The 71316-nt window shown below is 34.2% G+C and overlaps 7 protein-coding genes across 11 annotated transcripts in view; 5 read left to right on the top strand and 2 right to left on the bottom strand.

Moving 5' to 3' along the window:
- The window catches only part of LOC142534135 (binding partner of ACD11 1-like), a 4041-nt gene extending 3639 nt beyond the window's left edge, over positions 1–402 (top strand). For both annotated transcript variants that reach the window (XM_075641052.1, XM_075641053.1), the window contains one exon: positions 1–402. This exon is cut by the window's left edge and continues 31 nt beyond it. In XM_075641052.1, the coding sequence (XP_075497167.1) occupies positions 1–398 (398 nt within the window). In that variant the 3' untranslated portion in view covers positions 399–402.
- A 1117-nt stretch (positions 403–1519) lies between these two features.
- LOC142534133 (sucrose transport protein SUC3-like) lies at positions 1520–7074 on the top strand. Its single transcript, XM_075641048.1, has 14 exons — positions 1520–2050; positions 2718–2783; positions 3055–3153; positions 3246–3310; positions 3396–3480; positions 3575–3608; positions 4147–4246; positions 4434–4509; positions 5031–5387; positions 5518–5661; positions 5753–5986; positions 6139–6202; positions 6283–6326; positions 6499–7074. Exons 1-14 carry the CDS (start codon positions 1772–1774, stop codon positions 6667–6669), a joined length of 1818 nt encoding a protein of 605 aa, XP_075497163.1. The 5' UTR covers positions 1520–1771; the 3' UTR covers positions 6670–7074.
- A 10148-nt stretch (positions 7075–17222) lies between these two features.
- On the top strand, positions 17223–19063 carry LOC142534134 (homeobox-leucine zipper protein ATHB-23-like). Of its 3 annotated transcripts, none has more exons than XM_075641050.1 (4): positions 17223–17326; positions 17450–17613; positions 17834–18228; positions 18351–19063. In XM_075641050.1, exons 2-4 carry the CDS (start codon positions 17490–17492, stop codon positions 18720–18722), a joined length of 891 nt encoding a protein of 296 aa, XP_075497165.1. In that variant the 5' UTR covers positions 17223–17326; positions 17450–17489; the 3' UTR covers positions 18723–19063. The 3 variants fall into 3 exon arrangements, with proteins under 3 accessions (XP_075497165.1, XP_075497166.1, XP_075497164.1); XM_075641051.1 differs by having other exon boundaries at positions 17239–17326; positions 17424–17613; XM_075641049.1 differs by lacking the exon at positions 17223–17326 and having other exon boundaries at positions 17355–17613.
- Positions 19064–34935: 15872 nt separating this feature from the next.
- Positions 34936–38685, top strand: LOC142534127 (putative serine/threonine-protein kinase PBL3). The gene is made up of 6 exons (XM_075641041.1): positions 34936–35311; positions 36258–36595; positions 36686–36821; positions 37448–37584; positions 37689–37812; positions 38196–38685. Exons 1-6 carry the CDS (start codon positions 35254–35256, stop codon positions 38627–38629), a joined length of 1227 nt encoding a protein of 408 aa, XP_075497156.1. The 5' UTR covers positions 34936–35253; the 3' UTR covers positions 38630–38685.
- A 17951-nt stretch (positions 38686–56636) lies between these two features.
- Positions 56637–60736, top strand: LOC142534125 (putative LRR receptor-like serine/threonine-protein kinase At1g14390). Its single transcript, XM_075641038.1, has 6 exons — positions 56637–58033; positions 59269–59401; positions 59496–59739; positions 59820–60004; positions 60138–60181; positions 60395–60736. The coding sequence occupies exons 1-6, from the start codon at positions 56841–56843 to the stop codon at positions 60522–60524; spliced, it is 1929 nt and encodes a 642-aa protein (XP_075497153.1). The 5' UTR covers positions 56637–56840; the 3' UTR covers positions 60525–60736.
- Positions 60737–61040: 304 nt separating this feature from the next.
- Positions 61041–64578, bottom strand: LOC142534126 (single-stranded DNA-binding protein WHY1, chloroplastic-like). Of its 2 annotated transcripts, none has more exons than XM_075641039.1 (7): positions 64126–64578; positions 63150–63250; positions 62953–63045; positions 62299–62393; positions 61927–62000; positions 61738–61826; positions 61041–61438 (listed from the first exon to the last, which is right to left on the bottom strand). In XM_075641039.1, the coding sequence occupies exons 1-7, from the start codon at positions 64394–64396 to the stop codon at positions 61325–61327; spliced, it is 837 nt and encodes a 278-aa protein (XP_075497154.1). In that variant the 5' UTR covers positions 64397–64578; the 3' UTR covers positions 61041–61324. The 2 variants fall into 2 exon arrangements, with proteins under 2 accessions (XP_075497154.1, XP_075497155.1); XM_075641040.1 differs by having other exon boundaries at positions 63150–63247; positions 64126–64576.
- Positions 64579–65414: 836 nt separating this feature from the next.
- On the bottom strand, positions 65415–67332 carry LOC142534124 (pectate lyase-like). The gene is made up of 4 exons (XM_075641036.1): positions 67012–67332; positions 66259–66904; positions 65899–66141; positions 65415–65811 (listed from the first exon to the last, which is right to left on the bottom strand). Exons 1-4 carry the CDS (start codon positions 67215–67217, stop codon positions 65587–65589), a joined length of 1320 nt encoding a protein of 439 aa, XP_075497151.1. The 5' UTR covers positions 67218–67332; the 3' UTR covers positions 65415–65586.
- Positions 67333–71316: the final 3984 nt, after the last annotated feature.

The following is a 71316-nucleotide window of genomic DNA, read 5'->3' as shown; positions in this document are numbered from 1 at the left end:
CCGGTGAAGCTATGACTCTGGCTCAGGATGTAGTCAAAACAATGGCAGCTAGAGGATACGTAGTCGGAAAAGATGCATTAGGCAGAGCGAAAGCGTTCGACGAATCTCACCAAGTATCCGCCACAGCAGTGGCCAAAGTTGCTGAATTAAGTGAAAGAATCGGACTGACAGACAAGTTATTTGCTGGGGTTGAAGCAGCGAGATCGGTGGACCAAAGATACCATGTTTCAGATACTACAAAGACGGCCGTTTCTGCCACTGGAAGAACTGTGGTTTCTGCAGCAACTGCTGTGGTCAATAGTAGTTACTTCGCTAAGGGAGCTCTTTGGGTGTCAGGTGCTCTGAACAGAGCGTCTCAAGCCGCCGCTGATTTAGGTAACCGTGGTGTTAATAAATAAATAATGTTATTCTATGTAGTTTTGTCTTAAAAGTTTATGTTGATTTGATTTTCCGCGTGACATGTGTTTGATTGTTTGTGGCGTAGTTCTTTTTTGCTGGATATGTGCTTGGTTCGGTTTTTGTCGTCCGATCTTTGTGCCCGACAAGTGTGTGGTTTTATAAAATATATATTTTAGAATGTTTGATAAAGTAATCCCTGTCATTAACCTTGAAAATCAAATTCTTCTAAATATAATTGAAATATAAGTAAAATCTTTAAAAATTAATAATTTATTGTTTTTTGAAATGTATACTTTTTCAATATAGCGAATATATATTAATTATATAAAAAAAATGATTGTATGATTATTATAAAGATAATTTTAATATTAAATATGTTATTTATAGATATAATATGTAAATTTTTGAATTTTATATTAGATTATATATATAATTAGGCAAAAATTGATATGATACGGTTTCATGGGTCGTATTTTGTGAGACGGATCTTTTATTTGGGTCATTTATGAAAAAATATTATTTTTTATACTAAGAGTATTATTACTTTTGTGAATATCGGTAATATTGACCCGTCTCACAGATAAAGATTCATGATACCGTCTCACAAGAGACTTATTCATATAATTGGTAGTAAATTATATAAAAATTATTATTCTTCTAAATAAATATGATATTTTTATAAAATTAATCGATATACTTTTGACACACTAAATTGATTTGATTTTTGAAGAGATTATATAATAGAATTTAACATAAAATTCAGAAACTTAAAATTTGATAACCGATTCAAAAGTCAATGAAAGCCTTTACTACGAGGACAGATGTAACGATGACATGAACCGTTTTACCGAATAAATTGTTTATATATATTATTATTACCTCAAAATTTAAGATACAGTTGACTTAAGAAAAATGTAATAATAACAACATTTTATTGTAAAATTTTAATAATAATAATAATAATTACATAAATATCTAAGTAAGATTTGAACTGAACTAATTCATTTTACTCTAATAATCTAAAATTAAATTCGTAAATATTTAATTTTTAATATTTTTAAATCTAAATTCGTGGAATGGGGCTTAAACCTTAATATAAAAATTAAAAAGTATTTGTTCAGGCTTTGGCCTCTCCCGTGTTCATTCGTAGTATTCCATCTTCACCACCTGAAAATTGAAATCAACGATATATATCAAATTCACCATCCCTCCCCGCCCAATTTTTTTCTTCGACAAATTACTCCATCGGATTTCCGAATCCCTAACAACCGATCAAATAACGCCCAATTCCACTCCGTTCATGTAAATTGCCACCAGTTTTTTTTTTTTTTTTGGTTATAGATTAGTTTATTCCCGCCTGATTCCACTTAACATGGACGCGGTGTCGATCCGAGTGCCATACAAGAACCTGAAGCAGGAGGTGGAGCTAGCAGACTTCGACGGTGGGGAGCAACGACGCCGTTCACAGATCCACGCCTCATCCTTGTCGCCTGAGTTGTCTGATGTTGGAGATTCGCAGCCGGATTCTGATCAGCGTCATCACCCGCAGAAGCACTGCAGCTTAATTACGCTGATCCTCAGTTGTACGGTCGCCGCTGGTGTACAATTTGGCTGGGCTCTTCAGCTTTCTCTCCTCACTCCTTACGTTCAGGTACATGCATTCAATCTGAAGTATGTAATGTTGTATTTAGAGAGTCAGTGAGAGTGAAATTGTGCAATTAGACGCGCGCCTATTTATTTGAACATGCCGCTCAATCGCTAAGCATTTGGATCATCGTTGTCATAGAGATGGCGGTGGCTAAGGTTCAGTGGGAATATGATAGGTTGGTTGCAAGCTCGCGGCCGTTCTTAGTTTTCGTGTTACATATTTGAAGAACATTGGAAATACGTTGAAACTTGTATAGATTACAATTAATCCCAACGTACCTATTATTCCAGCTTAAATGGCAGATAGAGTTACAGAATACTAGCACTTGGTTAAAATTAAATTTTCACCACTCTTACATCGAAAGTCTGTGAATTGTAACTATAAAAATAATAATAATGTTATTTTATCGTGATTTACTGCTTAGTAAATAATTATGAGGAAGGAACTGTGAAAAAGAAACATGTGTTCCATTTGAAGGGCAGTGTTACATCAACCCAATTATGATATACATGCTTGCACAAAGATTTCTGTGATGTGTTGGGAAATGCCGTGTTGAAGGAATGTGAAATTAATGCAATCATTTTTTATATGCACACATAAACCTCATTTGATATTAAACTGTTGATTCTTTTTCCTGTTTCTCTAACTTTTGCATTTTCTTTTTGTGCAGACACTTGGTGTAGAACATGCATTTTCTTCATTTATATGGTTATGTGGTCCCATAACAGGCCTTGTGGTATGTGTTAACAAATTTTTGTTTCAAATTTTTGAAGTTCTTGTTTTAGTTCTATATTTTGCAGTTTAAGAAACATAGTTACGAAATTTCGACTCACGAGGGTATCTTTTTCTTTACATTTTGAATTTTGGTTTCATATCTTTGCTCCTGTTTTCTGTTTATGGTACATAATGTTGGAAATGTTTTCTAGCTAGATTTTGAAGATTCTTTGTCATATGCTTGTAAAAGAGGCTGTCAGTTGTTGGGATGATATATTTGTTCTGTTTTTCAGGTACAACCTTGTGTTGGCGTATGGAGCGACAAATGCTCTTCAAAATATGGTAGAAGAAGACCCTTTATTTTTATAGGTGCTCTCATGATCTCAATTGCGGTAAGTTTTATGTAGCAGCTGCTGCTTCCCCTGTTCTCCGTTTGTGTTTGAGATCGATTTGTCATAGCAACTAAGCTACTGTTGTAATATAGGTGATAATAATCGGATTTTCTGCAGACATTGGTTATCTGTTAGGTGATACAAAAGAGCATTGCAGGTTTTTTCAACTTCTTAGTTATTTCCTTTTTCATGTTCCTTCTTGTCTAATGTGAAATGTGCTTAACCAACTCGTGCAAATGCAGCACATTTAAAGGTACTCGTACAAGAGCTGCTGTAGTCTTCGTAATTGGGTTTTGGATGCTGGACCTTGCGAACAACACTGTGCAGGCGAGTTTCTTAAAAATCATTTCATACTACACATGGTGTCAAGAGCTAAAGAATTTGTTAAGAAAAATAAAATTTATTTTTCTAATCATTTCAGGGTCCAGCTCGAGCTCTCTTGGCTGACTTATCAGGTATAATCACCCTGCTTAGGGAATGAAGGTGTTGGTGTTTATCAATTGAGAGCCCTTATAAGTTTAATCTTATACGTTGTGTAACTCAGCTCCTCTTTATGATTAACCTCTAATGCTGCTGCAAATAATGCATTGTGCTATGCATCTTTTTGAATGAAAGTAACCCTTCCCTAGCAAGTCATCTCCTTGCTCCTGTGCACCTGTGCACCTTTTTTTAAACATTTGTTTGAGTTTTAGAACTTCCAAACTCCTAAGAATCACTTCAAAGAGCCATGAAGGAAGACCAGAAATTTGCTTTATTCACTGAAAACTGGGAAATGCACAACTCCTCTCCGACTTTATTCCCCTTTTTTCGCCACCCATTTACCTGGATGGTAAATATAGCAATTGAATTTATTAGCCCTCTTGTTCTTCTTTGTGTTTTCACTTTTTATTGAATTATGATTTACTGCATCTTAATTATTTTGTGCGTAATCATATGGTCCATAGGACAAGCATGTTTATTTCATGGATAAATAAAAATAATCATCTATCCTAGGTCCTGATCAAAGAAATTCAGCCAATGCTGTTTTTTGCTCTTGGATGGCTGTTGGAAACATTCTTGGATTTTCCTCTGGGGCTAGTGGAAGTTGGCACAGGTGATGTGTTAAAAAGTACTTATGTCTCGTATCTTGTTTGTTGATAATTTGATATTGTTTTTTCTCGTGGTACATTGGTTGAGTCTGATTGAAATTGTACAATGATGTAGCATTTCACTTTGACTATTATCTCTTATTTCATGAACTGTATTAACTTATTAATACATTTATAAGTTTTTCTTTGCAGGTGGTTTCCATTTTTGACAAGTAGAGCTTGTTGTGAACCGTGTGCGAATCTCAAAGCAGCTTTTTTAGTTGCAGTGGTGAGTTATTGTATTAGGAGTCTATGCATGGTTGAAACTACTCATAGCAACATATTATTTTCTCGCTGTATATGAAATAGCTTTTTAGTAAAGGTAACTGCATTCAGATTCATCGCCATCTTTAATCACTTGCTCACTTTGTTTCTAAAAGTTACCTGGCAAAATCTGGTTAATTGTCCCTAAAGTTTGCAGGTGAGGTCTTATCACGATTTCTTTATATACTTTTGTTGCCGATGAGAATCGTAGCTGAAGTATGTCACTTTTTTTGATGTTTCACCTAGGCCTGTTTATGAGGAAGCGTGATCAAATTTCGGCAATGAGCAAGATATCTTCTCGTTTATAAGCATGTAATATGATGCACTATGTGGCAGTGTTTTGTTTTTGTTGTACTGAGGCAGACTTTCTGCATGCATTAGTTTTTCATTTTTTAATGAGAAATTACCTTCACAAATTTCATTTTTTTGTTAGAATTTTAATTTCCAGCTTTTAGATTGCATTTCTGAATTCTGAGTCATGCATAGGTCTTCCTTGCGGTTTGTACGCTTGTGACACTCTACTTTGCGAAGGAGGTTCCATTGATGCCAAAACAATCTCTCCGTCTATCAGATTCTGCTCCTCTCTTGGATGATCCTCTGCAAAATGGATCTGACTTTTCAAAGTCAAATATTGATACAGAAATGAAGTATAATGTAGTGGAAATCAAGTCTGAGAGGCAGAACGCAATAATTAATAGCGATGGGATTGAACAAAAAAATCTTGACAATGAAGATGATAATTTCAGCGACAGCCCTGGAGCAGTACTGGTGAATATACTAACCAGTTTACGTCATTTACCTCCTGATATGAATTCGGTGTTGGTAGTTATGGCATTTACCTGGGTAAGTACTTTCGTGTGATTTATTTTCTAGCATTAGTTTCAGCATATTTATCAGAATTATGGTCATGTCTCGTTTTCGTCTTTTAGTGAATGTTTGGCTAAATTTAGTTATTTTTTCCTGTTACAATCAGTTGTCATGGTTTCCCTTTTTTCTCTTTGACACTGATTGGATGGGGAGAGAAGTTTTTCATGGCAACCCAAAAGGAGATGTACCCGAAGTTCAAACATATAATCAAGGTGTCAGAGAAGGTTCATTTGGTCTGCTGTTGAACTCGGTAAGAAATCGAATTTCTCCTGAAAATTTGCTTGTGATTGTGTTACCACATGGATCCCAGTTCTCAATTTCCTTTACTTCTTTTCTTGTAGGTTGTTTTGGGCATTAGCTCCTTCTTCATTGAACCAATGTGCCAGTGGATGGGGGCAAAACTAGTTTGGGCTAGTAGCAATTTTATGGTGTTTCTCTGCATGGCAGGCACTGCAATCATCAGCTTGGTATCTATGAGAGAGAATTCTGGAGGTATCCAACATGTCATTGGGGCGAATGGAGCTTCCAAAATCGCATCTCTAATTGTTTTTGCTCTTCTTGGTCTTCCTCTTGCGGTAAGATTTATTTGCTCTACCGCTTTTCTAGGTTCCTAAAGTGATGTTAAGAATTAATCTGTGCAAGAAAGAATTGCAGTTCCATCGCCAATTTTATGACATTGTAATGAGACTCAAATACTAGTGCTGAAGCCTTTAAATTTGTGTTGTAGATCACTTATAGTGTACCCTTCTCAGTCACGGCTGAATTGACTGCCGATTCAGGAGGTGGCCAAGGTACATACAGATTCTTGTTCTGTTATCAGTTCTCGTCTATTTGAGAAGCTTCTTTGATCGAAGATGTATATTTTTTTCAGGGTTGGCAATTGGAGTTCTGAATCTCGCTATCGTTATACCTCAGGTAGCTACTATTACACTTTTCAATGTTAACCCGTGTTCGATGCCACCCTATTTATAAATGCTGAAAAGAGAATAGGTCGATGATTCTCACGTTTAATGCTTCTGCCAATTCATTACCATATAATTCTCCATGGGTATGCAGGACGACTCATCAAATTGTATGTTTTTATTAGATGATTGTATCCCTTGGTGCCGGTCCGTGGGATGCTTTATTTGGTGGTGGTAACATTCCTGCATTTGTTTTGGCCTCGATAAGTGCTCTAGTAGCTAGTGTTATTGCAGTTCGCAAGCTACCCTCTCTTTCAAGCAGTTCTTATAAATCAACCGGATTCCATTTTGGTTGATCAATTTTCGGAATGCTTCTCCCCTTTTGCAAAAGTTATGTGATTAAATCATGTTACGACTCGACATCCAGGTTTATCTGAGCATTTGGGTATCATTCCTACTTACAGAGATGAGATCAGTAACATTCTTTCGTTATTTCTCTGCGGCAGGGGATTGTACCAAATGCAGTACAGTAATCTCGTGTATACATTACCATACATATTTTTTATACCTCAGATTCGACAGAACATGATACAGAAACAACCCTTAGATCTGATGTAGGTAACCTTCTCTTGTAATTCGAGTAATGTCAATATTTGTTCATTGCAGCCTGTAGGTATGTAATAATGCTAGATTTTTAATAATACATCGGTATCGAGAAAACAGATATCCATTTTACTCAAGATGAAGCCAATAAGATACTTTATTTGCATTATTGACACTGACGTTAATGCACTTTTATTAAGCTGGTATATTGATTTTAAGATGACTGAGTGGAATGTGAAACTCATGAATAATGATTTTTAATGTTAAAAAAAAATGTGGGTGAAAGAGATATGTTGTTATGATAAGTATGTGATAAGTATATGACAGTGGATCCTATAATTTTTGATGAGTTGGTGCGTGTTATAACAACCCACCATTAAGGATGTCTTTAGGTGTGCAAATCGATCTGTTTTGTTTCATTTCTGATATTTTTGTAAATTGAAATTTAATAGAGCTTATTCACAAACTGAACTGAAAACCGTGGTTTTGTTCTTTGTATAAACTGATAAATTTTTCTACATTTCGACAACTTTGCGATATTATTTATTTGTTTTGAATCAAAATCTCAACACCATGAGTCCATGATTTAAATTTAGGAATTTATTTCAATATGGTGATATAAAACATAATGGACACGTGGCAAGGACAATAATCATGCAGAGATTTAATTTTTTACAAAGCCTCATTGCTACTAAATTTAGCAACATGTAACAATAATACAACTATGATACCTATATAAATTTAAGCCCAAATGAAACATGAATTCAATAATCACACTCCAATTAACGATAATCTATATGTAATTTCTTGGCAAAAACTCGTGTGAAACTGTCTCACGGGTCGTATTTTGTGAGACGGATCTCTTATTTAGGTCATCCATGAAAAAATATTACTTTTTATGCTAAGAGTATTATTTTTTTATTGTGAATATCGATAGTGTTGACCCGTCTCATAGATAACGATTCGTGAGACCGCCTCACAAGAGACATAATCTAATTTCTTTCGCTCGTGTTTGAATAAAAGAATCGGTAATTCATCAGTTAAATCTTTGACACCAACATCCCTCCCCTCAACAGTTGGAAGGACATGCTCAATTGGCCCCGACGGTACTTATAATATTGGCAAAAGCACTAGAAAAACAAAAGATTCTCAAAATTAATTGAAATACAAAACTTAACGGTAGCCGATAAAAGCGACTGATCCAAGAAATTTGAGAAGTGGGCACGAGATGACCGAAGACAGGCGAATTCATATACATTTGAGCTGTAAATTTTCAATTTTTTTTAAAAAAATATGCATATAAATCTTAAATTTTATTAAAAATTTCACCCTCGCGTTTCGTACGGGCAGTTGAAAAATCATTTTCACAAGGAAGAAAGGGTAAAGTAAAGCACAAAAGGGCAGTTTATGCGCACATGGGGCATCAGTTTTTCTTGAGCTGAAATGCTCCAGATAAAGCTAGCATGGAGGCATGTGGAGCAGAACATTCAACTCTTTTTATTTCAAATAAACAAAAAATCTAAATAATAATAATAATTAAAAAAAATAGCTCGTGTTTGGTTGTTTTTGGGAACGTAATTAGAATTTTTTTATCTGAGCAAAATTTTATTACAATATAACACATTATTTTAATTTAAAATATGAAAAAAATACTGCAAATATAAAATAAAATATTTAAAAATCTTATTAAAGTTGTAACCTTCGATTTTTCAAAACATTAAACTTGACAATTATGAACTTTATAGTGATGTCAATCTTCCTCCCGATGCTTCGATGCACTCTCACATATTAAGTAGTACATTTTTTTATTTATCACAATAATAGATTAAATTAAAATATAAAGAGTATGTCTCTTGTGACACGATCTTACGAATTTTTATCTGTGAGACGGATTAACCCTACCGATATTCACAATAAAAAGTAATATTCTTAGCATAAAAACTAATATGTTTTCATGGATGACTCAAATAAGATATCTGTCTCACAAAATATGACCTGTGAGACGTCTCACACATTATTTACGCGAAAAACACTTCTTAAATCACGATAGAAATTAAATAACTATCGTTTACGAGTATTGTTTGTAATTATAATTATAGATACTGTATGCTTAAATATATGTGTTTGTATTTTGTATTAATTAAAACTATCAAACATTATAGACAAATATAAAAGAGCATGTATCTTGTGAGATGGTCTCACGAATCTGTATCTGTGAAACGGGTCAATCCTACCGATATTCATAATAAAAAGTAATATTCTTAGTATAAAAAGTAATATTTTTTCATGGATGACCCAAATAAGAGATCAATCTTACAAAATACGACCCGTGAGACCGTCTCACACAAGTTTTTGCGATATAAAAATTCTAGTAAGACTGTTTGATGGGTCAATTTTGTGAGACAGATCTTTTATTTGAATCACTCGTGAAAAGCATTATTTTTTATGCTAAAAATATTATTTTTTTATTGTAAATATACGCATGGTTTACACGTTTCACGATTATAGATCCATGATGAGACACAGTAAAACATAAACAACTTTTTTTTTTTTTTTTGAAATGAACATAAACAACTTTTGTTTAAACGAAAACAACTAATTAAACTCAAACTTACGTATACAAAAAATGTAAAAATTTAATTTCTCAAATTGGTCACTTTTTAAAATTCCTTATTATCTCGTGAATTTTACACAGACTTTCGAATTAACAGGAAAAGAAACATATTTCAAAAGGTGACGTGGCCAGGGGCCGAATCAGTGAACCAAATCCATGAATTTGGATATAAAATGAAGAGAGACAGTCTTACGAATCTTTATATTCTCACGAATTTTTATATGTGGGACGAGCCAATCCTATCGATATTCACAATAAAAAATAATACTTTTTCATTGATGACCCAAATAAGAGATCCGTCTCACAAAATACGACCCGTGAGACAGTCTCACACAAATTTTTTTTTTCTAAAAATGAAATTCTCCAATATTATTTTAAATTAAATATTTATTCGGTCAAAGAAAATAGTCGATATGGCCTAATTGATGCCTGAGGATGTACAATTGGACAAAAATGGAAGGGACAGCCGGGGATGGCCAATGAAAAGATATCGGCTTTTAGTGCCCTTTATTTTATTATTATTTCAAAAAAGAAAGAGTTTTGGTGTGTGTAAAATGCTTAGCTAGCCAAGAGGATAATGGGATGGGAAAGGGGAGTGGGGTTGATGTTGGTGCGTGCATGATGTATGCTGGCTGGCTGGCTGGCTGGCTGGCAAACCCTACCCCCCCTTCTTTGGACCCATCCTTTAAATTCTTGCACACTTTTCAATCTCAATCCATTCGCAACTGACACACACACACACACACACACACACACACACACACACACACACACATATATATATATATATATATATATATATATTCGAGTATTTGGTCTATTTATTCATACATCGGATGCCATATTACTGTAGACTAATCTTCACAAGTTTTCCAACGTCAAAGGTTTAGGGTTTAGTCTTATTTCCACATCTTTATCAAACTTGTGAGTTTTTCTCACAAATTCAAAAATTGTTATCAAAGATTCAATCTTTATCGCATTTATCGGTTGTTTTTTACTCGAGTTGTCAAAGACGGATTCTTTGAAGGTTCGTTTGAATTTCGATTATCTCATATCGTGATTATTTGTTACTAAGTTTTTTCACAGTTTAGAAATGAATATAACAAACCGCTGCTTGTTTCAAAAAATAGATACACACAACGATTATTTATTTCATCGATTCTAAGGCGTGGTTTTTGTTTTAGATCACGTTTGCTTTTATCACATCATTTTTTGTGGCAACAGTTCTATAAATGCCAGCTTTCACAACAGAGTAGTCTAAGGGGTTGGTTTACTTTTAGACATACTTCATTTATTTTTCTATGTTTAATATGACGCTGCATAGAAAAAAAAAAAAAAAAAAAAAAAAAACTCAACCTGTTTTATTAAAGTTAAATTTTGACCAATTAGAATAATAGAAACCAACTTAGAGTACAATTTTCGGAATTTTCGAATATGTTAAAGTTTGTAACTTGTAAATCGGTTAAAAATTTATTTTCATTTTTATTATTATTTTTAAAAAAATAAAAAATAAAACAAGTTTTATCCGCTTCCCCTACTTTTGCATATATTTAGGACAGGACACGTAACCTATTTAGGATTAAGACTAATATATTGCCGTACTAAAATTTGAATTTAATAGTACTACATCACAATTAAAATGTTTTGTAGCTAAAAAAAACGAAATGTCGCAATTTGATTGCTACATTCCACTGATTTGTGAAAGCCATTATTGCCAACGACTACAAAGTTACGAGGACAAAAACTCGTGTGAAAGTTTTACTGGTTGTATTTTGTAAGAAGAATATTTTATTTGGGTCATTTATGAAAAAATACTACTTTTATTCTAAGAGTATTACTTTTTTAGAGTAAGTCTCTTATAAGACGGTCTCGCGAATCTTTGTCTGTGAGACGAGTCAATCCTACTGATATTCATAATAAAAAGTAATACTCTTAGCATAAAAAGTAATACTTTTTCATAAATGACTCAAATAAGAGATCCGTCTCACAAAATACGACCCGTGAGATCGTCTCACACAAATTTTTGCCTATTTTTTATTATGAATATCGGTAGGATTGACCGTCTCACAGATAAAATTCATGATACGGTCTCACAAAAAACCTACTGAGTTATAAGTGAAAAATATTTAAATATATTTACATTTACCCCCCCTTAAATCACTCATTTCTCCTATTAAAGGCATGTTGTATGAACCCATTTCTTCTTATTTAGCCAGGGAATCAGGCTATACAAATTTTTGTCTGCTTGCCCTTTTATTTCAAAATTTTCAATGACAACTGTCCACGTTGAAAAATATAGGCACCCCACTTCATTTACAAGAAAATAAATCAAAATTTCCCCTCCATCATTTTCCATATTCAAAAAACGAACAACTTCTAGCCAAATTTATCCGCAATATGGATCACACAATGATCAAAATGAAATATGTTGTGAAATAGTAAAATTTATGGTAAAAAGTAAAAATTTGAAACTCTCAAAATTTACCAAACTACACACTTTATAATATTTTTCTCTCTACTCAATTGTGATTTTCTTCACAAATGAGAGATCTATTTATAGGAAATCTTTACAAATAATCCAAAAATAAAATACATCATTACCTACATCATCATCACACACTAATTTTCAATATTTACAACTCTTATTTTCAACATTCAAATATTCAACATTCAAATATTCAATACTCACATTTTAAATATATTTTTCAACACTCCCCCTTGTGATGATGATCATAATGATTGTCTTCATTACGTGTTTTTATACTGCCTCGTTAAAAACCTTACTAGGAAAAACCCATTGGGATAAAGACCATAGTAAGGGAAAAAGAGTGCAGTCACATAAACTCCCCCTCATGTTGACACGAACAATTCTTCACAAATTTCGTAGATTGCGCATCCCAATATTATATATGTGCTTTCTGAATATTGACGTAGGAAGTGCCTTTGTGAAGAGATCTGATGAGTTTTCACTTGATTGAATGTGACGAACATCAATACATTTATTCTTCTCTAGCTCCTTAGTGAATGCGAAGAACTTAGGAGGAATATGTTTAGTTCTGTCGCTTTTTATGTATCCCTCTTTCATTTGAGTAACACATGCAGCATTATCTTCATATAGTATCACAGGCTTCTCGTCGAATGATAATCCACATGAGATTTGGATATGTTGGGTCATTAATTTTAACCACACACATTCACGACTTGCTTTATGTAATGCAATAATCTCGGCATGATTTGATGAAGTTGTTACGAGCGTTTGTTTCTGTGAACGCCAAGAAATTGCAGTGCCTCCACGAGTAAATACATATCCAGTTTGGGAACGTGCCTTGTGTGGATCAGATAAGTATCCAGCATCAGCATAATCAATTATACTTGGATTAGTATCTTTTGAATACAAAAGTCCCAAGTCTGTCGTTCTTCGTAGATAACGGAATATATGTTTAATTCCGTTCCAGTGTCTCTTTGTTGGATATGTGCTAAATCTTGCCAACAGATTCACGGCAAAAGATATATCGGGCCTCGTACAATTTGTAAGATACATAAGGGCACCGATGGCACTTAGATATGGTACTTCTGGACCAAGAATAACTTCATCATCTTCACATGGACGGAATGGATCCTTTTCTATGTTTAATGATCTAACAATCATTGGAGTACTTAAAGGATTTGTTTTATCCATATTAAAACGTTTAAGGATCTTTTCTGTATAATTTTTCTGGTGAACAAACATTCCACATTCTTTTTGTTCAATTTATAAACTCAGACAATACTTGGTTTTTCCAAGATCCTTCATTTCAAATTCTTCCTTCAAGTATGACACAACTTCTTGAATTTCCTTATTCGTTCCAATGATGTTTAAATCATCAACATATACAGCAATAATTACGCATCCGGATGTTGTTTTCTTAATGAAAACACAAGGGCATATTGAATTATTTACATATCTCTTTTTCATCAAGTGATCACTTAGTCGATTATACCACATTCGACCTGATTGCTTTAACCCATATAATGATCTTTGTAATTTCACAGAATAACATTCCCTGGGTTTTGAACTTTGTGCTTCAGGCATCTTAAATTCTTCAGGGATTTTCATATATATATTACTATCAAGTGATCCATATAAGTAAGCTGTAACAACATCCATAAGACGCATTTCTAAATTTTCAGATACCGCCAAGCTAATCAAATACCGAAACGTAATTGCATCCATCACAGGAGAATACGTTTCTTTTCGGTATGTTTCTGTTCTCCCCCTAACATTGGGAAGATTTTCTCATTAAAATGACAATCAGCAAAACGTGCTGTGAACACGTCGCTTGTCTGAGGTTCAAGATATCGAATGATTGATGGACTATCATAACCGATATAAATTCCAACCTTTCTTTGAGGTCCCATTTTCTTTCGTTGTGGTGGTGCAATAGGCACATACACCATACATCCAAAAATTCTCAGATGAGAAATGTCTGGTTCTTTACCAAATGTAAGCTGCAATTGAGAGTATTTATGATATGCACTTGGTCTGATGCGAATTAATGAAGCAGCATGTAAAATTGCATGTCCCCATATAGAAATAGAGAGCTTTGTTTTCATAATCATTGGTCTAGCAATCATTTGCAGACGTTTAATCAATGATTCAGCCAATCCATTCTGTGTATGTACATGAGCAACATGATGCTCAACAATGATTCCCATAGACATACAATAATCATTGAAAGTCTGGGAAGTAAATTCACCAGCATTATCAAGTCTAATTTTCTTGATTGTATAATCGGAAAATTGATTCCTCAATTTTATTATTTGAGCAAGTAATCTTGCAAATGCAACATTTCGAGTTGACAATAAACATACATGTGACCATCTGCTGGAGGCATCAATCAATACCATAAAGTATCTGAATGGTCCACATGGTGGATGGATTGGTCCACAAATATCACCCTGAATACGTTCAAGAAACATTGGTGATTCAGTTTGCATTTTGACTGGTGATGGTCTTATAATAAGTTTTCCAAGAGAACATGATTTACATTGAAACTTATTATTCTGAAAGATCTTCTGGTCTTTCAGTGGATGACCATGTGTATTTTCTATGATTCTTCGCATCATTGTTGAACCAGGATGTCTCAATCGGTCATGCCAATTGGTTAATATTGAAGAATTATCAACTACCATGTTTGATTCAATGGGACTTATGTGTGTATAATGCAATCCAGTAGGGAGCATTGGTAGTTTTTCAATCACATATTTTTTTCCTGATTTATATGTGATAAGACACATATATTTCTCATTCCCTTCATTCATTGTTTGAGTATCATACCCATGGGAATATATATCATTAAAACTCAACAAATTTCTTTTCGATTGTGGTGAATATAAAGCATCATTGATAAAAAATTTTGTACCATTAGGTAACAAAAATTGTGCTTTACCACATTCTTTAATCAAGTCTACAGGACCTGATATTGTATTCACCCTTGTTTTTGTTGGTTTTAGTTCCAAGAAATATCTTTTATCTCGGAGGATAGTGTGCGTTGTACCACTATCGGGTATGCAAACTTCAGCTTTGCTCATAGTATTTTCCATATTTCAACTTCAAAAAATATATGCAATGAAATAAAATTACTGACAATAAAATGCAAAAATATAGCACACAACAAAACATTATCATATGGGTACATAAAATATTTTACATATTTATTCCACCAGCAAATTGATCATTGTCTGAGAAATCAATCAGAAAATCTCCAGCATCAAAATGAGTTGAATCACTCAAAGGATTCACTTTGTTCAGTGAAGTTGGTCTCCTTTTCTTTCCCCTTTAATGATTCTTTATAAAGTTTACAAAGATGCTCAGGGGCTCGACAAATACGGGACCAATGTCCTGGAGTACCACATCTGAAACAAGAACTTTCATATCTTTTTGAGTGATTCTCATTAACACTCATATTTTCATGATGTCTTTTCTGTGGATGGTTTGTGACGTTCTTTTGAGATGAGTTATAAAAGTAACTATCTCGATTATTTTCAAAACCACGGCCGCGTCCACGACCACGATCACGACCACTTCCACGTCCACATCCACGACCACGACCTCGATTTCGTCCACGACCAAAATCTCGTTTATAACTTTGATTTTGGTTTCCAGATTTAAATTCATTTTTGCTTATGCATTTACTTCAGGAAATGCCGTTGAACCAGTGGGTCGTGCCTGATGATTTCTCACTAAATTCATTTGTTCGAATCTTTCTTTTAATCTCTTCCACAAAGCCATGGGATGCCAACGCAAAAATATCATGGCTTTTGCCTTTTCTTGGGATGTCGATATGCCATTTTCTTTTATGGTCTCATTTAGACTCAATGACTCAAGATGCATTTATACATCGAGAGTCCATGGCATATAATTTTTTTTCCGTGATATCAAGAGCAATGAATTCGAGTTTTGCCAAGTTTGACATGGTGGTACTAAAAAAATTACGATGCATTTTATTAGTTAATGAATATTGCAATACAAAGTAATGGATAAAAACAAGTACAAGTATTTGTAAAAATAAAGAAAACACATGAGGAGGATATTCTTCGATAAATAAAAGACTCGTGAGTATGATAACCAAAATAATTAAAAATAACTTTGAGAAAGTCATCTTCTTTTTTCTTCGAAAAATTTGATGAAGAATAATTTTTAGAGAAGAAGAGAAAGTTGGAGTGATTGAATGTGTTTGTGAGATGATATTTATAGGGCAAAAACTAGCCGTTTTGTTACCGTTTATGACCGTTGGTGTACAAAAAATAAATGTATGTATTTGTATAATTTTATGGTAATAATATGGTGAATATAATATTAATCATGTTTAAATAATTATGTATATCACATTATTATAATGAGGTGTCGTAAGTTATTTTGTTTAAAAACCTTATAGGCTTTTATACTTGTCGTATCCCTTACCGGGAGTGTGGGATGTCGTCTTAACATCCTCCCAGTATTTATAACAAGTTTTTGAAAAATTTATTTTTATTATTTCTAATAATAACATTATATTGTATATTAAATAAATACACAATAAATAAATAACAGTAAAATAAATATTATTACTTTTGTTACCTTTTTCTTCTGTTTGGAGCTTGGAAAAGGATGGAGGACTTTTAGAGCTTCGTGCTGATAACGTGTTGTGAAATAGTAAAATTTATGGTAAAAAGTAAAAATCTGAAACTCTCAAAATTTACCAAACTACACACTTTATAATATTTTTCTCTCTACTCAATTGTGATTTTCTTCACAAATGAGAGATCTATTTATAGGAAATCTTTACAAATAATCCAAAAATAAAATACATCATTACCTACATCATCACACACTAATTTTCAATATTTACAACTCTTATTTTCAACATTCAAATATTCAACATTCAAATATTCAATACTCACATTTTAAATATATTTTTCAACAAAATACACATATTTCAAATAAAAAATATCCTACAGAATTTCCAATTGTTGACGCAAATTTTAACCATAGACTAAAAAACTACAACTAGTGCAAGTTTAATTTATCTATTTAGACTTCTAAATGGCATGCAGAGTTTGTTCTAAACTCTTTAGTAATAATTATTATTATCAAATGGGCTCTAAAATTTACTACCATTTGATCTGTTTATCCATCTTATTGCAATAAAAGTAAAACGAATATATATATATATATATATATATATATATATATATCCCACTTCTCACAAATGAAAAACCCACACGATTCACAGAAGAAAGGGAATTAATTATTTTTTTCTTGGGAAGCTGATAAGGTATATAAGCAATCTCCATCAGTTCAATGAATGTATCTTCTCTTTCAATCTATTTTTCAAGAAAATACATACATCATCATGACTGGTTGTGGATCAGTATACCTGATCTCACTTCAACTGCAGGTGGAACAGTTTAATTTGTAGGTTATGATCTGTGCTGAAAATGGCATTCTTTCACTCCAATTTTATGCTGCAAACTCCTCATCATGAAGATGATGATCACGATCAGCCCTCCACTTCTCTTGCTGTACCGATTCTTCCTTCTTGCAGTCCCCAAGAATTTCATGGTATGTACTTTTGTTTTATTGCAGGGAATAATTTTTTTTTTATGTGTATGCTCTGAAGATGGATAATGATTTTTTCTTCTTGTTTTTTTTTTTTTTTGGTCGAGCAACGCAATATTTCATAGATTAAACATGCACGTATGAAATCTTGAAATTTTCATTTATTTATCTCATGATGATTATGATCTTTAAACCCTAAATCTTTGATTCTTTCTTGGTGTAGGCGGCGTGGCTTCACTGCTAGGGAAGAGATCATCCATGTCGTTTGCCACCGGAATCGATATCTGCGAAGAGATAAACAATCACGGGGATCAGGATGAACTATCCGACGACGGATCCCAGCTCGGGGAGAAGAAGAAGAGGCTTAACATGGAGCAAGTGAAGACACTTGAGAAGAACTTTGAACTGGGAAACAAGCTGGAGCCCGAAAGGAAGCTGCAGCTGGCCCGGGCCCTCGGGCTTCAGCCCAGACAGATCGCCATTTGGTTCCAGAACAGGAGAGCCAGATGGAAGACGAAGCAACTGGAGAAAGATTACGAGATTTTGAAGAGAGAATTTGATGCTGTCAAGTCGGAAAACGATGCACTTCAACTGCAGAATCAGAAACTCCATGCTGAGGTAATTTAAAGTTTACATTTTTTTTACATTTTAGTAACAATTAATGTTCCAAGATATTAACACAAGTAGAAAATTATAAAAAAAAATGTGCATTATTGAAAATAAATTAAAGATTTTTACAGATTTTGTCACTGAAGACAAGGGAGCCAACAGAATCCATCAATCTGAACAAAGAAACAGAAGGCTCCTGCAGCAACAGAAGTGAAAACAGCTCAGAAATAAAGCTTGACATATCAAGAAATCCGGCCATTGATAGCCCAATTTTACCCACCAATCCGAGTACCACAAGCAGGCAATTCTTCCCATCATCACTCAGGCCTAATGTATTAATCTCACATCTCTTCCAGAATTCGACGTCCTCGAGGCCCGAAAATCAGTGTCCGAAAATGGATCATCATCCAAATATCAAGGAGGAAAGCCTTTGCAATATGTTCTGCGGGATGGATGATCAGACAGGGTTTTGGCCATGGCTAGAACAACAACATTTCAATTAAGACATCGATCGAGATTTCGTGCGTTTAAATGGCCTGAAAACTTGTCCAAATTTGATTATACATCGAGATGGTATGGTCAAATTATCATATATCATAAGTTTTGATGATTAAATTTGCTGTTTCGATACATTAGAGCTGGTGTACAAAGTAGTAGAATGTGGAACATCGCCACTTGAGGAGGGGGAAGATCAAAAAATCGAGTTTCTCGGAGATCAGAATAAAGAAGCATGTGGATACAGTTCTTGCTTACATGATATTAGTATAATATGTTTTTTTCATGTAAGATAACCGAAAAATGTCTTATCATATTCAAATTCAATTGTTAAATTTTGTTTATCCAATGTTACATCTCTAAATTTTTCCCCTTTCTCGTCTTCCTTTGATCTCTTTATGAATTTCTTCACTACTCATTTTAGAGTATCCTGAATTTCCGACTTTATATATATATATATTAGCAATAGATCGCAAAAACCCACCAATATTATAAATGATAAATGTTACGAAAATGGGTATGCCGCGGATGCCGACCCTTCCGTCGGCATCAATGGCTAAAAATTTAACCATCTAATCTTACCATTGATGCTGGTAGAATAGTACCGAAAAATACACAAAATTCTCGATAAAGATTTTTAGAATGTGTATATTAGAAGAAATAAGGTGAGAATGAAGCACAAATTCCAAGGAAATATGGAAAGAGGACAAAGAAAATCCATGGAAGGGTAGGAAACAAGGAGAGTAGGGCAACAGTCACTCTCTTGAAGTGGACATTTGCTGAAATTTAATTTAATCGTTTTCCATTCTTATGGTGACAAGTTGACAATGATATATATATATATATATATATATATATATGGAATCAAATAAAAATAAATTGTGTGGGCTATGGAGATTTGAATTTTCTAACACTCCAGCTCTATTTTGGTGCGATTTCTTGTTAAATGACAATTTTTTCAAGTATGATCTATCTTTAATTTGTTCAGTTAAAAGGGAAATTAAAAATAAGATGATATTTTTCTTAAAAATAATCCTGAAACTACTGAATTCCATGCATGATCTCATGAATGATGCATCATCATAATCAATTAATGACAACTTCTTACGGCATATTCAGATTTTCAGCATTAAATTTGTCAGAATATGTTTGGGCGATTTCTCCACAATTATTTGAGTTTTTTAAAAAAAGGAGCCATCACTCCTCGCGTATTGGGGGCTCCATTAAAAAAAATTCAGATTAATAAATATATATTTCTTTTTCCTTTTTTTAATTAGAAAAAACTACACTTTTTGACAAACAATATTAAACGACCAAAATCATTACTAGAATGTATTAACCACGTGTAATTACTGGCCTAGAAAACCCGTTTACATCAATAAAGAAATAGTTTGTATTTTCAAAAAGCATACTGATCATATAGCATAGCAACAATTAGAGTTGTCAAACAGGGTAAACTATGGCCCCACGAGGCATGCCGGCCCGCAAAAACCCGCAAAAAAATAAAAATAAATAAATAAATAAAATCATTATAATTATTTAAAAATATCATATCATAAATAAAAGTTTATCAAAAATATCAATAAAACTTATAATTATTGATTTCACAAGTCTACATTTTATATAAAGATTAGATCTCTTGTGAGACGGTCTCACGAATCTTTATCTGTGAGACGGATCAACCCTACCAATATTCACAATAAAAAGTAATATTCTTAGCATAAAAAATAATATTTTTTCATGAATGACCCAAATAAGATATCTGTCTCACAAACTACGACCCGTGAAACCGTCTCACACAAGTTTTTGTCTTATACAAACTAATACAAAAAAATTCACAACTTTAATTTTAAAAAAATACATATATCACCATAAATTCATAACGCAAAATGGGGCAACCCAAACCCGCCTAGGTCCGTGACCGTGCGGGTTAGCCCATCTTGTCTGCCTTTAAATTTGTTGAAAAAAATTCAACATAACCCACTTAAATTATGTGGTGGGACGGGCTGACTCGAAGTACACAACCTAAATTAACGGCTCTAGCAATAATATAGGATAAACACCTTGAAGTAATAATAGTAAAATAATAATGTCAATCTTAATCAACACATATATGAAAAAAAAATTGTTCAATAATTAGTGTAATTAATTCATTGAAAACTATTATTAAAAATTCATACTTAAAATTTTTAATTTGTGTATAATCTTAATTTGGTATAATCTCTAAAAAAAATTGCACAAACTATTTGATATAGATAAGAATATCGTACCAATGTAACAACACACAATATGCGCTAAGGATTGCTTGTATATTTCATAAATTAGGATTATCCATTATAATTTAATAATGATTAGATAAAGTAGTGCAAAAAATCTTGAAGAAATATGCATGTTCTTAATTACATAAAAATTCAGATGAGACGGTTTAACAAGTCAATTTTATGATACAAATATGAAATATTCGACTCGGCTCAACTCATTAAAAATATTATTTTTATGTCGAAAGATGAATAGTTATGAATCATATCAATCTGTCTCTACTCATCAGAAGATATTTACTCTATTGAATATTAGGGGGCAACATTAAAATATTAATTAAGTGGAAATAAGAAAGGAGGGTCAATCTGGGATCATGCCCTAAAGGTATTTAAAATGGCTGGCATACTTAGGCTTTTTGAATTTAAAATGTTATTACTAATTAATTTAATCAATTCGTTGTTTTAAAATTTTGGCTTTTGAAGATGAGTAGGTCTCTTGCGAGACGATCTCACGAAACTTTATCTGTGAGACGGGTCAACCATACCGATATTCACAATAAAAAATATTATTCTTAGCATAAAAAGTAATACTTTTTCATGGATGATCTAAATAAGAGATCCGTCTTATAAAATAGACATGTGAGATCGTCTCACACGTATTTTTATTTTTGAAAGAGTTTGGAGGTGTCCTGACAAGTTTTAGTTGAAACTGAAGATTTCTTTAATTAAGTAAACGTAGAAATCCTCAGCTGTCCACGTGCATTCTGGAATCTGTCTCATTAAATAAATAATATGGCTCAGTTTTTTTGAATTATTGAAGGGAGAGAAAACAAACGTTGACAAAAATAATTCTCGTTTTTAGCCCAAAAAAAAATTAATTAATTATTTTTGTTATAGATTTTTATTAAATTCATAAATTATTTCATTTACCGCGAAACATAAAAGTTTGATATAATTAATTCATCACTATTTTTACAGTGAATAAAAAAAATAGTTCAAAAATTCACTTGGTTACAAGTTTAGAAAGCTAAATGACGGGCCGGCCATCGTAACGCATGAGAGGTAGCCCACTTGTGGTGAACCCAATTCAAACAAACATTATTCATTTTCTAGTTTTTTTAAATTAATTACAAATTATTTTTATTTTAACGTGGATTTGGACCAACATATCTCTTATGTTACGTCTTTATAACTCTTTCTCGGATTATTCGACTTCCCGTGGTCGGTCCTATGTTGCTCAGAAGTTCCCGAAGACATAGTTCTATCTATGCGAAAATTACCTTTCTTTCTAATTCGTATCTTTGGCTAAGGAAGTTTCAGCTTCGCAACCAGTTTAGACACCAACTTCGGATCGGTAACAAGCAAAGTAAACCCCGAATTGTAACCAGCATAGACTACATGATGGAGAACCACTCCCCGGCGATTGCCACTATAGCCTTTTCGAAAGGGGGAAACTGTAGTCCCCAAGTAGCCTCATATTCCCCCAACGCCAGGCTATTCTTAATGTGGATTTGAACCAACACATCTCTTCTATTAAAAAGATTTAATGAGGTGAGATTGGGACGTGTTTGACCAAACTTGAGACCCGCCTATCTTATTTTTAGACTTGACCTGCACCGTAACCCGATGAATCCAATCGGGTGGAACCCTTTTGGACCCACTAAGTTTTCTATTTTTTTAGTTTTGAAAATTTAAATTTTTTAATGGTATTTACTACACAATAAAAAGTTTAAAATCTAATAAATCAAGTTATTTTATATTAATAACATATAGAAAGTAAATATTATGACAAATTAAAATATATTAATTTATATTCAACTCATAAGAAAAAAATTTCATAATTGCATATTTTTATATTAAACATATCATAATATAAGTATTTCAATCCTAAAATATAATGAATCAAAATTATATATTAAGGTATTTATTATTCAAAATGATTAAAAAATATATAATTAGATTATTAATAATATACACGTATAAATATATAGATATATATAGCATACGGGGCGAGTCCGGAGCTGGTTTACTAAATATCAGGACCAACTCCGAACCCTCTTCTAGTCTCTTCTAGAGGCTTTACCCAATATAACTCTCCCTGAACCGGGGTTTAATATTGAGTTGAGTTCAAACTCGGTGCTTACCATCCCTACACATCCATGAGAACTATTTAGATTTATTTAACATTTCTAGTATACTCAATTGTAATGGCAATACAACTAACCATTAAGCACTGTATTTTGTTATCAAGAATGCTTAGAGCTACCTCTACGTTTAGCTTTACATTCAAAAATTAAAATAAAATAAAATATCATGGGTCCTTTTCATGATAATTGACATAATAAAGTCCATGGCCCCAACAGTCTTTAGTATTTATTTAGTTTTGGCTTTTCATAAATAGCTTGTTGTTAAAATCAACTTATTATCATTAAGTCGAAAATTATAGTTTTTAATCATGACAAAATTTTATTTAGTTATACTTGTGGCAACGCAGAGTGGACCTACCTGAGGGCTAATGAGTTCGGTTGTTAGGTCCATGAATCTGGGAGGTGTGTGTCTATCTACTGGTGTTTCTCATATCTTTTATATATCAGTCTTACTATTTCCCTACTGTTGGTCATGTCCTCAGCATAGAGATATTACCCGTTAAGATTTGGTATCTCTTTTACGGCTCATCTAGCCAAATAGATCAAGATGCGAAATGTCAGTAGCTTGACGCACAAAAACTATTTAGGAGATCACTGATCTAATATTAATCATACTCATGCACGCTTGACCCAATATTCTCCCACCCCTCCCCCAAATAAATATATTTTTTGGGAGATTTGAACACATGACCTCGTTTTGATACCAATTGACGCATGAGAACTTCTCAAAAAGTTACTCATTGTAATATTACTCTCGCTTATGTATGTTTAATCTAATGTCCACACAAATTGAATCCATCTACAAAACGAGACTTAAATTTTTTCTCTTCACGTTTTGGACATGTATTCTATGCTCTCTTGACTCGAGGATCTTCTGAATGTAAAATGTTAACATATTGTTAATTTTTTTAATATATTAATTTTGAATTTCTTAAGTAAGTAGTTGTAAAAAAAATCAAGATCATCAGTTCCCATCATATTTAATATGTAAGAATAAATTTATTTAATTATCTTAATTTTTTTATGTTTTGATTCCTAAAAAAATCTAATTTTTAAATAATTATTAACTTTAAAAATGTAGTATTAGTGGTGTTCATGCATCATTATTTTATTTATTTTTAACGTCATGATATCGATGTGACATGTTGACATGACGTCAATATAATGTTCACGTGTTTGTGACAATACTATCATCACATCAAGATTCAAAGAAAAATTATTAAAATTTCGAAAAATGAAAAATAGAGAGTTAAGAGTCAATTTTGATAATATAGATGTCTAAAATGACAAATAAACAACAAAAAAATCGAAAATTGTAATTTTTACAATAAACAGTAATTTGTTTAGAATCAGCCAACTTTCTTGGTATATTTTAAAAAACATTGTTTTTTCTAAACTTTATCAAAATGATCTGCCCGGTTCATTAAATTTCGAAGCATAATAAATTGTGGACCATAACAGTCCATGATTAGGGATGGCAATGGGCTGGGCCGGATTTGCCATCCCCATCCCCATCCCCGAATTCCATCCCTACCCCCATCCCTGCCCCAATCCCCGTTTTTTCGGGTTCGTGGAATCCCCAAACCCGAAACTTCGGGGATCAACTTCCTATCCCCGCTCTCATCCCCGTTTCAAAAATATTAATATTGTAAGACGATAACGAATTCGGAGATTTTCACAAACCAAAATTTATTATTATCTATTATTATTAGAGATAATATTAATATTAATATCAATATCAATATTAATAATAATAAGATTATTAATATTTTAAATAATAATAATATTATTATATTATTAATATTAATAATACTATTATTTTATTATTGATATTATTTTCGGGGCGGGTTCGGAGATTTCGGGGATGAGGATAGTAATCCCATATCCGCCCCGAATTATATCGGGGATTTACAAAAATCCCCGAACCCGAACCCAAACCCGAAAAAATCGGGGTTCCTCATCCCCGTTTCGGGTTTTCCTCGCGGGGCCCCAAACCTATGGGGAATGTTGCCATCCCTATCCATGATTAATATATCATAAAATTCTTGTGAGATCGTCTCACAGATCAATTTTATGAGAAAAATCTCACATTCGATATGATTCATGAAAAAAATTAATTTTTATTTCAAAATTATAATTTTTCAATCTAAATATGAATCGGATCGACCCGTCTCACATATATAAAGATATAAGTCTGTGTCACGAGAGAATTACTTTTAATAAATTTTGTTAAACCCAAATTTTTCTACTTTTTTAAAAAGCACACATTGAATAGTAATTAATATTATTCCATGTAAAACTTAAAAATTACTAACAACCTAATTCACTAAATGAAGGATTAACATTGCTATGTCGATATTATACACCTACATTATTTATATTATACTAGTATGTCGGCACAAACGTTATGTATTTGTACAATTTTTTATAATTAATTTGATTTATATTCATAAATGAGTAATACCATAATTGTAAAAATTAATAAAAAGACATATTGCAATTTGAAATGATTATATTCAAATAGGGATGAGAATATAATTGTAAAAATTAATGAGATGTCATGCGACAATTTGAAATTATAAAATTAAAACAAAAAAACCTAAAAATCACAATGACCTCATTTTTTTTAAATCTCTATTATAGAGATTAGAGATTCTTAATAGAGTACTAGTGATCTTGACACGTATTACATGCTTATACAATCTTTTTATAATTAATTTGATATATATTTAAATTAATCATATATTAATTGTGAAAATTTGTGAGAGATTAAACTGTAATTTTGAAAGAGTTTCGTATCATAATTGTAAAAAATAATGAGAAATTAAACAATAACTTTGAAATAATAAATTAAAAAAATAGACTATGACATCAATTCTCGTCTCTGCAACGAAGAAATTTACAGTGCAAGGATAAGATATCTTTAGTCATTTATCAATTTAAAGATCAAAATTACTCCTGAGGTTATAATTTTTCATCGATTAATTTTAGTTATTTTTTATTTGAAAATCAAAATTATTAATTTAACTATTCACAAATAATAAATTTGAGTATCACAATTAATCCCATAACTATTTAGTGATAACATTTTTTTTATCTATTTATTTATACTTAAGTAAATCCAATTTAGTATTTATGTACCGCGACAACTTTCGCGACACGCGTAATATAGAGTAGGTCTCTTGTGAGACGATCTCACGAATCTTTATCTGTGAGACGAGTCAACCCTAACGATATTCACAATAAAAAGTAATACTCTTAGCATAAAAGTAATATTTTTTCATGGATGACCCAAATAAGATATCCGCCTCACAAAATACTACCCGTGAGACCGTTTCACACAAGTTTTTGTCCATAATATATTGTAATAAGCACACCATAAGTTTTTATAAGCTGAATTTCGATATTTACCATATCATGTACAAGTATAGATAAAAGACCAATATTGATAACGTGTAAATAGCTATTATCAAACTAATTTTGATGGTCAAATTGATAAAAGATAATTTCATTAGGGGTTATTAATTAGGAAAATAATTTTAGTATTCGAAATAGATAGAAGGTAATTAATATATATAATTAACTTTGATATGTTTGCCCATTAACTAGGTTTATCTTCGTGTCTACCATTGAGGTGACACTCACCTGTTGAACGTGATGAAACATATCAAAATTCTACATTCACTATGTGAGTATCAAATCAGTGGTGGGCACAAAGTGAGCACGGTTGTTGAATAAAATTTCAAAATTATATGAGTAAGTCAGACAAAGCTTCAGCTCGTATATGCACCGATGAACGAATGTTAGAGGGTGCAAACGATATGTTTCTGTTAGTTGTCTCACATCGGTTGGATAAAATACTTGAGAGTTGTATATATGGTCTTGGAAAATTCTCTCTCTTTGAGCTAGCTTTTGGGGTTGAGTTAGGTCCAAGTTCCAATCTTAACATGGTATTAGAGTTCAGGTTCCACCGTTATTTGTTGGACTGTCCATAGTTGGGTCACCCGTTCTGCCCATAGTTGGGTCAATTGTAAACTTCACGCTCTAGATATTCATTACTAGGCGTGAGGGGGTGTGTTAGTTGTCTCACATCAGTTGGATAAAATACCTGGGAGTTGTATATATGGTCTTGGACAATCATTCCCCATTGAGCTAGCTTTTGGGGTTAAGTTGGGTCCAAGTTCCAATCTTAACAGTTTTCGATGTAGCACTTTCGATGTTTAAGTAAGTACTGTGACAAAACTTAAGTGCGCGATAAAAATAGTGTTAATGATAACAATAATTGAATGTATAAAATCACGAGACATGTTATTTATAGTAGTGAGAGGAGTTAGGTATCTTGCAAGAAAAAAACTCTTACTACAAAAAATCTTTGAAATACGAAATTTGTGGTGATATTTATACTAATATGATCTTATCCATAATATATTATAAATTTGGTATGTATATGATGTCATCGGGATTTATACTTTTCATCGCCAAACATCAATCGTTGACTTGATCAAATTTGTGGAGTAAAAAAGTTCCATCAAATTATTATTATTATTATGTTATTTATTATCAACTCAGTCAATTTTTTAGGCCCATACTCGATTTTCACATTAAAATTGGAAAATACATTATTTAGATCTTAATTTTAAAAATTTCAATCAAATTCATATTTTATAGTTTCATTCATTAAACGAAAGCTTAAACATGATTTGAAGCGTTGCAACATATATCAATATTGTTTAAAAAGTGAAAATTATATTTTTGTCTTATAAATGACACTATTTTATTTTTGGTCATATTGTTTGTTAAATTACTTTTGAAATAAACAAATTTTCATTTTTATTCACATTTAATATTATTAATCGGAGCATTAATGTGACATCGAAAATAATTACGTGACATTGAAAAAATAATGATATATTACAGAAAATGGCTTATATGACTTCAAATGTTGCGACGTAAGTTTCCGATGTTTCATCAGTACTCATACGAAAAATGACTATTTTTTTTTTAAAAATAGTATGAAGTTAACATATTAAAGTTATAAATTAACTAACTAAATAGTAAAAATTAAAAACATACAAACGTCCATAACAAAAAATATAATTTTCTCGTTTAAAAATAAGTTATCGAAAGTAATTTAAATAAAATAACTCAACAGTTAGAATTCTTTGTTCGATTTCTAGATGACTGTGATAACTGAGTTGACAACGTACTTTCTGCTTTGAAATATAATGTGTTTCTAATATTAGCATTAAGATTATTTGACCGAGTTGCTTTTAATTCTAAGTAAAGAAACATTTCACCAATTTTTGGAAAAAAAGTAAAATGACAAAATCTCACTTTTCTTGGTTTGAGGTACTGTTTTGACGCTGTTTCAAAAATTTCATCAACTAATTAATAAAAACTTGTGTTGTGAAAAAGTAAAAATTTATGGTAAAAAGTAAAAATATCAAACTCTCAAAATTTACCAAACTACACACTTTATAATATTTTTCTCTCTACTCAATTGTGATTTTCTTCACAAATGAGAGATCTATTTATAGGAAATCTTTACAAATAATCCAAAAATAAAATACATCATTGCCTACATCATCACACACTAATTTTCAATATTTACAACTCTTATTTTCAACATTCAAATATTCAACATTCAAATATTCAATACACAAATTTTAAATATTATTTTCCAACACTCCCCCTTGTGATGATGATCATGATACGATTATGTCTTCATTACGTGTTTTTGTACTGCCTCGTTAAAAACCTTACTTGGAAAAATCCATTGGGATAAAAACCATAGTAAGGGAAAAAGAGTGCAGTCACGTAAACTCCCCCTGATGTTGACATGAACAATTCTTCACAAATTTCGTAGATTGCGCATCCCAATATTATATATGTGCTTTCTGAATATTGACGTAGGAAGTGCCTTTGTGAAGAGATCTGATGAGTTTTCACTTGATTGAATGTGACGAACATCAATACATTTATTCTTCTCAAGCTCCTTGGTGAATGCGAAGAACTTAGGAGGAATATGTTTAGTTCTGTCGCTTTTTATGTATCCTTCTTTCATTTGAGCAACACATGCAGCATTATCTTCATATAGTATCACAGGCTTCTCATCAGATGATAATCCGCATGAAATTTGGATATGTTGGGTCATTGATTTTAACCACACACATTCACGACTTGCTTCATGTAGTGCAATAATCTCGGCATGATTTGATGAAGTTGTTACGAGCGTTTGTTTCTGAGAACGCCAAGATATTGCAGTGCCTCCACGAGTAAATACATATCCAGTTTGGGAACGTGCCTTGTGTGGATCAGATAAGTATCCAGCATCAGCATAACCAATTATACTTGGATTAGCATCTTTTGAATACAAAAGTCTCAAGTCTGTCGTTCCTCGTAGATAACGGAATATATGTTTAATTCCGTTCCAGTGTCTCTTTGTTGGATATGTGCTAAATCTTGCCAACAGATTCACGGCAAAAGATATATCAGGCCTTGTACAATTTGTAAGGTACATAAGGGCACCGATGACACTTAGATATGGTACTTCTGGACCAAGAATATCTTCATCATCTTCACATGGACGGAATGGATCCTTTTTTATGTTTAATGATCTAACAACCATTGGAGTACTTAAAGGATTTGCTTTATCCATATTAAAACGTTTAAGGATCTTTTCTGTATAATTTGTCTGGTGAACAAACATTCCACATTCTTTTTGTTCAATTTGTAAACCCAGACAATACTTGGTTTTTCCAAGATTCTTCATTTCAAATTCTTCCTTCAAGTATGACACAACTTCTTGAATTTCCTTATTCGTTCCAATGATGTTTAAATCGTCAACATATATAGCAATAATTACGCATCCGGATGTTGTTTTCTTAATGAAAACACAAGGGCATATTGAATTATTTACATATCCATTTTTCATCAAGTGATCACTTAGTCGATTATACCACATTCGACCCGATTGCTTTAACCCATATAATGATCTTTGTAATTTCACAGAATAACATTCCCTGGGTTTTGAACTTTGTGCTTCAGGCATCTTAAATCCTTCAGGGATTTTCATATATATATTACTATCAAGTGATCCATATAAGTAAGCTGTAACAACATCCATAAGACGCATTTCTAAATTTTCAGATACCGCCAAGCTAATCAAATACCGAAACGTAATTGCATCCATCACAGGAGAATGCGTTTCTTCATAATCAATTCCAGGCCTTTGAGAAAAACCTTGTGCAACAAGTCGAGCTTTATATCTTACTATTTCATTTTTCTCATTTCACTTTCGAATAAAAACCCATTTGTATCCAACAGGTTTTACACCTTTAGGTGTAAGGACTATAGGTCCAAAAACATTACGTTTATTTAGCGAATCTAATTCAACCTGGATGACATCTTTCCATTTTATCCAATCCTGCCGATTTTTACATTCACCAAAAGATTTTGGTTCATGATCTTCGTTATCATTTATGATGTCGATTGCCACATTATAAGAAAATATATCATCAATTTCATCTATATCTTTTCGGTTCCATATTTTTCCAGTATTAATGTAATTGATAGAGATTTCATGATTCTCGTCAGTTTGTGGTTCTGACAGAATATTTTCATCATCATGTGTTTCTTCAGGAACACCATTCTCTATTTTGTGATCATCATGTGTTTCTTCAGGAACATCATTCTTTATTTTGTGATCATCGTATTTCTCTATAAATTTTCTTTTTCGAGGATTTTTATCCTTGGAACCGACTGACCTTCCACGCTTCAGGCGTTTAATGACATCATGAGTATCTTCAATTTGTTTCTTTGGAATTTCAATTCGAGCAGGGGCATTTGCAGCATGTATATATGATTTAGTTACCCCTTTTGTGTCAGCAAATGCATCTGGTATTTGATTGGCTATTCTTTGCAAGTGTACAATTTGTTGTACATCTTTTTCACATTGTTTTGTTCTTGGATCCAGATGTAACAATGATGATACATGCCATGTAATTTTTTTTTCGGTATGCTTCTGTTCTCCCCCTAACATTGGGAAGATTTCCTCATTAAAATGACAATCAGCAAAACGTGCTGTGAACACGTCGCCTGTCTGAGGTTCAAGATATCGAATGATTGATGGACTATCATAACCGATATAAATTCCAACCTTTCTTTGAGGTCCCATTTTCTTTCGTTGTGGTGGTGCAATAGGCACATACACCATACATCCAAAAATTCTCAGATGAGAAATGTCTGGTTCTTTACCAAATGCAAGCTGCAATGGGGAGTATTTATGATATGCACTTGGTCTGATGCGAATTAATGAAGCAGCATGTAAAATTGCATGTCCCCATATAGAAATATGGAGCTTTGTTTTCATAATCATTGGTCTAGCAATCATTTGCAGACGTTTAATCAATGATTCAGCCAATCCATTCTGTGTATGTACATGAGCAACAGGATGCTCAACAATGATTCCCATAGACATACAATAATCATTGAAAGTTTGGGAAGTAAATTCACCAGCATTATCAAGTCTAATTTTCTTGATTGTATAATCGGGAAATTGATTCCTCAATTTTATTATTTGAGCAAGTAATCTTGCAAATGCAACATTTCGAGTTGATAATAAACATACATGTGACCATCTGCTGGAGGCATCAATCAATACCATAAAGTATCTGAATGGTCCACATGGTGGATGGATTGGTCCACAAATATCACCCTGAATACGTTCAAGAAACATTGGTGATTCAGTTTGGATTTTGACTGGTGATGGTCTTATAATAAGTTTTCCAAGAGAACATGCTTTACATTGAAACTTATTATTCTGAAAGATCTTCTGGTCTTTCAGTGGATGACCATGTGTATTTTCTATAATTCTTCGCATCATTGTTGAACCAGGATGTCCCAATCGATCATGCCAATTGGTTAATATCGAAGAATTATCAACTACCATGTTTGATTCAATGGGACTTATATGTGTATAATGCAATCCAGTAGGGAGCATTGGTAGTTTTTCAATCACATATTTCTTTCCTGATTTATATGTGATAAGACACATATTTCTCATTCCCTTCATTCATTGTTTGAGTATCATACCCATGGGAATATATATCATTAAAACTCCACAAATTTCTTTTCGATTGTGGTGAATATAAAGCATCATTGATCAAAAATTTTGTACCATTAGGTAACAAAAATTGTGCTTTACCACATCCTTTAATCAAGTCTACAGGACCTGATATTGTATTCACCGTTGTTTTTGTTGGTTTTAGTTCCAAGAAATATCTTTTATCTCGGAGGATAGTGTGCGTTGTACTACCACTATCGGGTATGCAAACTTCAGCTTTGCTCATAGCATTTTCCATATTTGAACTTCAAAAAAAAATATGCAATGAAATAAATTACTTGCAATATATATTTAAATATAACACAAATCATAATTATACAATAAAACATTATTCTATGAATACATGAAAAATAAATTATTGTATATTTATATTCTACCATTATATTGTTCATTTTCAGAGAAATCGTTGAGAAAATCTGCAGCATCAATATTGTTCATTTCTATCCCACCAACATATTGATCATTTCCAGAGAAATCATTCATAAAATCACCAGCATCAAAATGAGTTGAATCACTCAAACGGTCACTGCGTTAAGTGAAGTTGGTCTCCTTTTCTTTCCCCTTTAATGATTCTTTATAAAGTTTACAAAGGTGCTCAGGGGCTCGACAAACTTTGGACCAATGTCCTGGAGTACCACATCTGTAACAAGAACTTTCATATCTTTTTGAGTGCTTCTCATTAACACTTGTATTCTCATGATGCCTTTTCTGTGGATGGTTTGGGACGTTCTTTTGAGATGAGTTATAAAAATAACTATCTCGATTATTTTCAAAACCACGGCCTTGACCACGACCACGGCCAATTCCACGTCCACGTCCACGTCCACGTCCACGACCTCGACCTCGACCAAAACCTTGTCTTTGAATTTGATTTTGGTTTCCAGGTTTAAATTCATTTTTACTTACAGCATTTACTTCTGGAAATGCTGTTGATCCAGTGGGTCGGGACTGATGATTTCTCATTAATAGCTCGTTGTTTTTTTCGCCACAAGAAGACAGACGATGAGTTCAGAATATCTCGCGAATCCACGTACTCTATATTGTTGCTGTAGAGTAATATTTGATGCATGAAACGTGGAAAATGTTTTTTCAAGCATCTCAGATTCTGTGACCTCATGTCCACAAAATTTTAATTGCGAGATTATTCTATACATCGCCGAATTGTAATCACTGACTTTTTTAAAGTCTTGGAATCTCAATGTATTCCATTCATCCCGGGCGGTCGGAAGTATAACTTCTCTTATATGATCGAATCTTTCTTTTAATCCCTTCCACAAAGCCATGGGATTTTTTTCAGTCAGATATTCACATTTCAATCCATCGTCGAGATGTCGACGCAAAAATATCATGGCTCTTGCCTTTTCTTGTGACGTGCATATGCCATTTTCTTTAATGGTCTCGCTTAGACCCAATGACTCAAGATGCATTTCTACATCTAGAGTTCATGGCATATAATTCTTTTCCGTGATGTCGAGCGCAACAAATTCGAGCTTTGTTAAATTTGACATGGTGGTACTAAAAAAAATTACGATGCATTTTATTAGTTAATAATTATTGCAATACAAAGTAACGGATAAACAACAAGTACAAGTATTTGTAAAAATAAAGAAAACGCACGAGGAGGATATTCTCCGATAAATACAAGACTCGTGAGTATGACAACCAAAATAATTAAAAATATCCTTGAGAAAGCCATCTTCTTTTTTCTTCGAAAAATTTGATGATGAATAATTTTTAGAGAAGAAGAGAAAGTTGGAGTGATGGAATGTGTTTGTGAGATCATATTTATAGGGCAAAAACTAGCCGTTTTTTACCATTTATGACCGTTGGGGTACAAAAAAAAATAAAGGTATGTATTTGTATAATTTTATGGTAATAATATGATATATATATATTAGACATGTTTAAATAATTATGTATATCATATCATAATATTATAATGAGTGTCATAATTTATTTTGTTTAAAAACCTTATAGGCTTTTATACTTGTCGTATCCCTTACCGGGAGTGTGGGATGTCGTCTTAACATCCTCCCAGGATTTATAACAAGTTTATGAAAAATTTATTTTTATTATTTCTAATAATAACATTATATTGTATATTAAATAAATACATAATAAATAAATAACAGTAAAATAAATATAATTATTTTTGTTACCTTTTTCTTCTGTTTGGAGCTTGGAAAAGTATGTAGGACTTTTAAAGCTTCGTGCTGATAACGTGTTGTGAAAAAGTAAAAATTTATGGTAAAAAGTAAAAATCTCAAACTCTCAAAATTTACCAAACTACACACTTTATAATATTTTTCTCTCTACTCAATTGTGATTTTCTTCACAAATGAGAGATCTATTTATAGAAAATCTTTACAAATAATCCAAAAATAAAATACATCATTACCTACATCATCACACACTAATTTTCAATATTTACAACTCTTATTTTCAACATTCAAATATTCAACATTCAAATATTCAATACACACATTTTAAATATTATTTTCCAACAGCATTGTCATGATTTTTTAAAATCAAAATATAGAATAAACCATTGATGAAAAGTGAACTGTGTGTGTAAAAGGAATATATATTATTTTTATTATAGAATATTAAATGATAATTTTATTCATTATTTACAGATGAGCTTGATTTGTTCGAAGATGAACACCCTGCGAACGCGTCAGCATTAAAAAGGAAGGAGTTAAACTCAGGTGGGACAGTAGCTAGCTAAGCTACCCAAATTGATTGATGACATGATACCAGTGCAGAATCTATCAACGGCAGTCTACCATTTTAGAATGTCCTTTCGGCCTTTTCCCATTCTTCTTTCTTGATGCCCTTCTGCAAAAACAATGCCGTTTTCTTAAAAAAAAGGCCTGTTCTTTGTAGATTAAAAAGAGGGGAGCTTCAATTCAAGCACCGTTTTTGAAAATCCTTTACTTATTTGTACCTGATTGTTTGGTAGTTTTCTTGATTTCTGTTGAGGACCCTTCCTTTGGTTGCTCTGATTCTTATGGGTAATTGCTTTGGTTCATCCGCTAGGGTTGATGCCTCTCTTAGCACCCCTTCTGGTATTCTACTCCCGTGTTTGCTTATGTATCTGTTCCTATGCTTAGTTGTTCGAGTTTGAGTGGAGAGAATTGAAGCTTTTTTCTGATTAGTTTCTGTGTTATTTCGTTATTGGTTCGAGTTATGATTACCCATGGTCCCACGTTAAACCTTTTTACACGGCAAAGGTGGAATCTTTAGGCTCTCAAATTGAGCTCTGTTTGTAAAATTTTTGGCTTTAGGAATGTCTAAGATGAATGCAAAATCTTGCTTTTTGTCGACTCTTTGTTTTATGAGTGCTGAAGGGGAGGAGAAAGTTCTACCTTCTGTAGAGGTGCCATGGTTAGTTTGTCTGGACTTGAGCCTATAATTTCCTTTTTAGTTGCATATTTGATTACCTTGCTGCTGCAGGTGTACTTAAAATGTCATTTTTATGTTAGTTAATTTTGTCTACGCCTTAGAGTTATGGCTGTTGCAACAAGAAGCTTCAGTTGTCTTGCATGCTAAATGTTTGGGCTTCATGTGTAGCTTATGTTAAATTGATTCTGTGGATTTTGGAAATTCATTTCCATTCATTAAATGTGACCATAGACATCCAAAAAATTGGCAAACCTTTATTTATTTTGATGAAGATACGATGACTTCTCAAGGAAACACGGATCTGGGAGAGTAATCAAGGACAAATGGCAAGTCCACTAAAATTAGCTTGTGCAAGTGCTGTTATAATGTTGTAACCAAATGACAAGATTTTATGGAATGGATATCTTATTCGACTACTATATATCCGATTACACTATTTTTATAATTCAAGTTTCCACATCGATGTTTTTTGCTGTTAATTAGTACATAATCTACCACTATGTTTAGAAATTATCTTCTTCTATTAATGTAAATTCTTGAAAGGTGTTTGCTTCAAGGGGTTGTAATCAGCTGATCATCTAACCTGCATCATTGTTCTGAATGTACAAGCATCAAGATTTCCAAGCAAAACGAGCAATTCATCATCTCATTTCAACATAAGCATTCCCATTTACAGTCGCAAAAGCAGTGTCGAAATCCTTCCTACTCCAAGATCCGAGGCTGAAATACTCTCGTCACCTCACGTGAAGCCCTTCTCATTTAACGAGTTAAGGAATGCAACAAGAAACTTTCGACCTGACAGTCTTCTTGGTGAAGGAGGATTTGGTTATGTTTTCAAAGGATGGATTGACGAGCATACTCTTACCGCCACAAAACCTGGGTCGGGACTCGTTATTGCTGTCAAGAAGTTGAAGCCTGAAGGTTTCCAAGGCCACAAGGAGTGGTTGGTATGTTTTTCCTTTGTCACTCTTATGGATTTATTTGTAACCGAATTTTTTATGCATCGATTATTTGACCAGCCTGTTTATGTTTTGCAGACAGAAGTTAATTATCTTGGTCAACTTCGACATGTGAACCTAGTTAAACTTATTGGATACTGCTCTGAGGGTGATAACCGGCTATTGGTTTATGAGTTCATGTCGAAAGGAAGTCTGGAGAATCATTTGTTCAGAAGTACTTTTTGCACTAAAATTAACTTTTATCTTCGCCTTTTTACCTCATTATATTATATATCAATTCATGAAGTCCTCTATAAAATGATGAAGATATTTTATTGGCTACTTCTATTTATTGATTGTCATTTTATTGCACATCAATTCTTCAAGTTCTTTTTAAGATGACGAAGATATTTAAGTAGTTATTTCTTGAATTTATTTTCGACCTCTTTAAAACGTCTTCTTATGATTAGTTGCAGTTATGCTCTCTGATTACATTTGTACTGCAATCTGAGCCTTCTGGTTTCTTTCCTCCTATGCACGTTTTGTTTTGAATGACGGTGAGAAGATCTTGCGGAAATTCATTTGGTTTCTTTTAGTTTGACATCTTCGCTTGTGCTTATAATCAGCCTTCTTGAAATGTTGGAGTCATTCAGCTACGCTGTCTATATTCAGATCCATCAACTCTTTTTATCTTTTTCATTGATTAGTAACCTAGGAGAATGCTAATTTTCCATTTATGTGATCTTGTTATTCCCAATTTATCATGGGTCGGATGGACATACTCTGTATTTTTTTTTTACCAAAAGTTGGCGTGTGGTGTATAAACAACATGTGACATTTGAATCCAATTACATGGTGCAGGAGGGCCTCAACCCATTTCGTGGGTGACTCGAATGAAGGTTGCGACCGGTGCGGCTAGGGGGCTTTCTTTCTTGCATGAAGCTAGAGAACAAGTGATCTATAGAGATTTTAAGGCTTCTAACATTCTTCTCGATGGGGTATAATTGAAACCTTTTTCTCGTTTTCTGCCAACTTTAATCCAGCAGTTAATTTTCTTGTCTCATGTCGTATATCGATTTACACCAATCAATTCCATTTGCAGGAATTTAGTGCAAAATTATCTGACTTTGGTTTGGCCAAAGCTGGCCCAACCGGTGACAAGACTCATGTATCCACTCAAGTTATGGGAACACATGGCTATGCTGCACCGGAATACGTTGCTACAGGTGAGTTAAAAAATGACAGCCATTATTATTTTTTGTTCTACTCTTCGTCCTTCCATTCATGCTAGATAATTGAGCAAAGGTCCCCTTACTCTCTCAGATGTTTGGTGTAGCCATCTCCGTTTCCTGAAATGCCTATCCCTATACTATATTAGTATATTGTGTCTTTATTTGTCAACTTCTGGTCTCTTAGAATTTCTCTATAATTTTCTTAAACACAACACGCTTTGTACAACTTTATTGTTTTAGTGTTTTAATTTCTTGATGTGATTTTTTATTTATAAAATTACTGGTACTTGAATAGTGATGTAATTTTATAATTAATTTTGCCACGTGAAGAATCTTCAAATTATGTTAAATTTTTTTTTTCCAATTTTCCGGAATAGGCCGACTGTCATCAAAGAGTGATGTGTACAGCTTTGGGGTTGTTTTGCTTGAATTGCTCTCGGGACGTCGTGCTGTCGACAAAACAAAAGTGGGCATCGAGCAAAACTTAGTCGATTGGGCGAGACCTTATATGAGTGACAAGAGAAAGCTGTTCCGGATCATGGACACTAAACTTGAGGGCCAATACCCTCAGAAAGCAGCATACAGTGCAGCTAATATTTGTCTTCAGTGTCTAAGCCCCGACCCAAAAATGAGGCCACGGATGGCAGAGGTTGTAGCTACTCTGGAACAGCTTCAAACTCCAAGAAACGCAACAAGATATTCAGATTCAGAGAATCGAGCTTCTTTTGAGTCTGTTTCCGCCTCGCCATTGAAACTCGGCACTTTGGCATCTCCATTGCCAAGACATCAAAGGTCTTCTCATGCGAGATGAGGCAGCTTAGTCCACCATCTACCGTAAATTTCTATTCTAGGTCCAAATTTTACTGTTTGTGTCCTTACTGGATCAATCAATGGATGTATTAACAACCATTTCCCCATTGTAATGATATTGTATCCTCTGAGGAATTTCGTGGCATGTTTGTCACTTGACAAGAGTAACATGAAGCTCAGAATTAGGAGTTGTCATCTTTACCCCTAAGTTAAGAAGGGAGTATCAGGTATAAATGTTCCTTCGGCGTCATCCGAAAGGAAAGAAGAGGGTGGTCTAATTGGGGGATAACGACTGATTGTGGTACGGGAGGATTGATTTTTTCAATCTTTTCGATCTTTGTTCTGTAAGAATAGCAGTATAGATGATCAAAATTTCTCTCAGAGATTACAAATGAATCCCTATGAGAGACACATTGCACAAACACTTCCGCATTTTTCTAAAGTGTTATCCCTTACCATGTAACATTCCGAAACTTCCAAGTTTCGGTGGCTTGCTTACATCTGAGGTTGTATGTCACGATCAGCCCAGCCCCAGCAATTACCGAGCCCAAGCCCAACCCAACGCCTTCAAAAGATATTGTTTATCAAAGACACACTCATGGGAAGTACAAGGTGGTAGATTAGATAAGAGGATTCTAGAGTTATCTTGTTTTTTTTAATTCTTTAAATAAGAGATTATCTCATTTAGTTGGTTTGGATTAGATATGGTTGTTTATTAGTTACGAAGATATCCTCTAGGAAGATATCAAGTGGATTTGATTGGGATTCTTATCCTTCAGTTTGGCTTGTATATATATTCAACAGAAGTGAGGAAATAAAATCATCAAAATTGAGTTTCTTCTACCAAAGTCCGAGATCGTGAGGTTCTCTCTTCAACGAGCCTCAATTCCCAACTATCAAAAATAGCGAGACGTGGGCGGAAATCTCAGAAACACGCTCACAATCTTGCGAGTGGTGAATTCTCTCTAAATCGCCCCATAACTAGATCCATTACCCGAGCACATAACAACTTGGTATCAGAGCCGGGCGCTATGGGGGATTTACTTTCCATGCACAGGCAGCTCGAAGCCTTTATCAACATGTACAAAGAAGACAGAATGACGAGTAACCAGCGGCAACAAGAGAACGACCAGCGACATCGGGATCTTGCCACACGCCTGGAAGAATTATCGGTCCAAGTCGCCGCATCCAAAACAGAAACAACGCACGATCTGGGCGGTGACAACCACCACTTGGATTCCCGTGATACGTACTCCACTGGTCCACGCACACGGAAGGGAAAAGACAACTCGTTTGTCATACCGAAATACACCAGGTTAGACTTCCCTTGTTACGATGGAAAATCAGATCCATTGGCGTGGCTCAATCGTTGCGAGCATTTCTTCGACCACCATCACACACATGAGGCAGAAAAAGTGGGTTTAGCATCCTTCCATCTCGAGGGCAAGGCCCAGCTGTGGTTTCGCAAATTGAAACGGGATCAGCCCGATATTCAGTGGATCGAATTCGCGGAACATTGTGATCTCAGATGTGCCCCACCCCTTCGAGGAGATACCTTTGGCGATCTTGCCAAACTACGTCAGACAAACTCGGTGAATGATTATCAGGAACGCTTTGAAGAATTGCTGGCCCGTTCGGGTCCCATGACGTCGAGGCAAGAGATACAATTGTTCATTGGTGGATTGCGCAGAAACATTGCTATAGAAGTTCAAATCCATCACCCAACAAATCTCATCACGGCTATGAATCTGACACGATTATATGAGACACGCAACAATTGTCCGAGGGAGGAACCGCGAGCACCGCTACGTAGCACCAACATTCAACAACAGCCCCAGACACCTAGAATAAAACGACTGAGTAGATTGGAGCTGGAAGAGAGGCGTTCTAAGGGGGTATGCTACAATTGTGATGACCGATACACGCCGGGGCATCGATGCAAACGGTTATTTCTGTTGGAAGGAATAGAGGATGACACATCAGACGATAAGAATACTACGGAAAAAGAAGAACCACAAGAATTTGGGGCCTCTATACATGCAATTGCTGGCTCCCAGAGCGCAAAAACAATGCAGATTTGGGGAACAATTCACGACTGCCACGTGAGGGTCCTCATCGATTCGGGGAGCACACATTGCTTCGTGGATACACTGGAGGCCGCCAAACTAGGATTATCCGTGGAAAACCGCCCAACCCTAAGGGTGTCTGTGGCCAACAGCGGACAACTTCAATGCTCAAGGGTATGCCGCGGTGTACAGGTTATTCTGGGAGGATCTAGATTCTATGTGGATCGGTTTTTGATACCTTTGGGAGACTTTAGTGTGGTCTTGGGAGTGAATTGGTTGTGCACGTTGGGCTCCATCACTTGGGACTTCACACACATGGTCATGAATTTCCCATATGAAAGAAACTCGGTCAGTTTACAGGGGGACGATCCTAGCGCGAGTTCAGGCCCTTTTGCATTCACCATAACAGAAAATGACGGAAGGGAACTACCAGGCCTTCAGGCGCTACTGCTGGACTTTGAAGGGATTTTTGGGGACCCTAAGGGGCTGCCACCGCAACGACAACATACACACAAAATTATATTAACCCAAGGGACAGATCCTGTCGTGGTTCGACCCTACCGCTACCCGCACGCACAGAAAGATGAGATCGAAAGACAGTGCGCCGAGATGTTAAAGCAAGGAATTATCCAACCCAGTACTTCACCATTTTCATCACCCGTATTGTTAGTCAGCAAGGCCGATAAATCATGGCATTTTTGTGTCGACTACCGGGCTTTGAATTCGCGGACTGTGAAGGACAAGTTTTCAATCCCTGTGATTGAGGAACTGTTGGAAGAGTTTAATGGAGCCCAATTCTTTACCAAACTGGATCTCCGAGCAGGATACCACCAAGTCTTGATGGATCCAACATGCATTCCCATGACAGCATTCAGGACTCATCATGGTCACTTCGAATTTTTGGTTATGCCCTCCGGACTAACAAATGCGTCCTCCATTTTTCAGGCCATCATGAACACTATCTTCGGGGATTACCTACGCAAATTTGTTCTTGTCTTCTTCGACGATATTTTGATTTACAGCAAATCTTGGGAGGAACACTTGAAACACTTACGTCTGGTCTTCGCCACGATCAAGGCACAACAGTTTTTCCTGAAGCGGTCCAAATGTGCTCTAGCTCAAACAGAAGTGGCCTATCTCGGCCATCGAGTGACACAATCGGGGGTCAAAGTTGATGACGAGAAGATTGCAGCCATTGCTAATTGGCCGACCCCCTTCTCTATCTGCGCCCTTCGCGGGTTTCTAGGCCTTGCGGGGTACTATCGCAAGTTCGTCAAGAACTACGGAATTATTGCCGCGCCCTTGACCAGCCTACTTCGCAAGAACTCCTTCGTATGGTCACAAGAAACCACTCGATCGTTCGAGGTATTGAAGAAGGCTATGACATCCACACCCGTCCTAGCCCTACCGAATTTTTCAGAACCATTTGTGATAGAATGTGACGCTTCAGAAAGTGGATTAGGAGCTGTTCTTCTTCAAAATGGGCGTCCTATTGCATTCTATAGCCAGGCTTTGGCTCTGCAACACCGGAAATTACCCGCATATGAAAAAGAGTTGATTGGGTTGGCTAAGGCCATCCGCCACTGGCGGACATATCTGTGGGGAGTTTCGTTCTTGGTGCACACCGATCATTACAGTCTCAAATTTCTGCTGGAATAACGTATCACGACATCCCCTCAGCAACGATGGATCAGCAAGCTGTTGGGATTTGAATTCAAGGTGGAATATAAACCAGGCAAAGCCAATGTGGTGGCCGACGCCCTCTCAAGACGAGATGAATCAGACAGTGGCTCTATTTGCGCTCTATCAATCCCACGGCTGGATTGGTTGGACAAAATCAGAAGTGAACTCGTCTCAAGGAGCGAGTTACAGCCCTTGATTGATAAGGTAAAGGCTGGAGAAGCTCTGGGGCCCTGGGACTTCTCGGATGATCTCCTTTGGTATAATCAGAGGGTGTTCTTACCTCTAGATTCGGCCTTGACAGGTACCATCATCTCTTATATTCATAGCTCGTGCCATGAAGGATATTTGAAGACTTTGCATCGCGTTCAGCAGGACTTCTACTGGCCACGCATGCGCAGCCAAATAAAATCAATTGTGGCGGAATGTGAAGTTTGCCAACGCAATAAGACTGAAAATTTGAAGCCGGCAGGGTTGTTACAGCCCCTCCCAGTTCCTCACCACGTATGGACGGATATCTCTATGGATTTTATCGAGGGACTTCCCCTATCGCAAGGGAAGAATGTTCTCTTGGTTGTGGTTGACCGATTTTCAAAATATGCGCATTTTGTTGCCCTTTCACATCCTTATACAGCAGTATTGGTCGCTCGGATTTTTTTTGAGAATATTTTCAAGCTTCACGGGTTGCCCGAGTCTATTGTTTGCGATCGAGATGTCACATTTACTAGTGGATTTTGGAAGGAACTGTTCCGCTTGAGTGGCACCCAACTTTGTTTTACATCGGCCTACCATCCTCAATCGGATGGCCAAACGGAGGTGGTTAACCGTATTGTGGAGATGTATCTCCGTTGCTTCTCCGGTGACCTGCCTAAGAAATGGAGCACATGGCTTGCGTGGGCTGAATTTTGCTATAACACCAGCTTCCATTCGTCCTTACGTTCTTCCCCATTTGAAGTTGTCTACGGCCGACCACCGCCGCGTCTTCTATCATTTTGCCCAGGGGTAGCGAAATTAGAGGCCGTCGACAAAGAATTACAGACCAGAGACGAAGTCCTGAAACACCTCCGTCAACGCCTACTGCACGCCCAGAACCTCATGAAGACTCAATATGACTCATCTCACCGGGATGTCCAATATGCAATAGGTGATATGGTTCTGGTACGCTTACAACAGTACCGCCAATCAAGTGTGGAAAAACGGATGAACAAGAAACTCTCCCCATGTTACTTTGGCCCATTCGAAGTTATTGAACGCATTGGTCAAGTGGCATACAAACTCAAGCTTCCTGACTCCTCCTTGATCCACCCAGTCTTCCATGTCTCTTCTCTGAAGCCATTTAAGGGCAACATTCCCCACGACACAGACCTGCCAGTACTCAACCAAGACGAACCACCGCAGCCACTGGCCATTCTGGATTCGAGATTCCGCCAGGGACGTCGGGAGCTGCTGAGTCATTGGGCTGGCCTCTCACCCACCGAGGCTTCTTGGCAGGATGCTTCCACCTTGGCCGTGGAGTTTCCCTCATTTGTGATCGTGGACGATCACGTGTCTCCAGAGGGGTGTAATGTCACGACCAGCCCAGCCCCAGCAATTACTGAGCCCAAGCCCAACCCAACGCCTTCAAAAGATATTGTTTATCAAAGACACACTCATGGGAAGTACAAGGTGGTAGATTAGATAAGAGGATTCTAGAGTTATCTTGTTTTTTTTAATTCTTTAAATAAGAGATTATCTCATTTAGTTGGTTTTGATTAGATATGGTTGTTTATTAGTTACGAAGATATCCTCTAGGAAGATATCAAGTGAATTTGATTGGGATTCTTATCCTTTAGTTTGGCTTGTATATATATTCAGCAGAAGTGAGGAAATAAAATCATCAAAATTGAGTTTCTTCTACCAAAGTCCGAGATCGTGAGGTTCTCTCTTCAACGAGCCTCAATTCCCAACTATCAAAAATAGCGAGACGTGGGCGGAAATCTCAGAAACACGCTCACAATCTTGCGAGTGGTGAATTCTCTCTAAATCGGCCCATAACTAGATCCATTACCCGAGCACATAACATTGTATTTCTCTAACATATAAGCTGCTAACGATGTTGTTTTGAACGAGTATCTGGACTTGCTAGACTCACAATAGATCTCCTCCTTCATCGCTCATATAACAGCGATTCAAAGTGCAAACAAGTTGTAGACAAATAATTTCTCAATATGCAAAAGAGGTAGAGGTACACTCTTTATCAAACTAAAAAATCAGTAGTATCATGTTATCTAATCTATTTTCTATATACAAAAATTTCTGAAATTTTATTTTATATTCAATAGAGAAGTACTTGTGCAAATGTATATTTTCACGTTGTTGTATCACATATTTTGTTAAATTTTATTCTATTTTTTTCGCAATTTTAATCATTTTTACGATATGGTGACACTTATACAACACCAATATGACAATATCAAGATGCTGATTTGTGCAAGTGCTACATCAATACTTCTAATGAAGAAGTACAAAAACTACAAAAAAATTGAAAATATATGTCTGAGATTGAAAATTACTACATAAAACACTAAATCGAAAAAAAAAAAACATATATCACCAAAATTGGAGTTTAAGAAAACTACCCAAAACAATTATCTAAGTTTACCTATATTTAGTTTTGGCCCTTTTACAAATCAAAATTGAGTCTTGGTCCCGTAACTTATATTTTTTTGGATTTTGGTTTTATTTAGTCGCTTGACTTCCGAAAATTCTGACATGTAGTGATGATCTAGGGCCCACCTACCTCTATTTTTAATTTTTTATATTATAAATTATAAAATTTTGTTAAATAAATAATATTTGATAAAAAATATAAATATTATCTCGATTCACACTGAAAATAATTTTTTAAAATTTATTTTCTCAATTTTATCTAAAACTTGTGTATTTATATAATTTTTTTATCTTTTTATAATTTAAATTGATATATTAATATTTGATTTGGAAATATTAACGTTCTAATTTTGGTCAATTTTTTGTATAATCAATTGCTATGAAATATGTTAATTATGAAATATGGAAAATTCGACGTGATAGTTGTCATGCCCCATGATCGGATATATTGACATTGGCTTTGTACAACAATTAGACATTATTATCGACAAGTCTCATAACATAAGATCCATAAAATCAATCTATATCATAATCAAATTTATCTTTACAATGCATAAATCAAAGAAAAAAAAACAGAATTATGAAATGTTTTAAAACTTAAATAAAATATAAATAGCAAACTAAACGTAGGACCGAACGCTTGACGATTTACCAAAAGCTATAGCTAGTAGTAATTGTGCAACTCAAATTTTTTAAACCGCACAACAGCTGAAGCACCACGATTCGATAGCTCTACCAAGCAGGGAGAATTATTACACCCAACAATCTCCCTCCCAATAATTGCACTCCTTGCAATAAATGAAAATCGAACCCATGATCTTGGCTCTGATACCAATTGTAGGACCGAACGTTTGTCGCTTTACCAAAAGTTATAGTTAGTAGTAATGGTGCAACTCAAATCTTTTAAACCGCACAGCAACTCAAACACCACAATTCGATCGCGCTACCAATTAGGGACAATTATTACACCCAAGACTAAATAAGTGCATGAACTTCGTGATAAATCTTCATCACCTACTGTCTGTCTGCTAGAAAATATGTTTGTGATATGCTTGAAAATCTCCAAAATTGTGGTGTAATTTTTAAAAGTGGCTTGAGTGCTTATTTATAGGTATTGCACTCATCTTGATTTTGTCACGAAATCGTGATATTCTTGTCCCACAAATCATTCCATAATCAGCGAAAATTCATTCCATAATCTAGCACTACAAAAAAATGCTAATATCGACAGTCAAAATCATTGTCATTTATATTAGCGGCCGATTTGAATTTCGTCCTTAAAACTCGTCGTTGAAAATTGACGAAGGTTTAGAAAAATCGTCGCTAAATTAGCGACAATTTTTAAAAATCAGCGTTAATTTTGCGACGGTTTTGAGAAGAACACTATCGCTAATTAGCGATTTTTTTTTCACAAACCGTCACTAGATAAAAAACTTCAAAATATTAAATAAGAAAATAAATATTATATTAAATTATTTTCCACTGTTTTGTCACGGTTTTTAACAAAAACTGTCACCAAATTAAAATTTTCTAAATTTTAAATAATTATGATATTTAATTATTGTTCGCTAATTTAAAACAACTTTTTATTTAAACCCGTCGTCATTGTTCAAAAACTATAGCTAAATTAAAATTTTAAAAATATTAAATAAGCATGGAATTGTAAATAATAATTTTATTAAATAATAAATTAATATTTAATAATAATATAATACATTACTTTAAATAATAATTAATATCAATAATTATACACATAATTATATATAGCTTGCTACATATTAAATGTAAATTTATATAATTAACATACATAAAAAAAATACGCTATAACTCATGCATAGATATGCTAGTTAGACCAACATACTATTAAATATTACAATAAATTAAATAAACTAACATATAAAATTTTCGTATAAAAATCTAATAGTTAACAAAAAAAATTATGTATATGACATGCAAGTTCTCCACTACATATGTACATCTAACGTATAATTACAAAATATATGCATGCACACAATTCTATACAAAAATATATAGTAATAAATTAAATTTCTAAAACATATACATATAAATTAACTGAAAATTAAATATATATGAAAAACTTGGTTGACGACTCGATTTATAAAGTTGAAGCATTAAATCAGATCTGCTATTAGACAAAACCACAAGTTAGAGTAATTAAAATAAAATTTGGCCAAAAAACCTGGCAAAAACTCGCACATATAAGATGAGAAAGACGAAAATCGTTGAAAAAATGATAGGAGGGTGATATATAAGCAACTAGTGATAGTTTTTGAAGAAATCTTCGCAATTTTATGGTGGTTTATTAACTTTCAAAGTTATGACAAAATTTAATTTAGAAATTTGCGAGCGAAATTATACATACCGTCGCTATGTATTTAAGTGCGACAATTTTAGTAGCGATGATGTTTAATATCTGTCAGTAAATTTATCAACGATTTTATAAATTCCATCGTTGTCTAAGGTTTTTATTTGTAGTGTGGTATAAATCATTCTATAATTAATAAAAATCTCTTTCATAATTTCAATCCAAATATTGCCAAAATTCGAAAACTTGAGCACCGAGTCTAAGAATTCCGAACTTTAATAAGCTTGATTTTCGAAAATTATGGTCTTCACAATAGTTTTTTTTTTTTTAAATTTTGATTTTTAAATAAGTTTTCTACAATCAACTTTCTTATAATATAGGTAATTTATTATTATTAACAGTTTATCGATTATTGATTAACAATTTTTTTTTAAATAATAGGTTTTGCCTCCAAACCAAATTTTTTTAGCTTCGTACTTACAACAAAATATCCATCTTTTTGCCATCACCTTTTCCATCCAGTTTTCTTTTACGATTCTATCCATAAGATTATCACCATGCAAGCTTAATATTCGAAAGTATCAACCACAGGTTAACATCTGTGTTAGATCATAAAACAACCCAGTCCGCATGAAATTTAGGTGAAAAAGTTCGGATAGCCCAAGTTGCTATAGAAGTTCATTGTAACCTCATTATAAACTCATTTTAAATTTTTAACTTTTAAGATGTGGGACAAAGGGTATCACAACGTTCTTTTTTCCATATGAATCAAGTTTGAGAATAGTTTAAGTGGCTAGAGACTTTATCTTCGAATTCCTCTCCATAGACCTCAATACTATAAATACCGGTGTAAATAACGAATTGAGTCATACAAGAACTAAAACGAGTCATCAGCTAGCTCATCTCTAGAGTTCCCTGCATCACTTCATTGAGTATTTTCTTGAAAAAACTTATGCCCACTGAAGTGTTTGGGGGAACTCCTGAGGTTAGCCGATACAATAATAAGAGAGAAGTCTAATTAAAACTGCCACACAAATCACAGTGATATTGAAGTTGCTAATTAGCTTAACAATGTGTTGCGCCGTCGCCGCTTAAGGTAATTAATCTTCCCTCCCAAGTCTCAAGTACTTGAGTTTCTTATATGTGTATTCTTATAAATTGACCTCTTGGAATTAGAATTCAATTATAAATATAAAATTCTATTGGAAATTTTTAGATCATTAACTTGCTTCTTCTTCGTAGTAAAGCAAGATACCTATATAAGTTACGATTCTAACTAAATAACTATTATTAAATAAAATTATTAAAAATTACAGTTGATTTAATTAAATTATCAATGCATATTTATATTGCTAATTGCATAGAGGTGGCTATCTTATCCATATGAACACTTCAAATTCAGCCATAAATACCTAAAAAATGGTACAGAGATAATGACGAAAGAAGAAGCTTTGGTACGTTGCAAGTACTTTGTTTTGTTTTCTGTTACTTTTTCCCCCACGAAAGTACTGTAAACAAGATACGTACAAGTGTGGGTGTAATTTTGAGGATTTTTATGTATAAACACGTCATGCGATCTTATTACTTTGAGCAAATTTATTAGAAGGCACGTTATTTTATTCATTTGGATGATTAAATGACGTATATAAGGTTGCGATGTTTCCTCAGACCAGCCTGGCTTTGAACCGCCAAGCAACATGACTCCCCCTCAGCAGAAAGCCCATGAAGTTAGCCTGTTGATGGGCGATAGCGATGAGGAATCTGAAGAGGCTCCGTTATATTGAAGCCCTGCAAGAGGACAAGGGGCACAAACCTCAACGTCGAGTTGATCTGAAATTGGAAAACCCTCCCAAGCCTCCCACCTCTAGATTTAGCCCACTATCATCTGTTCATGAGGCTGCATCTCCATGGGGTGGAGACCCCGTTAAATTAGTCCACCTGATTATACTTTCTTTCCTATGGTTCATGATTTAACAGGCTTCTATTCAATATCTCCATGTCTGTTGTTATTAGGTATTTTATCCCTTCTATTAATTTATTATTAATGTTTTTAAACTAATACTTACATCTATCCGTAGTCTAAAATGCTTTAATTTCCACAAAGATTGATGAGACCATGTCAGTGTTGAGCCATTCCCTATCCCTTTGTGGGAGAAGGTACTAAAGCTACATCCTGAGTTTGAGGCCTCAAAGGTGAAGGTCGCTGAGCAGGCGGCCAAACTGGTTGAATGCGAGTCCACCTTTAGTCATCTCCCAATTTTTTTGGAGACAGTGTGTTCTACTCAGCAATCAGCTCTTTCATGTGTTGATAGAAGTAACGGATGCTCAAGTAGTTGCCAAGGAGGACATTTCCGCAGCTTGTCTAATTGGTGAGACCGAAAGAATGATCGAGCGAGCCGGTGAGAATAATGATTATGAAACCTAAAACTTTTTGTTCAAGTTCATATATATAATCTTTAAAAATTTTGTCCAATCAATATGAGACAACAAATGAGGCATCTTAAGGGAAAGAAATATTTTAGGTTCGAGTAGGTCTTTTGTTAGACGGTCTCACGAATCTTTATCTGTGAGAAGGGTCAACTCTACCGATATTCACAATAAAAAATAATAGTCTTAGCATAAAAAGTAATATTTTTTTCATGGATGACCCAAATAAGAGATATGTCTCATAAAATACGACTCATGAGATCATCTCACACAAGTTTTTGCCTTTAGGTTCATGTGAAATGACGTATGATGTTACGGAACTAGCTGAGTCTAAAAGTTTCCGAAGGACTTATAGAAAAATCTTCATTACTATTCTAGGTCTAAGTTCTATTGTATGTAAGACAAGTGTGTAGAGAGTTTTACAACTTTCTATTTGTAAATAATAGTGTAGAGAATTATTGTAAGGTCCGAGAATTTATCACTGTAATCAGATATTGATTAATTAACATAATTGAGATTTCAAGAGCAAAGGAAGATGCGAGAGGAGAAGCCGGGCGTCGGTGCATCATAAGCCAAGATGGTGGACAGAACATCTGGCGCCCGAGCGGCACATTACAACCGCCCGAGCGCCAATGCACCATAAGTCTACCCTTCGGACAGAACATCTGGCGCCCGAGCGGTAGTTTTTGACCGCCCGAGCGCCAGGGGATGAGAATATGAGGGATTGGACAGAAAGTCTGGCGCCCGAGTGGTAGTTTTTGACCGCCCGAGCGCCAGTGTTTAACAAGCCGAGTAACCGAACAGAGTGTTCGGCGCCAGAGCGGTACTTTATGACCGCCCGAGCGCCGCCTGAAAGTTGTGAAAAGTAGACACGTTTCATAAACATGCAACTTAGGATATATATATACATATATACTTCATTTCCAACATATGAAACGAGGAAAGGGAAGAGAGAAATGGCTGAAAATCTTTACGCCTTTATATTTCGATCTGTCCGCTAGATTTTCAATCCAACTTTAGTACTGAGTTTCTATCGACGCAGGCTTCAACTGGGCGTAAGTTTGCTTATGTTTTATGATGATTTGAAATTGTGATACTGCCAGAATCAGATATGATCCATATATGTTGTTCTTGCGATATCAGACATTGTATAATCGAAATTGGATCGAAGAACATATACCGTATAGAATTGTTATGAATTTTCATAATCAATTTGATTATGATTAGACCGATTTGATATCAGAATTGTATTGTTATCGATTATGAGGTGTTGGGATTGATATTTGATGGATACTGTATTGCTGGGTATATTGATATTATTCAGATTTGGATCAGATGAGTTGTTGATTGTGTATACTGATATTGTATTGTCGGTATTTCGAGATTGTACAGTTATGCCGTTGAAACAGAATTTGATTAAGTTCTGATTATATCCAGTATTGATTTGATTGGTGTATTGATATTACACTCCTTGACCTTTGTTATTACCAGATTGATATGGACAGATTTGACTTCGAGACTTCGACTTCGTCAGACCGAGAAGAGAAAGATATAAATTGATGTTGATGCGGGATTGCACAACTCGAGTCCGATTCGACTTGAGTTTCCCAAAATCACATACTTCATCTTATTGCATTGATATTTGCAATTGATGTGATTGTTATCTTTGATCTATTGATTTATGTATTGAGTCATAGGCGGATACGCCTAGTCGTAGACGATTGATCTCGTGACAGGAGTGCCTGATAGTGATGGAATCGTCACGGGCACATTGCACATTGTCACAGGATAGTGATTTGGCGAAAGTGTCAAAGTCTGTGACGGATAGGTCAAGACACCGGACGTTTGGTTATATCGAAGTGGATAGAATTGGAGTTTCTTCTATTACTGATGTTCGATATGGAAAGAGCCAAAGTCCGTGAATAAGAATGTACCACCACCCCGATCGGGAGTGTAGGTGGGTGTATGTTCTTATTCAGATCGGGATCCCTAGATTAGGATGAGTCGAGTCAGAGTCTAAGAATCACGGAATGTGATTCAGAGTTTGTATTGATTCATGTTTCTGATTTTGATACATGTTATGAATATTTGTTTCATGTTGTTATATTTGTTTATATGAAATGCATGTATACATGATTTATACTGGGAATGCAATTCTCACCGGAGTTATCCGGCTGTTGTCTTGTTTGTATGTGTGCATGACAACAGGTGGGACAGGATCAGGATCAGGAAGAGGATGAGAGATTATAGTTAGCATGGAGATCCGGGCCCAAAAGCAGAATATGATTCAGCACTGAATGTATAGTCGTTGAACCTAGTTGAGATGGAGACATGTAATACAGGACGTGTACTTTGATATTGACATGTATACCAGATAGATTATTATTACGTTTTCGCATTTATATTTGTAAATTAAAAAGAAAAAAATTTAGTCCCACTTTTCTTAATTGTTATATTCGACATTAATAATGATTAAGACGTGAATTAGCGTCCGGGTCTCCACAATTATGGAGACTTGATCTCCTCTATTTGATTAGGATGATATCAACCATCCTTTCTTGGAGGAAACTTATATTTATCTATATTCCAACAAAATATGTGCAATTAGATAACAAAATTCACCATGCATGGGAATCAGTAGCAAATGCATATTAGAGGTCACGTTTATATTTAAAGTCAGTATCACATGTATTATACATTCACAAATAAATATTCACTAAATTATTCGTAGGCACGTAGGTCAATAAATTTTATAGGGAGAAATATAGGAAAAAATGAGCCAAGGAAGATGGAAGCTTGGGCTTCAGGTAATGAGGAAACATGACTATGACCAAAAATTAAGAGTATAGTCATTAAACCAAATACAACCTCTTTGGTAGAAATAATCCACTTTCAATCTTATAATTCATCACATTATTTTAAGTCAAGTTGTTATTTTATAGGAAGGATTAGGATTGAGATTTGCATTAAAAATATTTATTTGAGATTGAAAATCATATGCTCTCACTTCTCTCTGGCTGAACATCAAGGCCAAGAAACTATTCGTCGCCATATGTGGTGTGATTACTTCATAAAGGAAAATATCAAGAGAATAAATCACTCTCGATCAGAAATACCCGAACAAGAAGATGGCGAGAAGCTGTCCAAGAGAGAGGGAACACCGTGTGCCGGTGATTCTCGTCGCGAATGGCGATTATGAGAAGAATTTACGGGTGTGGGAGTAGCCATTAAACAAATTAGATTTTTTTTCTGCCGAAAATCAGACAACCAAAGATCACAACCATCCAACACAATTGACAAAAACAAATAAACCAACGAAATCATTAAAAACTTTCCACTTTGCGAGGATCGAAACCCGACCAGCAACCAAAGAAAAGTACACATGTTATAGATAGGATAAACAACATTTTAGTTTGTTTATATATTATTTTAGATGCAAATAATCATAATTAAATCAAAATTTGAGAAAATTCTTTTATATTATATATATATTTATATCATAACTAAAATAATTATTTGAAAAATAAAATGTATTATTATATCTAACATATAATCCTAAATATATTATATTATATTATACACACCCATCGTGTATGTAGTTCATGCTAGTTAGAGTTATCAAAATGGATCAGTCCCATCATGTTGATCCCCTGCTCCACCAAATAAACAGGTTTTTTTGGCTAACTAGCCCGCCAAAGATATGCAGTGGCGGGTTGCACCAACTCATCAAATATAACTAAAAATTGACAGGTTGACCATACCGTCCCAAAAAAATAGAAACCCTAATCTTAGTGTATAAAAAGAATGTTATTAAATATTTGATTTAATCATGATTTTTAACATCTAAAACATATATAAGTAATTGAAATGTTATTTATCATATCTATAATATTTAGTTGAGAAAAAATGGAAAAAATTGATGAGAAATGCTAATTTCAGCTGGCCATTTCCATACTTTTAAAATCATTATTATATTTTTTGTATGTTGCATGCATCTATTTATCTTTATAAGTTGTTAAAAAATCAAGCCAAAGAGCATATATTATCTCGCTAGTTCCATCTCGCTATTTCCGCACTTGAAAAATCATTTTAGAAGTGACATATTGACTCTAACTGGTTCAGAAAAGACATTAATAGCTAAAACTTATTAAGGTCATCTCGAGTTTTGTATAAATATTAAAAGAATTTATTCATCTGACTTATAAACTCTAACAAATATTTTTAACTAAAATCAGCATATATTATACAATAATTTTACTTCAAATCAACATATATTACAAAATGTTTCTTCATACCATAAATAAAAATATTGATATTATTCAGTTATAAAAATATTTTTGACATAAAAAATAATATTTTTCATGGGTCAGTTCGAAAATTCGTCTCATAAAATTTGCCCATGAGATAGTCTCATAAAAGGTTTTTTTTTCTTATTTATAATAGTTAGTTATAAATTTTAAATTGTATTTAAAAATAATCCAAATATTTTATTTGAAAAATTAGAGTTAAATCGATCATCTAAACTAAGTTGGATCGAACCAAATCGAAATCTACGTTTGGTTTGATTTTTAATTCTATTCGCTTCATGATCTTTTGAAAAACCGAAACAATCCGTAGTTCATCAGCCATGGGAGAAATGTCACTACAAATTCTGATTTCAAATATTGAAGCAAGATTGACATATTTGATTATAAAAAAAAAATTAAAAATAAAAATTTTGACATATGGAGAAGAATTATAGTTCTAAGGAATTATTAGATAATTCAAATCCCAACGTGTGATATCTTGATAATTGGATAATAACACTCGCACATCAAAAAGGTAAATGTTTGGAGACACTCCACCGACACATTCCATTCATTTACTTGGAATTTTGGATGAAATATCCGAAATTTGTTCGTTTTCATGCTTTTAGGTTGCAAATTAGGCAAAAACTTATACGAGACAGTCTCACAGATCGATTTCGTGAGACAGATATTTTATTTGGGTCATCGATGAAAAAATATTATTTTGTATGCTAAAAGTATTACTTTTTATTGTGAATATCGGTAGGATTGACCCGTCTCACAGATAAAGATTCGTGAGACCGTTTCACAAGAGACCTACTCTGCAAATTAAACTAACCAGTTGATTTCGACGAAGATATTTGATTTCAGGAAAGATTTGAAAAATTATTTCCAGATGTAACTTATTTTATGTATATTGAAATGAACCACAATTACTATTAAAAAAACAAAACAATATAACACTTGAATTTTGTTAATCTACTCAAGATAAAGAATTTGAAATCCATCCAAATAACCTTATGATTCAATTTTTATTTTAATTATTAAACCTAGACAAGAAAATTTTATAATTTTCGTAATTTTGTTTGTGTATGTAAAACCTTGATATTTTCTTGGTATTAAAAGGTGATTAAACACCCAAATATTTTATCCAATCGATGTGAGACAAATAACATAGCTTCTCACACCCATGAATGAACATCTGGAGCGTAAAGTTTACAAATGACCCAATTATGGGCAGAACGGATGACCCAATTATGGGCAGTCTAAGCTCTAGTACCATGTTAAGATTGGAACTTAGATCTAACTCAACCCCAAAAATTAGCTCAAGGGGGGAGGATTGTCCAAGATCATATATACAACAACCAAGTATTTTATCAAATCGATATGGTACAACTAACATATGTAAAAGACACTGACTTAGAATGAAATTGGGGACATGGCTATTTAAATGAAAATAATACATAATTTTTTAATACTACAAATTAGCTTCCAAAATTCAATAATCTACCTTGAATATTACATTCGTACGGACAACAACTGTCTGATATTAATAAAATTAAAAATCTTCCTAAAAAATAATAATCTATTTATTACAAGCCGAAAAGTTCATGTATTGAACTGTATCTTTAACAAAACATTTGGATATTAACTTTAAGATATATTTTTTATAAACAAAAATTTTCACTACAGAAAATCATAAATTTTACTTCTTCTTGGGATTTTATATACCACACATCGTAGATGATTTATTTTTAATTTTGTAATTTATAATGTATTTATTATTATAATTTACGACTTTATTTAGAATGTGATTAATTAAATATCCTATAAAAGGGTTGCATTTTTTTCTTATTATTATTATTATTATTATTATGGAAGTGCTATGGGGAAGATTATTTTACATTACTTTTATATATCATTTTTCCGACGTGAATTCGTTTACGTGTATGTATACATACGTACGATTATACGTATGATTATATTTGTAAAATTTAGGAAGAAATGAAATTATGGAACAAAAATTGAAACCATATTATATAAACTTGTAACTCTCACAAATCAAAATAAAGCAAGATTTGACATCAATATTAGCTGGTTCCACTTCTCACGTGCTCCATCAGCTGGTGAAAGGTTCCAATATTGCATGCAAGTCCCACTCGTCAGAAATAAATTCCTTAAATTCAGAATTAAATGATTCTCAAATAAATGAAACTTTGTTGTATATTGACGAAAAATCAATTTGCATTAAATGGTCAAGAAAAGAAAAAGTCTCGTAAATTTCCGAAATCCTCGTATAATCTTTCATACATTGTAGTGTTTAAATAAATTAAATTCATTCTTCAATTATTTAAATCTTTTTAAGTTTCTAAATTCGTAGAAACTTATGTCGAATTAAACTTATGTGGTTGAGATATATAAGAAAGTATTCAATTGTTCAAAAGCAATTCGATTAACTCTTCACATTTGAGCTGTCATTTTTCTGAATTTTGCATATTTTCAAGAAAAGTTGAAACCTAGCAAAAAGGAAACAAAATTATCGCAAAATAAAGTCCCACTTTAATAATTTCATCCAATTATCATTGCTAGCTAAAAAAGCCAAGAACACATATTATTCCATCTTCATGAGATATCTAAACTCCAAATATTATTCCATCTTCATGAGATATCCAAACTCCAAATATTTCTGATGATTTCATTATTTTTGAGCTGATTTTCTTGTTGGATTTCTCATCTTCCCACTTAAAATACCAGCATTGAGCTTGATTTTGTGTGAAAATGGAACATCAATGGATGTTGCCAACCATCATTTTCCTGGTAGCTTTCCCATTTTCAATGGCACAATTAGCTTCATCTGAAACCAGATTTCTATTCCAAATTCAACGGTTTCTTGAATATCCACCAGCCCTTGAACAATGGAACAAATGGACAAACTTTTGTACGTTGCCACCAAATCCTTCTCTTACACTTGTCTGTTCAAGTAATCACATCAGTGAACTAACCATTGTAGGGAACAAAAGCTTTGCAGTTTCTGAGCAGACTCTTTCTGATAAGTTCTCACTTGAATCATTCTTCACTGTCTTGACCAAGCTTTCAAGTTTGCAGAAGCTGTCATTGGTTTCTTTAGGATTATGGGGTCAGTTACCCGCGAAAATCAGCCGGTTTCGATCCCTTGAAGTACTGGATATTAGCTCAAACTTCATATATGGTGACATCCCTCCATCAATATCAAGTTACCTGAGTTTAAAAAGTCTTGTGTTGAGTAATAATTTGCTCAATGGGAGTGTTCCAGATCTAAGTGCTCTATCAGTGCTTGAAGAGCTGGACTTGAGTAGCAATTTTTTGGGGCCTGAATTTCCATCTTTAGGCAACGATCTTGTATCTGTTCTTATTGGGAACAATTCTTTGAAATCTGAAATTCCACAAGATTTCAACAAAATGAATAGGCTTCAAGTTCTTGATTTGTCATCCAATAACCTCATTGGATCAACCCCTTCATTCTTGTTTTCCATGCCATCAATTCAGTACATTAGTCTGGCTAAAAATCAGTTAAGTGGGGTACTTGCCGCAGATGTTTCATGCAACATCAAACTTGGTTATGTGGACATTTCAAATAACCTATTAACTGGGAAATTACCTTCTTGTCTAGCATTAAATGTCGGAAACAGGACATTAATTACTCTGTGGAATTGTCTGTCAAACACCACCTCGGGGTATCAGAGACCTACTTCTTTCTGCCAAAAAGATGATGCACTAGCTGTTCATCCTTCGGCAAGAATCCAGAAGGAGCAACCGGTGATGAAACTGGGTACTGTAGTTGGTATCATTGGGGGCATTGTTGCAATCTTAGGCGTCTTGGGGTTCTTGTTTTTGGCAATCATGAAAAGGGCACAAAGAAAAAGAGGCTGTGAGTACAAATATGATGATGTTGTGATCCAGAAAACTTATGGTCCCGGATCCTCGATCGCAAGTAAGTCCCCCAATCCTTTTTTTCTTTAGCATCTAGAAATAGTTAGAAAGTACTTGAGTCAAAAGCATAACGAATATTTCATAGCATAACGGGATGAATATTTCATATTTTAACATCTCTCGCACCTCAAAAAGGGATTCAAATATATGTTCCAAAATTAAATATTCGAAGTTGCATGTATTTTGGTGGGGTATCGGGTTGTAAAAGCCTAAAAAATAACATACAAGATCGGATTATTTAAATATAAAGGAGAATGTGAACCAGTGCTTTTAAATTGTAATCTTTATTATGATGTAAAGTTAAAAATCTACTCTTTAAAAAATCCGAGTTCATGGGAGTGGCAACTAATACAAGTTGATTGATGCAACCCGGACGAAACGGACGAGTCGGGTCAGAAACTCTGCCGGGTAAACTATCATGATATTGAAGGAAATAGGAGTTTAGACGCCGGGCTTGGATCGTAACTTCTCGAGCTCCTTGGAGGATCTGTGAATAAGAAAATAACCACGTGAATGGGCGCCGGAGGGGAGTCCGGCGTGGCCACTCCGATGCTTAAGTCAGCAGGGTACTCAAGCAATAAAACCAATGTAGCCAAGTGATGGCTGTGATGATTGGTGTGTAGTAAATGAGAGTATTAAATGTGAATCAATATCTCAAAGATCGTATATGCAAGTAAAGGACCTGATATTTATAGTAGAGGATACAATGATGACCTCGTTTTTCGTGTGAGAGCATTAATTATAATAGGGTGTCTGATTATACCCCATTGTTCTGACATGTCAAATCGCACACTTGTCACATCCAGGCCACTTGATTCATTGACCACTTGTAATAATGTCAGAGATAAATCGGCTATAAACACTGTTGATCGGCGGCATTAAATACTTCACTCATATCGAAGTGAGCAGGGTGAGGTATTCCTTGGGATTCCTTATAAGAACATAAATGTATAACTTCTCAGAGAGGTTCTGCTTCGGGTGATCTCGTGGCCTGGCCTCTGATTGACCGGCCCTTCCGTGGGTTCTTCCAGCCACTTTCTCGTTATCCTGGGTAATTTCATGACTCGGGTGCCGATCCGTCCGATTACTTTATTGGTATGGTCAGAACCTTTTATTCTCCTGACCCGGGCATTAAACCATGGATATTATCCATGACCTGAGATATCTCGGGGCATCATCATTGATAGTTTATCATCCATGAATTTGAATCAAGAAATTTTCATCGCATGTCATCGGGAAATATACCGCAGACAGGTCAAATGGCATCGCCGGGACTGCCACCATATCATGTGTTCACGTTAGAGGAAATTAAGGATGCAACCAACAATTTCGATACAAATAATCTCGTGGGAGAAGGATCACAGGGTCAGGTGAAGAAGCTATTTTCTCGTGTGTGTGTTTGATGTGAGTGAATATGTAAGCTTGTGCCAGAATTCAACTCGTTTATTTATTTATTTTCAACAGATATACAAAGGTAGACTCAGAGATGGATCATCAATCTTAGTGAAGTGTATCAAGCTAAAACAGAAGTATTCACCAAAAGCTCTGCAGCACCACATGGAAGTTGTATCGAAGCTGAGGCACAGCCATTTAGTCAGCGTTCTCGGGCACGGCATTGCCACGTACCCAGACCATCCAAACACGACCAATACAGTGTATATCTTCCTCGAAAATATAGCCAAGGGGTCGTTGAGGGATCACCTAACTGGTACTCAACTTTTAAAACTGATATTTTGAAATGCATATTCTTGAAGAAGGTACGGAGGAACACTTATTCACATTTGGCAGATTGGAGAAAAAGGGAAGTTCTGAAATGGCCACAGAGAATGGCAATCACTATGGGCATTGCCAGGGGTATTCAATACCTGCATACAGGAGGAGTTCAAGGAAACAACCTGAAAATCGAAAATATACTGTTAGATGAGAGTCTCACTCCTAAAATAAGCAGCTATAAAATAGCACTTCCATCTAAGGTAATTCATTTATGTGGTTAAATTGGTATATTTCTGCGCATATAAATTATAATACATCTATATTTATGTAGGCCAACAAGTAAGAGTAAGCAAAAAATTCGTACTGGCTCATTTTAACATATGGAAATTGCAGGTTGGTGCAGAAAACTCACTTGATAGCAAGGACACCTCAAATCAGTTACGCCTTCTTACCCTTTTTAAGTCTCATTTTCCTGGATACTTCCTCAGTTTTTCGAAATTGTTGTTATGAATTGGCATGAAGGTTCAAACGATTGAACGTTGGTCCATATTTTTCGTGTTAATGAGTTTAATATCGCATCTTGAAACAAATGTAAGAGTTGAGATAAAGCAAGCATAACATGATAATCTCACACGATGCTCCATATCTAGCAGTGAAGATCCAGAGAAGGAAGACATTTATCGACTGGGAGTTATCCTAACCGGAGTTATCACTGGTAGACCAATACAATCTAAGAGTGAATCCGATGACCTTAAGTATCAGGTGGTGCAGCTGCCCTAGGCAATTAGGCCGAATTTTCCACTTTCTCACAAAGGATTACTGAACTTTAGCATGTGTTGATTCATTTACAGATATAGAGGATCTTGTCAGAATCACCATCGAAACTACGAGACTTAGTCGACCCCTCTATGTGTGGAACTTCTGCATATGAATCCTTGAAAACGGTTGCACAGATCACTGTAAACTGCCTATGCAAAGATCCAATAGGGCGACCTACGGTTGAAGACGTACTTTGGCATCTGCAGTATTCAGTTCAAGTTCAAGAGGGTTGGACAAACAGTGGAAACCTCAGTGGAAATATTAGTGGAAACCTTGATACAAAGTTGTAAAGTTCCATGCCAATAATATTCTGCTGTAATAATTCTTTCAATTCAAAGTCATCCTGGGACTTGGACTTCATATGCTGTTTCAGTTGCTCTAGTATGTAACTAATATTGAAAATTTTAAATTAAGATCTCTTGGGTAATTATCATTTCCACCAGTTAGGCAATTATATGCATTTACAAGGTAATCGAACATCAAAATTTTCTCATCATTCGAGGTAAGACCACGATTCTAAAACAAAACGTTCCGAATTTATTGAGGATATTACTTTGACATATCACGTACACCTAAGTAAAAGAAAAGGGTATTTCCCCAAACCTTAGTCTGGTCGATGTACTCATACAACAGAGAAACATTACCCAAAATAAGGAGGGACAAAACAAATTTACAACAGTAGAAAACAAAGATAAGAATGACGAAAAAGAGAAGAGGCCATCCTTTGCTTAACTAGCAACCTCAGGAGCGAAGTTTTCCTCCTATCTGCTCCACTCATAGTCGACAGTAGAATTCGCATTGTTTAGACGACTCATCTCTTCAGGTCTTGTCAAGTTTGCAAGTGTATGCCAACCCAAAAGGTATGGCAAAATGAACTGCAACGACATCAAATGAGAAGTGGTCATTATAAATGTAGTACATGTTTGTGCAGATTTAAAACGGTCAACCATATGAAAAAATTTAACACGTAAAATGCTCCCGCGTGACTCACGATCAAAGCTGAAATGGCCAAACAGTTTATTGCATAAAGGCCGGATTGATTCCAAGCAAATAATAAAGGTCTTAAAGAAATTCTTATGGCTCCTACCAGAATGGCAATCAATAGGGCAATGATATAAATTCCGCAAATACAACATGTTAAGGGAATTGAATAATGGACAAAGCTGCGACTTACATTGAATGATGTCACAAGGACAGCAAACTCTGCCTTAGTGATGGGGATATAAATATTCTCGTCCACATTTATAAGCTTGTTTTGAACACCTTTAAACCATCAAACAATCTCACGATCAAAAGGCTTAATATGAGAATATACTGTACTCTCAAAAAGTTCGTGACATGATTTTAAGATATATGTCATTACTGAGATTGAAGAAGTGTCCAGAACCATCAGGCAAGGGCTCCACTTTCAACACTTTCCTCACTTTGCCTTCTTCGCTGCACAAGTTAACTCACAAAAGACATTTACGAAGACATAAATTAATTTAGTCCTTTACAACAAGTCTTTAACAATGGCTTGCAAGGTGCCAGAAGTGAAAGACTAATTAAATTAAAGTGCTAGGTCATATTGTTTCAAAAGTGTTATGCAAATGAACAATCCACAGGCGACTCTATGCTGCTGCTATGCACGAGTTATTGACCTAAGCAAGAAACTAGTGAACACAAAATAACAAAAACTCTAAGATTTCATTAATAAAAATCAGATAGTATGTACAGAAGGATGGTATAATCTGACCTTCTTCCTTTATTAGGATCATGAAAAAATTCACAAGAATCTCGAGGCCCAAGGCTGATAATGTTTCCTATTTCAGTCACGGACAATGAGAATAACTGGAAATAAGCAAAACCAAACACTATTAAAGAAAATCCAGGCCAAGGTCAACAGCATACATTACATCCACCTTTCAAAAAATCCACATGGTGAGAATCGTGGTTTTATTTAGTTTTTGTTTGTCTCGAAGCAATCAAAACAGATATGCCACAAGGAAAAGTTCCAAAATATCACCTTTTAAAATGTGATATCGATTATTCTCAAGAAAGTTGAGCGTTAAAAATTGGGTCCAATGTGCACACTTATTCTGATATGGTTATGTAAACATCTTGTTGAATAAAATTATTGCAGTTTGGCATTCATATAATGATGAATACAAATGCATAAACATTTAATATTAGATGATGATGAAATAAAATCTCTTTTCTTCTCTCTGGTTATTTTCCCATCCTCTCTGTTTTCTTTGGCACACTCTCGACCTCCCCTTTACTTCTCAATTTTTAGGAATAAATCACTCACTCAATGAACAAATTCTCGACGCATATTTGGATTATATCATACCTACGCATGAGTTCCCTCGTGTATAAAAATAAAATAACAAAGTAAAAGTACATTTACCTGCTTTCTACTCCAATCATATTGGCGCATGCCAGCTGCAGGAGCAAACTGGAGCAAAACAAAACCCTCCTTTGATAGTTTGAACGCCCCAGACTGAACCATAAACCAACTATTGCGAATAAATCAATATAATCAGACAACAAAAGAAATGGCATATAACAAGAGCTCAAAACCACTAGAAGGCTCAAGAAATATACTTCTAAAGGCGAGAACTCTGGAGGGCGTGGCTCCACCGCAAGAGCAGATTTCCCTTTGTATATAGTGTACCCTACATATACCCTTGGTGGCGATTGTCCTGCTACATACGTTTCAAAATTAAAGGATTCTGTTTCATTTTCTATCAATCAACAAGAAGCAAAATTTCTCAGTTTCTGTTAGATTACTAAAAATGTGCATACGCCTCATTCTTAGAACAATTTATACACCCAGTTCATGTTGCCTATTCGTCATAAGTAAAAAAACAAGGCAATAATAACTCAAAGATAAACAAAAGCTGAACATGTTATATTTCTATTAATTTTTTAGGTTAAAAAATGTTGTAAAACCAGAAAATATGCGTACATGATTTGCCAAACTAAACTCCTCTTCGACAGAAGATTTTGAAAGTCGTACTTCTTTTAACTTTTAGAAACACAGAGGAACGAATCAACGTAGACAAGCTTCATTTGATTAAATTAAGCAAAACCACTAATAACAACCAAAAAGAACATAAATCCAAATATAAAGAAGATAATCCTGTCTGAACACGCAAAGGAGAAAGCCTACTATATGGGACTGTGAAATGGAAATAAACAAATGAAAATTTAGTAACACCTCACCAGAAGAAAGTAAAAAGGTTCTATAGCACTAAAGTTTAAAACCAAAATTATGTATACCAAAGGATACATGAAAAAAAAAGACCAATGAAAAAAAATTAAACAAGCATAGCATTAGCATCTAAACCTAATATATGCCAAAACATAAAGAAAAAAAACAACCAAGATTAAAGTCGGCTCTCAGTTAATTATAGATTATACAAAAATGATTTTCTTAAAATAACAACGCTAAAGCCTACAAAGGTGGTCTGAAATAGCCAAAAGGGAGCTGCCCCAGCAAAACCCACAAAGCAAAATCAAATCTTGAAACCACTGCTACAGAACAACAAACGGTCAAACAAAAGTACTTCACACTTACCAGGCTGAGAGGGAGAAGGAGATTCATATGAAGAAAACCTCCGCTGCTGTTGCTGTTGCCGTTGTTCTTGAGGTGTAAGGTATTGAGATTTAACACTAAAAGATACATTTGTAGAGCATTTTCCATATGGGGCGGTGAGAAAAACGTCATTTTTTCGTCTGGTGACAAGAATAGAGGTGGGTATGGTGGAATTACAAGAGGAAAGTTTTTGGGGGTTTTGAATTGAGAGTCTTCCTCTTCCTCCTGGTGCAGTTATATTGAGGCTAAGCATTTCGCTCAAATTTCAAAACGTTGTCTTGGCATACATGAGGAGGGTTTTGTGAGGTTTTTGAGGAAGAGGTCCCGAACTTGAGAGGGGCTCGGTGGAAAGATTGTCGAAATGGCACGTAGTGAGTGTGCGTTCGAGAGGAGAACGATAAAACGATCCTACTTCGACCGTCGAAACTTTTCTTAAAAGCGTGCTTTTATGGGTTTTTTTAAAACGATCTTTCGTTTTTTTATTTTGTCATTTAGGCTGCGTTTGGTAAGGGTGATAAGGTGGATTTATGAATTTTTAACTCACCTTATCCCATGTTTGGTACAATTTTTATTTAACCAAGTCAATCCCTCCTATGAATATTATATATTAATTGGGATAAAATAATCACTACTCACCCCTTAGTATTATTTATCATACTTTTAATTCATCTTATTTTTTCAATTTTATCCTTCTATTAAATCCAAACTCACCACCACTTCCCTTCACCGACCGCCGACCGACCATCCCGCCGTCGACCACCGACGGCCGTCGCCCGACGCCGTCGACTGTCGCCGACTCCGCCGGCCGCCTCCCGACGCCGTCGACTGTCGTCGACTCCGCCGGCCGCCTCCCGATGCCGACCACCCCTCCAACCCCCGCCAGCCGTCGCCCGACGCCGCCGCCACTGCCGACCACCCCCTCCTCCTGCCGGCCGACCCCGTCGCCGCTGCCTCCCTACCCGCCGACCACCACCGCCGCAATAGTGGGAGGACAATTTTGTCATTTTATCAAAAGATTATTATTTATCACATTCTTAATAATAATACCAAACATAATATTATGTTATCATTATCTACTTCAATCATTTTTTTTATCATTTCTCTCTTGAATATTTCATAATTAAGTATCGGTCTGATTGTCCAAGCTTTAACAAATAGACAGACAGGTAGATAGATATAGTATTTATTACTAAATTTATATAAGTTATATATTGATCAAATCATTAGTACATATTGATGTTCTAAAATTGCAATCTTATAACACATTACTAGTCCAAAACTTGCAGAAATCATACATTGAATTTTAAAACATTACAGGTTATTATGATTCAATCACGACAAAGAACAACAATAGTGTGTCTTTTTCTTTGTAATGAACTACATGTTTATTCACCAATTGAAGATTCTAGAATTAAGGAAATGAAACGGTTTGGAAAAATAAGATTAACATGGCCTGCCTCTGATGCACCTGAGGGCACCGGCGTAACGAGTCAGCCTCCCTACAAATGAACCAGGCTTGAACCTGATGGTATTTCTCGCTGTCAACGGATTTCTTGTCATTGGAGGCCCTGATTCTGTGAAGAAGGCTCCGTTCATGAACAGATCGCCCTCGGACCGCCATTGCCATTTCATCCATTCGCTCTTCGGAGCATAGTCCCTCTTGGTTACCTATGCGCATGGGATTCACATTTTAGGACTCCCGTTAGACATAGTGAAAATGACAAGTTGATACGTTTATGTTTTTTTTTTTGTTACCTCTTTGATATATCGACCGTTTGAGGCTCTGAATCGGTTTCCTTGGCTAAGAATGGTGGGATGTGCGCTACCGCCGATGGCGTACAGTTCCCAGTGGGAGTAATCGTTGTTGACGACATGGAAGAAACCCCATCGGCACCGTGGCATTCTCTGGATCAAACCCACTCCGAACCGGTTGAAAGCCACCGTGACTTGCATGATTGCATCTTTAGCATCGCTATCATGTGCACCCAAGAGCATCACCTGCAGAAGCCCGAATCATGGGAGGTACGTGGCTCGATAATAATTTTATATTTCAAATATATATAGTAGAAAAAGGACAACGGTGACGGCTAATGAATCGGAGGCGATCCAACTTACATCATTATGGTGGTTGAATTTGCAGTTGGAGATGGTTATAGCAGTGGAAGCCTCGATCACATCAATAAGTCCATCTGTAGCTTTAGATAAAGAAACATGATCTATCCATATATTGCTTGAACTATAAACCGATATGGCATCTCCATCGCTCCTAGTTCGGAAACCAAGGTGGTTAATCGCGTCCCGGATCAGCCCACCTGAGGCCGGAATTATGTCGTGGATCCACACATTGTGAATGATCACATTTTGGACAAATTGGAGTGTTAAGCCTGCACCAAAAGCAATGTGCACTTCTGCTCCTCTCCCATCTATGGTCTTGTGGCTGGTAAAAATTAGCTCTTGCCTTAACCTGATGATCATGTGATGAGAGAAGATGATCCATAGCGGCTCCGGTTGGATCACAGCGTGGCGGATGGTTCCAGGCTTTGGGTTGTCCACGTTGTCATCAGATGGATTGGTTACGACGTAGATTCGCCCCATTTTGCCTCCTGTGGTGTGGTGTCCGAAGCCTCTGGCACAGTCGGCTAGCTTCTTCCGGTTGTTGGCCCAGTTTCGGTCGCAACGCCAACACTGGTCGATGGCGTTCGTGGCCCGGCAGCCACGTTCTCGGAGGTTCCGCCTTGTAACATTTTCGCTTGCCAACTCCCTGCATGCATTCGGCCGCGGGTAATTACATTATATATACACGGATATCTATACATATATGTTAGAACATTAAGGAAAACAATTTGTATATGAATTAAAATGACTTACTCGCCAACTAGTTGGTTAAAATCATCTGTCACCTCCTCAGGTTTAGGATTAAATGCTTTCAAAGATGCCTCAAAGGATTCCTCAGCTCTCTTCTGCAAATACTCGTCGTAGTTTGCGATTTTAGCGCTGGATCTTGGTATCATTTCGATAACTAACAAGAATCCGAACGCCACAAGGATCGATAATTTAATATAAGTTAGCGCCATTGAAGCGCCAACTACAAGTTTCGCTTGAATCTTATAATTATTTTTTTCGCACAGAACCTGAATCACTGGGAAAACTTTACCAGTGATTCGCTGTCCTTCGAAAAGATTAAATGTTGGGAACAAGTTGGTTTGTATATAATGATGGGAAAATTTTGAAGAGAAAAATAAGGATGAAACAGACATACGCCACAAGGAGTTGAAGTTGAGAAGCATGAGGCTTGAAGAATGGTGAACCAATTACCGACATATGGTGGTGGTTAATCATAAATTAACTAACTTTTATATTCTTTCTCTAAAAATATATAAATTTTATGATTAAGTATACAATTTTATGACATCAAACATTTTAAGTGTCTAGTCGCTATTTTCGATTTCACATCATTACTCTAAGGAAAATAAACCAAAAAAATAACAAACAAACAAAATTACGAGACTAAGACCCAATTTTGACTAATTAGATAACCAAATTAGAAGACATGACAACATATGATACCAGTTAAGCATGAGTAAAACTCTTGTGAGACGATTTCACGAATCTTTATCTGTAAGACGGGTCAATCCTACCGATATTCACAATAAAAAGTAATACTCTTAGCATAAAAAGTAATATTTTTTCATAGATCATCTAAATAAGATATACGTCTCATAAAATACGACCGTCTCACACGAGTTTTTGTCGTTAAGCAATTTTCTCTATATTTATAATTATATTCAAGAGACATAATCACTTAAGATAAATTGTAGCTTACTGTTTTCTTAAGTTTGATTTGACTTGAACTATACTTTGTTTTGTTTTAAAAGAATGGCAATTCGACGATATTTTAAGTTTTTAACATTTTGTTCATGATTTAATGCATAGTATCCAATTGTGGTAGATTAATTAACAACACGAGGATAGCATAACTTTATTTAATCATTTATTTACGTTTGAGTTTCTACTAATACAATTTTTTATTTTAGAAGTTATACTGATATTGTAGAATCGAGTGTTTGTCATTTTACCAAAAGTTATAGCTAGTAGTAACAGTATAACACAAATTTTTTAAATTGTACAGTAGTTCAAGTATCATGTTTCTATTGTTCTACTCAGTATGAACAATTATTACACCCAATAGATATTATTTTCAAAAATAATAATTAATATTTTAAAATTGATGTAACCAAAAATTTGTATTTTAGGTTCAGTCTGGTGAGCTAAATGATCCTTGTTGATTTGTTGCGGACTGAGTAGAACGTCAATATTGGTGCAGGCCGAGCAGAACGATGATATGGATATGCATGGATGAACAAAAGGTTATAAAAAGCCGAAAGTGTTTCCGATATAGCCTCTCTGGTATTTAAGTCGATATTGATATCAAACTTAAGTGTGTGATAAAAGTAGTGTTAGTGACCGCATTGAGTTAATGTAAGAAATTATGAGAGATATCATATATTTATAAAGTTAAGAGGGACTAGATACCTTTTAGATGAAGAACTCACCTTTTAGATGAAGATCTCTTAGTGAGGCAATCTTGTGAAATAGTAGATTTATAGTAAGATTTGTATTGATCTTCTCTTTATCTATAGTAGATTATGTATTTAAATGTATCGTGGTATTGTTGGAGTTTTCCTTTACACTAGTTTTTCGCAGGTCTTTTGCATAAGTAGGACTTTGTATTAATCGCCATATTTATATGGTTGAGCTCGCGCTCGGATGATCATGCTCTGAGCTTGGTTGCACAAACCTTTCCATCTTGTATGACATTTTTCTCTAGCAGAGAATAGCTCGAACTATGTGTAAGGTTTTGAGTTGGGGCTTTTACCTTAATGTACCGTTTGGTTCATGGTATGAGATATATAGTATGCAGATAAGTAATATTTTGTAATAATAAAATAAATAGAAAATGATAGTTAATATAGTGTTTGATTTAATTGATTTGATTGATTAAATTTGAGATAATATGATATTACCATTTTGTCATTGTTGAAAATATTAATAGAATATTAATAATATTATTTATTAAGGGTAATATCGTAATTTTATATTATTGATTTGATTGATGTGAGATAAATTATTATGAATTTGATTGATGTGAAATAAATAATTAATAATTTGATTGATCGAGGATAATGGGCTTATCAACTTTGTAAATAGACTCGGATCTTCAGAGGATCTGGTAGGATCCAGGTCAATCGGATGTACAGATTATCAATAGCACATTCTATTTTTTTTTTTTTGTCTAAAATAAATATGAAGTTTAGATCAAGTATTTATATTGAGATACGGCTAACTTGAGTGAAATGTAGTGATTATGACCCGTGTTTCTTCAAAATTTGTGTTAATTAAGGATAGATTTGAACCACAAAAATGAATGGTCAAGATCTTGATCCACGCACACTGTTTTTATTTGAGATTTGTGTTTGTTTAGATACCATCTGATCTATATATTATCTATATACCTATAAAAGTGTGGATAGTAGAAAAGTTTTCTCATTGTGAACGGACATTATTACCCTTCACATGTTTACTTATTTTCATTATTAGGTAACATATGTGGTAATTTCACATTTAGTCCATTAGTTAATAATTAATACTAATTAACCATATTTTATGGTTATTATTTTGTGCTTTTGACTTTCTTCTCCATGTTTTTAAATGTTTAACCTAATTTTAAATAAACATACTATTAAATTTACTTAATATTAATATCAATTATTTTTTTCATTTTAATAATTTTCGTTCTAAATTTAATATTGATAAATGAAAAAACAAAAAAAAATTAAAATAATCAATATTATTTTTAAACTAAATAAAACGAATTGAATTGAAAATAAAATTATATTTAATCAAAATTTTAAATTTATTTTGTCAAACTATTAATTTTTAAATGCATGAACAAATATAATATTTTATAAAACTAAATTTAATTGTAAATTTAAATAATATTAATCAAAAAAGTTAATAAATTTGAATCAGAAGTACATATAAAAATGTGGACGAAGAATCGTTCATCCACATACATTGGATGAAATGATACTAGAAAAATATGTTGTACAGTTGCTAAAATGATAAAGAAATATGTAGAATATCAATCAATTCTTTCATTAGTTTTTTTTATTGTTTTTAATTAACAAAAAAGAGTAAAATTTTGAAAAAGTTAGGTACAATATAAATCTAATGTATTGACAACCTTTTAATAATAATCAATTGAATTGGAAAATATTATTATACTTAAGTAATTATATTTTATTCTAATTCAAATTTAGTAACTTTTTAATGTCCAATATATATAGAATTCATCAGTAATGTACATGATTTTATTTTTCAGACGATAATAAGAAAAACAAACCTTAAAATATAAATATATAGTGAAAACGAATTCAAATTTTCTGTTAATAGCTTCTTTTCCAATTGTGAAAGGACATAATTATCATTTACATGCTTACTTATTTTCATTATTAAGTAAGATATGTGGTAGTTTCACATTTAGTCTATTAATTAATAATTAATACTAATTAACCACATTTTATGGTTATGATTTTGTTATTTTGACTTTTTTCCATTATCTTTCTTTCATTTTAATAATATTTAATTAAGTCATATTTCATTTAAAAAATTTATTTCATTATATATATACATATAAATGTGTGTATGATAGAAAATTTTTCTAATTGTTGTAAATAAAATTGAGTTATATTCATATTTTAATTTATATGTAGCAAATAAATCATCTACATGTTTTTAAATGTTTGAGCTATTTTTTTAAAAATCATACTATTAAATTTACTCAATATTAATATCAATTATTTTTTTTATTTTAATAAATTTCTTGGACTTTCGCTTAAATTCTAAATTAAATTAATTATGTTATTTATTGTTCTATTTCACTATCATCTGAATTCATTCAATGAATTATTAAAAATAAATTTTAATATAATTAGATTTAAAAAGAACTTCAAAAAATTATATATATGAAGGACTCATGATAAAATATCTGAGTGCTTTGAACGAAGAGTCATTCAAATAAATTCTAAATTAAATATTGACAAATGAAAAAATAAAAAATTAAAATGATCATTATTACTTTTAAATTAAATAAAACAATTTGAATTGAAAATA

This window comes from Primulina tabacum, unplaced genomic scaffold (assembly GCF_025594145.1).
Source record: "Primulina tabacum isolate GXHZ01 unplaced genomic scaffold, ASM2559414v2 Contig387, whole genome shotgun sequence".
NCBI classification, from domain to species: Eukaryota; Viridiplantae; Streptophyta; class Magnoliopsida; order Lamiales; family Gesneriaceae; genus Primulina; species Primulina tabacum.
The sequence above is the reverse complement of the archived record's forward strand: the minus strand, read 5'-3'. Positions and strand labels throughout refer to the sequence as shown.

What these genes read in the sequence shown, in the direction of transcription:
- LOC142534125 (XM_075641038.1), top strand. Translation starts at nt 56,841, where the DNA reads ATGGAACATCAATGGATGTTGCCAACCATCATTTTCCTGGTAGCTTTC. An exon ending in GAGAAGGATCACAGGGTCAG is followed by an intron (nt 59,402 to 59,495) that starts GTGAAGAAGCTA and finishes TATTTTCAACAG; the next exon opens with ATATACAAAGGTAGACTCAG. An exon ending in AAATAGCACTTCCATCTAAG is followed by an intron (nt 60,005 to 60,137) that starts GTAATTCATTTA and finishes TGGAAATTGCAG; the next exon opens with GTTGGTGCAGAAAACTCACT.
- LOC142534133 (XM_075641048.1), top strand. Translation starts at nt 1,772, where the DNA reads ATGGACGCGGTGTCGATCCGAGTGCCATACAAGAACCTGAAGCAGGAG. An exon ending in TAGTTATGGCATTTACCTGG is followed by an intron (nt 5,388 to 5,517) that starts GTAAGTACTTTC and finishes TGTTACAATCAG; the next exon opens with TTGTCATGGTTTCCCTTTTT. An exon ending in TTGGTCTGCTGTTGAACTCG is followed by an intron (nt 5,662 to 5,752) that starts GTAAGAAATCGA and finishes CTTTTCTTGTAG; the next exon opens with GTTGTTTTGGGCATTAGCTC.
- LOC142534126 (XM_075641039.1), bottom strand. Translation starts at nt 64,396, where the DNA reads ATGCTTAGCCTCAATATAACTGCACCAGGAGGAAGAGGAAGACTCTCA. An exon ending in ATGATTGGAGTAGAAAGCAG is followed by an intron (nt 62,394 to 62,952) that starts GTAAATGTACTT and finishes GCTTATTTCCAG; the next exon opens with TTATTCTCATTGTCCGTGAC. An exon ending in TCCTTGTGACATCATTCAAT is followed by an intron (nt 61,439 to 61,737) that starts GTAAGTCGCAGC and finishes ATGTCGTTGCAG; the next exon opens with TTCATTTTGCCATACCTTTT.
- LOC142534134 (XM_075641050.1), top strand. Translation starts at nt 17,490, where the DNA reads ATGGCATTCTTTCACTCCAATTTTATGCTGCAAACTCCTCATCATGAA. An exon ending in CAGTCCCCAAGAATTTCATG is followed by an intron (nt 17,614 to 17,833) that starts GTATGTACTTTT and finishes TTCTTGGTGTAG; the next exon opens with GCGGCGTGGCTTCACTGCTA. An exon ending in ATCAGAAACTCCATGCTGAG is followed by an intron (nt 18,229 to 18,350) that starts GTAATTTAAAGT and finishes AGATTTTTACAG; the next exon opens with ATTTTGTCACTGAAGACAAG.
- LOC142534127 (XM_075641041.1), top strand. Translation starts at nt 35,254, where the DNA reads ATGGGTAATTGCTTTGGTTCATCCGCTAGGGTTGATGCCTCTCTTAGC. An exon ending in CTCTCTTAGCACCCCTTCTG is followed by an intron (nt 35,312 to 36,257) that starts GTATTCTACTCC and finishes TGAATGTACAAG; the next exon opens with CATCAAGATTTCCAAGCAAA. An exon ending in ACCGGAATACGTTGCTACAG is followed by an intron (nt 37,813 to 38,195) that starts GTGAGTTAAAAA and finishes TTTCCGGAATAG; the next exon opens with GCCGACTGTCATCAAAGAGT.
- LOC142534124 (XM_075641036.1), bottom strand. Translation starts at nt 67,217, where the DNA reads ATGGCGCTAACTTATATTAAATTATCGATCCTTGTGGCGTTCGGATTC. An exon ending in AATTCAACCACCATAATGAT is followed by an intron (nt 66,142 to 66,258) that starts GTAAGTTGGATC and finishes GGGCTTCTGCAG; the next exon opens with GTGATGCTCTTGGGTGCACA. An exon ending in ACGGTCGATATATCAAAGAG is followed by an intron (nt 65,812 to 65,898) that starts GTAACAAAAAAA and finishes CCATGCGCATAG; the next exon opens with GTAACCAAGAGGGACTATGC.